Here is a 56,168-nt window from a genome sequence, read left to right as displayed (position 1 = left end):
GGCTTCCTGCTCGGCGGGGAGTCTGCTTCTCCCTCTGACTCTCTTCCCTCTCGTGCTTTCTATCTCTCATTCTCTCTCTCTCTCAAATAAATAAATAAAATCTTTAAAAAAAATTAAATGAGGTAGTGGTTTCTATGTAAAGAGAGTAATAAAATTGACAAACTACTTGCAAAATTTAACAAGAAAAAAAGGAAAACACAGAGAACCAATATCATAAATAAAAGGAGAGACATTATTACCAATAGCACAGATATTTCAAATATAATAAAAGGATACTTTGAAACAAAAATTTCCAATAAATTTGAATATATGGATGAAATGGAAATTTTTAAAGAAAAATATAAAACTGCAAATGACACAGGAAGAAATAGCAAAATAAAATATCTTAAAGAAACTGACTCGGAGAGGGGAAACAATTCTTCCCTCAAAAATAACTAGGCCCTGGGTGAAATAGGTGGAGGGGATGAAGAGTAGTACACTTATGACGAGCAGTGAGTAGTATATAGAATTGTTGAATCACTGTATTGTACACCTGAAACTAATATAACACTGTAGGTTAATTATCCTGGAATTAACATTTAAAAATATGTAAAATAAAAAATAGACCCTTACCTCATACTATTAAAAAAATTAACTCAAAATGGATCAAAAATCTAAATATAAGAGCTAAAACTACAAAATTCCTAGAAAAAAACATAGGGACAAACCATGACCTTGGACTTGGCAATGGTTTCTTAGATATGACACCAACAACAAGAGCAGAAGAAAAAATAAACTGAAAGTACAAAACTTTTATTTTTATTTTATTTTTATTTATTTGATAGAGAGAGAGAGCACGCACAAGTGGGGGGAGGGGCAGAGGGAGAGGGAGAAGCAGACTCCCCGCTGAGCAGGTAGCCCAACTCGCCACTCGATCCCAGGACCCGGGGATCATGACCTGAGCTGAAGGCAGATGCTCAATGGACTGGGCCACCCAGGCACACCCAAAACTTTTATGCATCAAACAACATGATTAAGAAAGTGAAAAGACAACCACAGAATGGGGATAAAAATTGCAGATCATTTATCTGATAAGTCTAGTATCTAGACTTACCTATATAAAGAGATCTAGACTTACTATATAAAGAGTTCTTACAACTCAACAAAAAAAGATGAACAACCCACCTTAAAAATGAAAGGGGCATTTTTCTAAAACTATATATACAAATGGCCACCAAGCACATGAAAAGATGCTTAACATCATTAGTCATTGGAGAAATGAATATCAAAACACTGAGATACAACTTCACACCCACTAGGATGGCTATAATTTTTTTCTTTAAGATTTTATTTATTTATTTGACAGAGAGAGAGCAAGAGAGCACAAGCAGGGGGAGTGGCAGAGGGAAAGGGAAAAGCAGGCTCCCCGCTGAGCAGGGAGCCTGATACAATGCGGGGTTCAGTCCCAGGTCCCTGAGATCATGACCTGAGCTGAAAGCAGATGCTTAAGTGACCGAGCCACCCAGGCGCCCCAGGAGGGCTATAATTTTAAAAGATGGAAAATAACAATTGTCAGAGGGTGGAGAAGTTAGAACCCTTGTACATTGCCGTGAGAATATAAAATAGTGCTGCTGTGGTGGAAAACATTTTAGCAATTCCTCAAAAAGTTAACTCTAGTATTACCATATGACCCAGAAATTCTACTTCTAGGCATAGATCCAAAAGAACTGAAAACAGGTGTTCAAACAAAAAACCTGAACATGAATGCTCATAGCAGCACTATTCAGAATAGCCAAGAAGTGAAAACAATCCAAATGTCCATCCATGGGTAAATAGACTGAATTTGGTTTCCACACACACACACACACACGCAGAATATTATTCAGCCATAAAGAGGAAGGAAGGACCGGTACACGCTATCACATGGATGAACTTGAAAACATTATGGCAAGTGAAAGAAGCCAGTTATGAAAGACTACCTATCGTCTGGTTCCATTTACACGAGATGCCCAGAACAGGCAACTCATAAGACAGGAAGTAGGTCAGTGGTAACTTAGGGCTGGAGGTTTACAGAGGGGGAAAGGTAACAGCTGAAGGGTACATGATCTCTCTTTGTGGTGACGAAAATGTTCTAGAGTTGACCATGGTGATGGTTGCGCATATTTGTGACTATACCAAAAAACCACTGAAGTGAATGCTTGAGAAATGGGTAAACTCTCTGTGAACTATATCTTAGCAAAATTAAGACAAATTATTAATTTTAAAAATAATTCCAAGCTCTGATGTGTTCTCCAGCAAATTCAAAGATGAAATAATGCCAAAATTACACAAACTCTAGGATGACAGGAAAAGAGAGATTCATCAACTCACTTTTGGAGGCTGGCAAACTCTGATGCCAAAACCTGACTGTGCTCTCAGGTATCCTTTAACTGACAAAGACAATGAAAATTATAGGCCAATCTCATTCATGGACAGAAGTATAAAAAATATTAAAGAAAATGTTAGGAACCCAAATTGAGAAATCTATTAAAAAGATAATCAATCATGATCAAGGTGGATTTATCCTAGGAATGTAAGGTCAGTTTAACATTAGGAAATCAAACAGTGAGATCTACCACATTACAAAATTAAAGTAGGGGAAAAAAATCATAGTATTTCTAGATGTAAATTAAAAAAAATTTTATAAAATTCAACATCCATTCATGATTTTATTTAAAACTTTCCCAAAAAAATAGACTGGAATTTTCTTAATCTAGTCAAGAATATCTACAGAAAACCAAAGTAAACTTACCATTTGCTCAATGTTGAATATTAGAATTTTTTCCTCTGAAAAGAGCAATTAAAGGTTTGCTGGTATCACTACTTTTGTTCTATATTGTGCTAGCAATTCCAGCCAAAACATGAAGGCCAGGAAAAATAAATAAAAGGCATAATTATCTACAGATGAAATATTATGTACGTAGAACCCCCCAAGTGATAAGCCATTAAAATTAATAAGGGCATTTAGCAAAATTGCTAGATGAAGAATCAATATACCCAAATCAACTGCATTTCCAAATACTAGTCAAAAACTGTTAGCAAATATATTGTTTAAAGATCTCTTTTTACAATAGCATAAAAAATCAAGTATCTAGAAATAGACCTATCAAAAGATATGCAAGACCTCTATATCTACTGAAAGTCACTAAAAACTAAAATAAATGGTGAACTGGAAGATTTAATAGGGCTAAACATGCCAATTCACTCAAAAACAATTTATCAATTCAATTCAATCCTAATCAAAATTCCCAACAGGTTTAGTTTTTTGCTTTTGGTTTGGGGTTTTGTTTTTGTTTTTGTTTGAATTTGATAAATTAAAAAAAATTTTTTTTAGAGAGAGAGAGAACACACACATGCATGAGTGGGGCGGGTGGTAGGGCCAGAGAGAGAGGGAGAGAGAGAATCCCAAGCAGGCTTCACGCTCAATGCAGAGCCTAACAAAGGGCTGATCCCACGACTTTGAGATCATGACTGAGTGGAAATCAAGAGTCCAACGCCTAACCAACTGAGCCACCCGCGTGCCCCTAGACAAGCTGATTTAAAACTTTATGGAAATTTTAAGAACCAAGAATATCCAGAACACTCTTTAAAAAATGAGGTGACAGTTCTTGCAATATCAAATATTGACTGATGATGGGCGCCTGGGTGGTTCAGTTGGTTAAGCGACTGCCTTCGGTTCAGGTCATGATCCTGGAGTCCCGGGATCGAGTACCGCATCGGGCTCCCTGCTCAGCGGGGAGTCTGCTTCTCCCCCTGACCCTCCCCCCTCTCATGCTCTCTCTCTCTATCTCATTCCCTCTCTATAATAAATAAATAAAATCTTAGAAAAAAACAAATATTGACTGATTATGAAGTAAAAAAATAAATAAAACACTAACACTGTCACAGAAATTGACAAATCGGTGGAACATAACCAAGATGTGCAATGACTCACATATAAATGAACACTTCATATACGACAGTAATGGGAATGCATGGTTATAAAAAAAAAGGTAATCTTTTAGTAAATGGTGCTGGGAAAACAGAATATTCCTATGAAAGAAATTAAATTGCATTCTCTCTCACCATACACAGAAACCAAATCCAGGTGAATTAAAAACCTACAAGTGGCCGCTTCCTTCCTTTTCCTTACTCTCCCAAATAATTTAGTCCCAAATCCTTGAGGTAGGGCAGAGCAAAATAGGCGTTAACAATTTCTTATCACCTTACTCCTCCTTCATTGTCATTCATCTGGCTCACGTTGTAATCTCTCACCTGGATTATTAGTATCTTACTGCTCTCCCTGCTTTTGACCCAATTGTCTTTCAGTCTGTTCTCAACACAGCAGTCAGAGTGAACCTATTAAATGGTACACAAGGGGCGCCTGGGTGGCTCAGCTGGTTAAGCGTCTGCTTTCGGCTCAGGTCATGATCCTGGGGTCCTAAGATCAAGCCCCATGTCGGGCTCTCTGCTCAGCGGGGAGTCTGCTTCTCCCTCTCCCTCTGCTCCTCCTCCCTACTTGGGCTCTCTCTCACTCTCTCTCTCTCTAAGAAAAAATAAATAAATCAATGATACACAACACCATGTCCCTGCTCAAAACTCTGTTAGGATTTCCAACCTCCAAATAAGTGTGATAGTTCTTACTGTGATTCCAAAGGCTCTTATCTCCCAATGCTCTCCCCCTAGTTCAGCCGGTTCATCCTCACTGTTCCTTGAACTCACCAAGCATGTTTCCACCTTGGGGCTTTTGCACAATTTCCTCTGCCTGAAATTCTCCCTCACTATGTCTTTTTTACTCAGAGGCTTTGCTGACCACCTGATTTAAAATTATAGACCCTTCCCCACAAAACCTTAAATTTAATTCTTCCTTCCTTGGTTGATTTTTTTTCTCCTTCACATTTATAACTATATAGTATAGGATACATTTTACTTACGCGTTATCTTTATCCCCACAAGAATGTAAGCTTCCATCAATTCACGTTTTTTTCACAGCTGTAATTTCAATACCTAGGAAAGTGATTTACATATAGAACGTATTCAATCAGTATCTGTTGAATGAGAAAAATAACAAATGAGTGATGACTTCGGAAACTTCTCAGATTCTTAATTCTTAGTCATGGAGCTAGGACAAAAGAAGTATATTAAAGTTAACACTAGGTGGCACAATATTATAAGGAAAGTAATCATAATCAACCCATCCTTTCCTACTGATACTGCTTCCAGAAAAGCCAGTGTTGCCAAGTTTCCTCTGGCCTCCGCACTCCCCAGCCTGTTGATGTCATGTTTGTAGTAATAACTTAAATTTCACTGATGTATGCCCCACCTGCGTGAATATTATTCTGTCTGGCCAAGCACGTCAGTTCTTCTATAAGCGCTAGTACAGAACATGCCAATATATGTTATCAAGTTCCTACTCCCCATCCCTTGCAATACCCCCCAGCCCACCCTCAACTGAAGTCACCACTGCACTAAAGCCCTCAAGTTTCCAGAGCAGTGGGGTGGTCTGTGATGAGAAGGAAGCTGTCTCCCCTGGGTTACCCTCTGCTAGATTTCACAGATTTTACTTCCAACCTCCTCTCTCCCTAGAGCCCACACTGGACCCATAGGGTCCATGGGTTAGGGATTGATCTGAATGGCAGCCGCCACGGAGGACTAAGAATCACTATTTCCCTCCACCACGAAAGGCTCTCTTACTGCAAGTTTAAGGATTCTTGACTGCTCACTCCCTAAGGACCTGTTATCCCAGATGATGACTGGGCTCAGTCCTCCTGCCAAGAAGTTGCTGTCATTAATCTGCCCCACCAGTTCCTACCAGGCCAGGGTGACCAACTTGTCCCGTGTTGCCAGGGACTTCTCCAGTTTTAGCACAGGAAGTCTCAGGTTCCAGGAAATCCCTCCATCCGGGTCAAACTAGGACAGTTGGTAATACTATAGTAAGCCCAGATCTGTCCACGCTCCACTCAAACTCAGACCAGAACTGTCACATGGGTGGTACAAATATTACACCGTTCTCTCATTCCACATGTGGTCATCACCAAGCACATCAATTCTCTCTCCTTTGTGTCACCTATATTCATTTTCTTCCCAACATGCCCACTGTAAAAGTTAGTGGAAAATGACAGTAACCAAGAAAAGACAGGACCACTGAAGATTCAGAGCCTTTGGGAGTGAAGTGTTGGATCACATCACCTGGGGTAGATGCTGGCTCAGAGCAAAGGGAAGATGAAATGAGTAGGGGAAGAAGGAAGTTAGAAACATCAACCACAGGCTTATAACCAGACAGAAAAAAGGACTAATATCTAGACCTTATTTTCTTCTTTGCTTAATGTTTGTGCACATATGTGTGTGTTTATGTATTTTTGCACATATTAAGTAATTTTTTTCCTTCTCCCTTCCTATTGTAATTTTAAGAATTAATGGCAGTGGTTAACTTACAATTTCATCTTTAGATTACAGAATATTTAAGAGGGACTCCAACTGAACTTGAGTAATTGACATCATCCAGACATGAATGTTATGACATTTGGAACCTTCCCTTTTTGGGGGAAAAGGTGAGAGCGCCTATTTCTACAAAGGGTAGTTGTATCTTGTTAAAGAAATGGCTGGAATTTGGAATTGCTGCACAGGAAGTTGAAATATATGGAGAAAGTTGTGTATGGACATGCAGTAGGCAATATGATGAGCTGTCCCTGTCATTAAACCATTGCCTCTCAGTCCAAATCTACTTTCATGCTCTGTTTTATGATGCAAGGGCTGGGACTATGGGAACTCTACGTCTGTGTTGCCAATTGACTTCCTTTGAATTCTGCAAGGCAGAAGACGGGAGAACGGAAGCACTCCTTTCCTGACAAGTGATTAGCAATGATAAGGTTCAACTTTTGGGGGGCACTTCTAGAACCAGGCTCATCATGCCTAATCAAAGACATCAGCAATAGTTAGGCCATGGCTCCCACTCCAAGGTCTGAGGGCCCCTCCTTTGAGCTTCCTCTTGTCTCCCCAGGCCTAGAGTAGAGTTCCTGGAGTTCCTGGAGTTCCTCTCCCTGGGTTAGCTCGGTATCCTCTTCTCTGCCTTTACAGTTCTCCAAAACTGCTTAACCAATTCCCTACATTAAATTCTCTCTGTTGAAATTCCAACGTGTTTTTCAATTGTTCTGAACATATCCTGACCCCCTGCTAAGTAAAGAACCCTAACCACCTGCAATGTTGGCTAAAAACAAAGGAAATATGAAGTAAGTGGTAGAATAGGGAAGCGATCAATATGGACTATGACTTTTTTACAAAGACTGTATCACTAATGTGTATTTTTGTTACGTACACATTAACCAATGATTTATACTTTTTCTCTTTCCCCACTATAGTTATGTACGGAGTGTGAGTGGAACTTAATTTACAATTTTGTTCATAGGTCACCAGGCCACAAGTCACCTCTAGACCTGCTGGAGAGGAATGAGGATCACCAGCAGGTCCTGAACTTGAAAAGGATACAATGACTAACGGGACTTGGAGTCTCTCTTCTTGTATGCAGAGAAGGAGTGTCTTTGTTTGTATGTTGGGCAGAAGTAGGAAAGTATTAAATGTGAGTAGAAGAGTGAGCTTAAAAGCTAGGCTGTAAAAGGGGTGGGCTCTATAGATGTTGAGCCCATTGGTCCTCAAATTCATGTTTGCCCTTCTGCTGCTCTGCAACCTATGAGGGGGCCACCAGCTTCTCCAAACTGTGGTGCCCAGGCTCACTATCAGCTGGTTTCTCAAAGACTGGAGGATGGGGGTAGGAAGGACGAAGGCTGGAGAGTTCGCTCCCTCTCCCTTCTATCTCAGGAACTTCTCTGGCAGTGACTGTAACTCCATAGGGGCCCCAGTGCTCACTAGACAGGTCCTTAGAGGTCCAAGGATGCAACAGATGAGCCCCAGCTCTGGGACTCAGCGACACAGCTTTCTTACTTTTGTCTCTCCAGGTTACATGCAGTGGCTTTTCCACTGTTAACTAATCTCTGGGTTGCTTCACTTTCTCAGTTAGTTCTATCATCTGGCAGTAACTTCCCTGCATTAAGTTTTCTCTGTTGTAAATACTAAAGATGGTTGCTATTTTCCTCATTGTCCCTGACTCTTAAAACAGATGAGAGCTGATCCCACTCCAGGTACACTGTAATGCTAAGTCAATATTCTGCAACTTTCTCACTTTTGGGAATTTATATAAAAATATATCTACACACCTACAAAATGAGATTCGTAAGAGTTTATTCTATTTGCAAAACCAACAGTATATTAAGAAACAAACGGAAGTCATTTTCTGTAAGGGAACTGGTTGAATACATATTGGGACACCGACAGAGCTGTAAAAAAGAACAAGGAAAACCCCTATGAACTAATACAAATTATTCAGTGAAGAGAACACAGAACAGTTATCTGTTTTGGAAAAAGAAGAAGGAGGAGGAGGAAGTGGAGGAGAAGGGGAAGTTGTTTATACTTGCATAAACACCAAGAGACACACAAAAAACTAATAAAAGTGGTTACTTACAGTGGGTAAGGTAAAGGAGAACAAGGTAGACGGAGACAAGAGGGAGTATTCTCAATATATATTCTGTATTGTTTGGGCTTTTGAGCCATATAGTCCCATTACCAATAGAAAAAGTAACAAAAAACTATAAAAATGCATAGGAAAAAAATGCAACCTAGTCACTAAATGATAAACAAAACCAATATCAAAACACTTGATATAAAATTGTAGGAACATAAAAGAGGAAAAAAAACTACATACTGTATGATTCCAACTCTAGGACACTCTGGAAAAGGCAAAGCTACAGAGACAGTAAAAAGGTCAGTGGTTGTCAAGGGATTGGAGACGGACAAACAGGCAGAGTGCAGAGGATTTTTAGGGCAGTGGAAATACTCTGTATGATATTATATAGACATATGTCCTCATACATTTATCCAAACCCATACAAACTACAGCACCTGAGGTAAACTACAGACTTTGGGTGGTTATGATATATGTCAATATAGAGTCATCCTTGGTAATTAATTTATTTATTAAAATAAAAATGTACCATTCTGGTGAATGAAAGAGGCTATGCCTGTGTTGGGGCAGGGAATATGGGGGAATTCTCTGTGTCTTGCCTTCCTTTCCCTTGTACTGTAAACCTAACACTACTCTAGAAACATAAAGATGAGAGACAAGGGAGGGGAAAAGAAAGGCATCAGATATTCAGAGGGCTCCAATCCTCATTTATGCAACTGGTCAAGAAACCAATATGGAAATTTTAACTCCCCTTCTCTACCCATTCAAGTTTTGGTTGTCTTTGGCTAGCATAGCCGATTCTTTGCCTGGTTGACTAACACAAACTTAGATTCCTGAGGTATCCAAGTCTGCCTTGTTTTCTGTTAGACTTAATAACATACCCAGCATAAGCCTGGCTTTATAGCAGTAACCCTAATTTACCTTTGATAATGAGGGCCAATCACACCAACCGACATTAGAAGCCTTACTTCTCTAGCTGTGAACTGAATTTTTTCACTGATCACAATGTTTTATGAAATACAACAATGATACCCAAAAAAGCATTCAGTGATTCCATGGATTATATTAATGGTAGAATTATAACAAACAAAAATGGCAAATCCAAACAGATTAAATGTCAATTTTGATGATTAAAAAATGTTTCCCCCAAGGCTTCCAGATAAAGATGGCAGATTGAACATAATAATTCAATTTCACTTCCTCTGAAATCCCACTAAAACTACCAAAAAAATGGATCTTCTAAAGCCCATAAAACTATAAATACAAAGACAAGGGAGATAATAGAAACAAAATTTTGCTAGCTGGAATGCAGAAAAGTACTTGAGATATAGTGGGTAAAGCCAAGAACCGAATTGATGTGTATCACAGAATCTTCAAGGGCTCAGGAACTGAGTGGACATTGAGAAGTGGGGGGTAAAAAGATATTAAATAAGGATTGATAGAATGCAATTTTAAAATACATTCCCCACCCCTCGAGTGTGGGCTGGATTTAGTGACTCTCTTCTAAAGAATAGTGTACGGAAAGAGAAACAGTAAGTAGAGAAACCTGAGATACCACCCTAGCCAAGTGCTCAAGGTTAGCAGCACCAGTCCTAAGTCATGTTGATACCGTGCACCCCTGATATGATGCAGCTCCTCCCTGTGGTATTCTTCCCCAAAATCCGTATTCCCAATGTAATCACTGCAAATCCAAACATCAGGCAAACCCAATGGGAGGACAGCCTACAAAACACATGACCAGTACCCTTTGAAACTGTCAAGGTCATGAGAGACAAGGAAAGACCAAACAACTGTCTGTCAGAGATTGGAGACTAAGGGAACATGATGACTGAATGCAATTTGATATCCTGCAACAGAAAAAGGACATCCATGGAAAAACTGGTGAAATCCAAATAAAGTCTGTGATTTAGTTAACAGTATCATCCTCATGTTAATTTCTTAGTTTTGGCATGTGCAGCTTGATCATAAGAGATGTTACCAGGAGGAGAAGCTTGGGGGAGAATATACAGCAACTCTATACTATCTTTGCAACATGTTTTTGGTAGATCTGAAATCATTTCAAAATAAAAGGATTTTTAAAATACAAAAATGAGAAAAGGAGATAGAGTTCTCATTCCCTTCCTGCATGGCATTGACTGGTGAACGGGGAATGACAGAACAACGGCGGGAACAAGAATCCTACTGGAAAACGGGAGCATGACCTAAGTCTGGGCATACCGAATGCTAAGACCCAAGGCCAGCCTTAGACCTGGGCATCGGGGCCCCACACGGTAGAAGCCCTACAGATGGAAGAGAGAGGGAGAATACATTCTGATGAAGGAACCCATGGGTACCATTATCGCCCAAGACCCAGCACTCAGTGCTGGCACAGTGCAATCTGGAACATCAGATGTTTTATTCTCTGATGCTAACTTCATTTAGGCTCCAGGAAGATGCTTCTCCACTTCTCCTGCTCTTGTCCTCCTCTCTCCTCAAAGTAAGAGCTGACTGTCCCTGAATGCTCTGTAAGTGTGTGGGTCTGTGCTTCTGCTGTCAGACAGATTTGGCTACCGAGAGAATGTGCACAGTAGAAGCACTTTGGTAAAAGAAAATACAAATTAACTAGTGTGACAAATCCTTCCTCTCTGAGAGCATGAATGAAATAGATACTTGCACTTTAAAGTCTGAGTATTGAAAATCCATTTTTTTTACCTCATTTCGGATTCCACGTGGAGAATTCAGTGACAGTCACGAATTAGCATACTGTTCAACACTGTTACACATGGCAGCTGAGAAACATTTTGTAGTATTAAATAATTCATATTATTCTTAAATCTGTGTGTATGTCTAGAAGTAATATGTGTGAAGCAAGCTATTCATATTTTACACTGACAGATGGATACTAATTCTAGAATTGTAGTTAGTTTCACTTTTACAAAACGTTTGATATGATTTAATTAAATTTTCAAAATATAGCTAAAAATTCCAGTTTTAAACATTTTAAATTTTTGTATTTGTTGGCTATCATCAGTATCTTACCTTTTAGTTTTAATAGATCATCTTGAATTTTTTTTTAAAGATTTATTTATTTATTTGACAGAGAGAGAGAGAGAGAGAGAGGGAACACAAGCAGGGGGAGTGGGAGAGGGAGAAGCAGGCTTCCCGCTGAGCAGGGAGTCCGAGGAGGGATCCTGACCCCAGGACCTGACCCGAGCAAAGGCCGACGCTTAACGACTGAGCCACCCAGGTGCCCCTATCTTGAATGTTTTAAAAGAAAAATACATAAAGTGTACAATGACTCAAGAAAGGTCTAATGTGACATTATTGTCAATAAATCAAATTTTATGTGAAATTTCAGGGTAGTACTTTGCTGAAATTAAGAAAAACAAAACTCATAGCAAAGAACATAATCACTTATTAGCTTGGCAAGCCTTTACTATTCATCCAAACATCACTAACTCAGACATATGCAATAAAAATTAAAATTCAGTTGTCTAATAATTCACAGGCTTTCAGTCATATAAAACCCACAGCTTGAGATAATTTTCAGTTTTGTTGTGAAGGTATATATGTCAAGTCAAGAGAAGAAAAGGGAGTTTATTTAGTAGTTTGATTTATAACTTCTAAATATTTAGACATGTGGTGTGTGGGTCTCCATTAGCATTTATCCTGGGACACATAAAATTATACTGAAAAGCAATTTAAATCAGTAATTGGTATAAAGAAAAATAAGAAAAAAAGTTTTAAATAAGCAATTTTTAACCTCAGAAAAAGCACAAAATAAGAAAAGAAATATGCTCATAGTACATTACGATATTTGACTATGCATAATATTGGCATAGGTATAGTGTAAATACTGAACATTCACGCAACCAAAAATTATGTTGAGAGGATAGAGAAAGGAAGCAGAAAGTATGGCAGGATGAGAGATAAATCCTCGGCTAGCGTAAGGAAAATCATTATATAAGCTCTAAAATTGCTATTCCCCTTTCCCCACAATGGAAGAGCTCCACTGTAACATTATCTATCTGACGACAGAGAGCTGGTGAGGTGCCTACAGGTGTAACGCTAAGCCCAGAACCCAGAACTGGCAGCTGCTGCTAGCAAACTGAGCCCTCAGCAATGGCACGGACCAGGGCAGCCTTGAAGACGAGAAGTCCGTGCTGCTGAAGCCCATGCATAGCCTCTACCACTAACACCATGGCCACTCCATTCAGCAAGCATCAGGCTGGCTGGAGACCAAAGAGAACTGGCATTTACAGAGTGAGCCATCTTTGAACATCCGAGTGTCAAGAAGCTCTTCTGCAGTGGAGAATTTCTGCTGAGCATTTCATAAAAGCAAGAAGGGTTAGAGGAAAGAAGTCTAGGGAGTATTTACTTTTTATCTATTTTTTTAAAGATTTTATTTATTTGTCAGAGAGAGACAGAGAGAGAGAGAGAGCACAAGCAGGGGGAGTGGCAGGCAGAAGGAGAAGCAAGCTCCCCGCTGAGCAAGGAGCCCGATGAGGGACTCAACCGCAGGACCCTTAACCAACTGAGCCACCCAGGAATCCCATTTTTTATCTGCTTTTTAAATTCGTATTTTAAAATTCTTTTTATCTATTTTTTTTTATTTTTTAGCAGTAAGAAATAGTCACATATTACTCCTACAATCAAAAATAAATTTTCATAAATTAACTATGGCAAAACCTCCCTGAGATTTAATCATCACATTCACCCTGTTATGTGATGACTATGCCTACTACTTGTTCATTTCTGTCTTAGGGCTCTGCCGTCCCACCGAGATTAGGTCTCTCATTCCAAATGTGGCCCTATCCATCAGTATTCTCAGCCTAGAAAGGACAGCCAGTTTAGTGCTTTTTAAAGATTCTCATACTTCCTTCACTAATCCATTCCTTGTGGCAAAACTAAACTGACAGTCTTCTGGAATATACCAGGGGACCTAAGAGGGGCCCATGGGCAGACTGCATGACAGATGTAATCCTGCACTCCTATACCCTAAAATTTTTTATCCCTTTTTTTAGACCAAATTCTTTCTGGCTTTTCAATGCTATTTGGAATTAGCCAGCTCGGTACATTGTTAGAACAACAGCTGGCTGCAAATGCTATCTTATCAATTAATTTGGCTTAATCTAAAAATTCCATTTCCATTTTTCCTGGTCAAGATCCCTCAAATCCACTCCTGCAAATATTCCCCATATTTTCATGACATAAATGAGCAAATTCCTATCATTCTTGTGGATGTTAACACTCAACTATGGATGGGCCACAACTGAGAACTCTGTTTCAGATAAACCTAGGACTTTGGGGTTCTCTAAGCCTTGGTTTCTGTCATTTATCTCTATTCAGTTTGTCAAGACCCCTCTCTTCCCTAATCTAGTTTAACCTATCATTCATATAAAATACTTGCTGAAGTGTTTGAATTCAGGTTCTAATATAATTTACCAAACCACAGAATCAATCTTTGAATTTGGTTTTCAGATACCTGAGCCCTATGACTATAAACTATAAGAGATTTTTTTCAAGACTATCCCATAAAGGTGTGAATGTCATTCCACTAGGGCAGTATTTTTGCAATTTGAGCATGTCATCTGCTTGCTTGAAATCATCCATGCCATTAAAGGCATCCATCATGGTTCATTCACTCCTCTTCCCTTTAAATTGGTCTATGGTAGTAGTTATCTGGTTCCCCAGAACTTCCTCTGCAGTGAGCACACAGTCCAATATGACCATCCAAGATAACCGTTATTACCTCTTTTGCCATCTCATAGTACAGAACGTCACCTAACCATCATGGAATATGAAAGGAAGGCTCCACCTTTTGCCTGATCTCTACGTAATTACCATTTCCCTGAAGCCGTGTGACCTGCAATCCACTGTCTGGAACCACTAGACAGTAAGCTCCATTGGAGGGACCATGTCTTTCCTGTTATATCACAGTATCCCCAGCAATTAGGCTGTACTTGACACATAGCAGGCACCTAGTTAATGTTTACTGAACAAATCAATAAAGCCAAATGTCAATTCCTCTTAAGAAACTTTATTATAGTGCTTATTACATGTTTTTGCTTCTGGACTTGAGTCTCTCAAGACAGAAACCTACCTTGATTTTGGGATTGTAGGTTTGAGCCCCATGTTGGGTGTAGAGATTACTTTAAAAAAAGACAGAAACAGAGATGCCTGGGTGGCTCAGTCAGTTAAGTGTCGCACTCTTGATTTCAGCTCAGGTCATCATCTCAGGCTAGTGGGATCAAGCCCCACATAGGGCTCTGTGCTGAGTGTGGAGCCTGTTTGGGATTCTCCCCACCCCACCCCTGCTGCTCTCTCTCTTTCTCTCAAATAAGTAAATCTTAAAAACAAAATCAAAAACAGAAACCTAATAACAAAGACACCTAGTAAACTTGTAACCAAGGTACAGGAAAGACCTCAAACAATGCATATAATAAAACCAACATCCCTACTACCACCATCAAGGGAGATATTGTTGAAATAACTGAGAGCTTAAAAATTTACAGGCTCACCTACATAGGAACGTGGAAAAGCTGGAACAGCTTAGGTTGCTAACACTTGCAGAACTGGTCTCCTAGGAGATAAACAAATTGCTTTCTTCCCTACCAAAAAAAAAGCCCTTTTTGGAAACTGCCTGTATTCCTTCTTATATCATTATAATAAAAGAAATTCCTAAATTCAAACTCATTAGGTGTGAATGGGTATTCTTCATAAAAATAACAATTACATCTGAAAATGTTAAGAGGCTGGCTATTAAATAATCCATGTACTTGTTAGGGCAAATCAATTCAATGAAGTTTCTGTTTTTCTAATATCAGAGACTCTCCAGGAGAGGAGTGTAGGTAATTTTGGTGCAAAGAGAGCTTTGATGGGAAAAAAACATGCTTGGATGGATTGGGGCAATGTGATAATTAGGGTAAGTTAGCATCGCACACTAAGAAGTAGAGGAAAAGCAGGTAAGAACAATGAAAGGATGCTAAGGACAAAATATCCCAATTTACAAACTGCCTCAGGTTGCTTCAAGACTTAGAACAAAATATCTTTTCCTCTTGTTTCTGCACCTCACCCCTTGCTCTCCAGTTAGTGCTGCAGTTTATCTGCTTCTAAATGAAGGATTACAGGAAGGATTCTGAGAGGTTTCTTTTGAACATGAACTCCACTAAATACAACTACTGTGCTGCTCGATTTGCTTGCAGTCGAAAATTGTGCATACCCAATGCTCCGACTGGTACTACTGAGGCAATAATGAATTTTCTGCCACTTTGGAAGGTCTAGGATTCTCAGAAAAGCCTTGTGATGATTTCAACTCCTGAACAAATTACCTGACATAGAGCTAAGAATGATTCAGTGAGTGCATATGGAACATAAAACTGATCAGCCTCGCACGAGGGGAAAAAATAAAATCAGACACCACCAAACACTTTTATTAATTATTGTATTGCCACTCTATAAAAATATGGTAGCTTTTACATTGAAAAAAGGAAAGTTCCACTACACTGAATTAGAATCACTTTGTTGAATTCTAAGAATAATTTAATTTTATCATTTTGAGGAAATTTGTATAAAATTACCCCTTTGTTTTATGACATGCAGACTATAACACAGACTGCTTGCCATGATTTAGTGCACATCCTGTCTTTTTATTTTCTTTTCAGTCTATGGACATTTGGTTAATAAATAATAAAAACAGAACTCAACCCAGAAATCATTCTCAACTTCTTTCCTTCCGGTAGAAAAACAGTTTCCATTTCTCCACCAAGAAATCAATGTTTAGAGGAAATGTGGAGTAGCAAAAAAGTCACTTTGTAAGGGCGCCTGGGTGGCTTAGTTGGTTAGGCAACTGCCTTCGGATCGGGTCCCGCATCGGGCTCCCTGCTCAGCGGGGAGTCTGCTTCTCCCTCTGACCCTCTCCCCTCTCATGCTCTCTCTCTATCTCATTCTCTCAAATAAATAAATAAAATCTTTTTAAAAAAGTCACTTTGTTCTTATGTTTTAAAAAAAGCTAAAAGCGAAAGAAAAGTGGCAATCACTATTTCCTTAATTCCTTTACATGGGGTTTGACTTTTAGTAACCACAACTCCTAGGTTCAGCACCAATTAAAGGAAACCTTATATTTAGACCATTTTAACTTTTCAGGGGATGTAACTTCTATCAGGAATAAAATGGGGATTTGATTTTTACTTGAATCTCCGTGTTTACCATAAAAAAAATCACTAGGCACTACACAGAAGAAGACTTGAAGAGATGGAGAGATATACCGTATTTGTGATGAGGAAACTGGGCCTGCACCCACTGTGGTTTTCCAGGTTCTCTCACTGAGCCAACTAGTATCTTTGAATTTCTCTTTCAACCTGAGCCACCTGCCATCACCTCTATACATCACTTGCAAACTCTGGATGTCACTTTCTCCTTTGAGTTTCCTTTGCCTGAAAAACACCCTTTCTTTGACATTTCCTGTTCTTGGAAGATACAGCACTTTTTCTCAGATCGCACCAGCCCAAGGGGAAGGTCGGATCGCAGTAAGTCTCCCCAAACTATAGGTCTCTGGCACAGACTCTGTCTCCACAGGCACCTGAAGAGCTCTAGTCTTTCTGCTGAATGGGCTCTCGGTGTCCCGACAGCTGCTTCATGGATGCTCTACCAGAAAAATCCAGTTGGTTACCCATTGGCTGACACCATTTCACTCCTCTGCTAATGATTTTCCCTGGTGTTGCTAATGAACCAAACTGGGGCCAGGCTGCCATGCCCTCTGATGGCACTTCAGCTATGGGGACCCACCAACAGGTACCAGTGCTAATGGAACTGCCAACGTCTGTGCCATGCATCCTGTGCTTTGACTATTCCAAAGCCTGGCCACTAATGCTGCTGATGCTTCCATTGTCAGTAATACAGCCACTGTAATTTCAACACCATTCTTCTCTGTAGTTACCATGTTTTATCATTCTGAGTCTGACAGCTGGGCCATACAGCTATATGCATAGGCCTCTGCTATACTCAAGCCATCTGTCTGCTACAAAGCTAGCCGACTGTCCTTAACTCAAATATGGGCTCCTGAAAAATCTTCTTTATTTTAAAGAATTACACATTTACTCTGCCTTTTTAGGAAAAACTTAATTCCTCTCAGTTGATGAAGAAAAGCTCTTCTTTATTGAAGAGTGCTAGACAATGATAATAAACATAGTAGGAATAATAAAATCAGAAAATCCCCACTGTTTGGCAACCCCCGCCCCTCAATAAAATAATTGATTCAGGCAACAATTACCAGTGGATGTCGAAAAAATTAGCAAATAAAACAAATAGAGTAAAATGCTAGCGCTTACTGAATTAAGTAGTGGATCAATTCCTTCAACATTCCATATGATTGAAATTTTTTCAGTAAAAATTTGGGGCAGGGGTAAAAGTCTCCCTTGATTTACAGTGAGGTGGGTCTCTTTCATGAGGATTGGTATTCCCTTATGTACAAAACCCTGGAGTCATCTAGGCATGCCCAGAATATACTGACTTCTGCAAAACACAATTTAAGCCTGAGCTGAGAACGTTGCTCAGCTGACTCATAATTTTTGTCCTGATGCCTTCCTCTTTCCCATCCTTTCAGTTCTGTTTCAGAGCTGTTTTCACTTCCCATCTGTTTTAGGAGCAACTCCTGAAAACAAATAGAGTTTACAACTGCACAGTTATAACAGAGGGCAAGCCAGAACCATCTGGGAAGCTTTATCAAAATACACCCATCCAGAGCCTGACCCTCTGATATTTCAATTCACTAGTTCTTGGGTGGGGCCTGGGCATATGATTTTGAAAAAGTCTCCAGATAACTCTGATATGCCTCTCTGAAACAGAGAGGTGTTTCTTTGAAACTATACTTAAGCTTTTACCTGAAGAATCTATATACAGAAGAAGGGATGGGGGCAGATTTAGAAATGGAAAAGATAAATATCAAGTCAGAAAGCTCAAAAAGTTCAAATTATTGGTATGGTAGTCATTAATGCTGCTCACTGGCATCTAATTCTCCTCTTTCCTGTACCCCCAAAACTGCACTTTCCCCTTCTCGTTTAAAGTTGGACCCGGCCATGTTCCCGGCTTTGGCCAATGAAATGTAAGCAGCAGTGGCATGTGTCACTTCCAAGCAGAAGTCATCAAGACACAGTACCCAAGTCACCACATCCCTTTTTTCCTGCCTTGACGATGGTGGAAGCATGTGTCGAGATGGTGCCTCTATCCGCTGAGATCCTTGGGGGACTATGATGAAAAAGCCCCTGTCATCCCATGTAGGCCATGAAATGGGAGTAAGAAACAAGCGTTTTTGTGATGAATCATTAAATTATGAAAGCTGTTCGGGGCACCTGGCTGGATCAGTTGGTAGAGCGTGAGACTCTTGATCTCAGCGTCGTGAGTTTGAGCCGCAGGTTAGGCATAGAATGTATGTAAAAATGAATGAATGAATGAATGAATGCGTAAATAAATAAAATGTGGGGATATTCTAAAAAACATAGGAAAGTTGTTCATTAATGCAACATAATCTACTCTATCCTGACTGATAAACTGGCAAATCTTTTTTTCACAGAATCTAAGCAACTTATAGAGAATGAGTTCTATCTCCATCAATGACTAAACATTTACAGAGATGGTATTAAATAGAGAGAAATGAGGGAGTTTTAGGGTCAGAGAGCCCTAAGTTTAAACCTGTGGTATTGCTTGTTTGTTCTAATAAAATTAGTATATAATGTCCATATAACTTTCAATTACCTTTAGTAAGTGCTAATATTTTTGAAGTTCTTACTGTATTATCAGGCACTGAGCTGAGTACACTACATGGATTATTTTACTTACTTTTCCATTTTGCAGATAAGAAAACTGAAGTTTATTTTATTTTATTTTTAATTTATTTATTTGACAGAGACAGCAAGTAAGAGAGCACAAGCAGGGGGAGCGGCAGAGGGAGAGGGAGAAGCAGACTCCCCAATGAGCAAGAAGCCCACGTGGGGCTTGATCCCAGGACCGTGGGATCATAACCTGAGCCGAAGGCAGATGCTTAACCAACTGAGCCATCCAGGCGCCCCAAGAAAACTGAAGTTTAAAGAAGCAAATAACTTGCCCAAGATCACAGAGCTAGTAAATGGTTGAACAAGATACCTAATACGGGCAATAGGGCCACAAACCCGGTACTCTTAACCACTACTCCTTCTGCTGCCCTATGTGACTTTGACCAAGTTACTTGACTTCTTTGAAGCTCAGTTTCCTCTATAATGGCGTTGAGAGCTACCAAGCAGGGTTTTTCTTATAAGGATTAAAGGAGATAATTGGGTAAGGCAATTAATATGATTCCTGGCATATAGCCGGTATTTAAGACATGGTAGCTATTAGGTTTTAGTAGCTAATATGTCACTCCTTGGCCTCTCCTATAAAGGGAGACTAATCAATATGGGAAAAGATAACAAGAATAAATACTTGTCATGACCTATGTGAATTCAGTACCGTAAAAAGATAGGTAACACACATACAATGATCAATCCTACATTACTACGCTTACATTACTTAACGGCCAATGTTGACTTCTTAAAACGGGTTTTTGAAAGTAAAGATACAGTGTATCAGCAAATGCCACCTATAAGATTCCCAAGGATGTAATAACTGTATCCAGTAGCTCCAAGGCCATTATGTCTCAAGGTCCAAGAAAAAAAAAAGACTTCAAGGGTAGTGAAAGATATTTTCTGCTCAACTATTCACAAATGATACACTGGGATTCACAGAGTTCAATAACCTTATGTTCATATATTAGTTGATGAACTACATAAGACAATACCATATTTAATGTGAAACTATTTGCTCTGGGTCTTCTATTTCTTTATTTAACTTTCCTTTTTCTTTTGCTTCCTTATGTAATAACAGAAGGGTACAAGTAGAGAGTTTCTACATAGACAATATTCTGCAAAGAGTTTTATTTTTTCCCTTCCCAATCTGCACACTTTGACTTCCTTTTCTTGTCTTATTCCATTAGCTAGGACTTCCAGTATGATGTTGAAAAGGAGGGGTGATCAGAGTCATCCTTGCCTTGTTCCTGATCTTAGTAGGAAAGCTTGTTTTTCACCATTAAGCACGCTGTTCATTGTAGGTTTTTGTACATGTTCTTTATCAAGTTGAGGAAGTTCTCCTTAATTCCTAGCTTACTGAGAGTTTTTATGATGAATGAGTACTGGGTTTTGTCAAATCCTTTTTCTGCATCTATTGATACAATCATGTGATTTTTCTTCTTAAATCTGTTGATGTAAGAGATTACGTTAACTGACTTCCAAATGTTGAACCATTTTATGTATAATTGTATATAATTTTTTTTAAAGAGAGAGCACTAGTGGGGGGGGGCAGACGGAGAGAGAGAGAGAAATCTTAAGCAGGCTCCATGCTCAGCATGGATCCCAATGCAGAGCTCAATCCCACAACCCTGAGATCATGACCTGAGCTGAAATCAGGAGTTGGATGCTCAACCAACTAAGCCACCCAGGTGCCCCCATATATAATTCTTTTTATACCTCGTTGGGTTTGATTTTGCTAATATTTCGTTGAAAGCTTTTACACTTTAAAACTTTATGCTCATGAGAGATGTTGTTCTTAGTTGTCTGATAACATCTTTGTCTGATTTTGGTGTTAGTAATGCTGGCCTCATAGAATAAGTTAGGAAGTATTCCCTCTGTTTCTAACTTCTGGAAGAGATTGTACAGAATTGGTGTGATTTCTTTCTTAAATGTTTGGTAGAATTCACCAGTGAACCCATCTAGGCCTGGTGCCTTCTGTTTTAGGTCATTAATTATCAATTCAATTTCTTTAATAAACATAGGTCTATTCAGATTGTCTATTACGTGACCTTTTGATAGGAAGAGTTCATTCCAACCCTTCATTAAGATCTTTCAGGGGCTTCATATCTACCTTCTAAGTTTGGCATGTACCTTTTAGTCCACTGCCATCTCTTAACGCTCCAACTTCCTGCATTATGTTACTACTTGCATTTTCTCCAAAATATCAAGCTCTGTCATATGCCTATGTATGCATAAGGGCTTTTCTGTGTTCCTAAAGTATCCTTTTTTAACTTGTATTTATCTTACTAAACTCAGCTTTCCACAGAAGCCTTTCCTGATGTCTCCAGGCAATTCACTTGCTCTGTTCATCTTATACAATAGAAAAACAAAATTATTCTTACAAATTATAAGAAAAAAGCCAAACTTTTAAACAGTTATTTTAAATTTTCAATGTAATTCAAGATGTACAATGAAATAAACTATAAAATACTAACTTGGTTGTAGATTGTGTCCTTTATAAATTCAGTATCAAAGACAGGCAGACAGACACATTTTGATACAGCATATCACAATGATATAAAAACTGAACAATAAAATATCATTTCAAGATAAAGGTTAAGTATATATCAAGACTGAAGGCAAACTTGAATACTCATTTAGGTATACTTAGATACTTAGATATATCACTTTCTCAGAAGTGTTTGTATATAAAACATTTGAGTCTTTTTGTTTCTTTTTATTATTCTGAATGGCTAAGGGCTTCAACTCTGGAGTCATACACACTTGGAACAGACACCAGTTATAATCTGTGAGACCTTGGGCAAGTGATTAAACCATCTCAATTTCCTCAATTTCCTCATGGGATAAAAATAAATAGTAACTAGTGGTGATGGTAAATGATGGTAATGATATTACTTGAATTATTAAAAATAATGTCATTATATAGGCCTCTCTTTCCCCTCATGTACAGTGTTGGGAAAAATGTTTTTTTTTTTACCATGAATCCTAGTACCCTGCAAATAATAACCTGTCGAACCCCTTCTCCAACATCATTCTTCTTTATTCTTTTTTATAACTTTACTAAAACCGTAGAATAGGGGCTGGATGGAGCAACATTTCAAGTAGAGTAAACCTTCCAAACCAGAAACTTTCCTTTTAGTAGTTATTAAACATAAATCATGTCTAGAAAAATAATTGCTCATAATTATAGGTCCCCTAGACACACTTTGCAGGGAAACATAAATGGTTTTGAGTATCTCAGAGATAAGGATATGAGAAAACAGGCAAGACAAAGATTTGGATCACCACAGTCGTATGTGATATTATGGGCAAAAATGTGTTTCCCTAAAATTCATATGTTGAAGTCCTAACCCTCAGGACCTCAGAATGTGACTGTATTTGGAGACAGGGTCTTTTTTTTTTTTTTTTTTTGAGACAGGGCCTTTAAGGAGGTAATTAAGGTAAGGTGATGTCATTACAGTGGGCCCTAATCCAATATAACTGGTGTCCTTGTAAGAAGAGGAAATGCGGGGCACCTGGGTGGCTCAGTCGTTAAGCGTCTGCCTTTGGCTCAGGTCATGATCCCAGTGTCCTGGGATTAAGCCCCGCATCAGGCTTCCTGCTCTGCGGGGAGTCTGCTTCTCCCTTTCCCACTCCCCCTGCTTGTGTTCCCTCTCTTGCTGTCTTTCTCTCTCTCTGTCAAATAAATAAAATCTTAAAAAAAAAAAAAGAAGAAGAAGAAATGTGGACACAGATGCATACAGAGAGAAGACAATGTAAAAACATAGGAAGAAAATGACACCTCCAAGTCAAGGAGAGAGGCCTGGAACAGATTCTTCCCTCAGGCTCCTTAGAAGAAACCACCTCTGCTGACTCTTGATCTTGGACTTCTCACCTCCAGAACTGTAAGAAAAATAAACTTCTGTTATTTAAGCCATCCAGCCTGTGGCACCTTGTTGTGTAAGCCCTAGCAAGCTAATATATGTAGAAAGCAATACTAGAATGTAAGCTCCACAAGGGAGGGAATTTTTGTCTTTTTTTTTTTTTTTTTTTTTTGAAGCAGATGAAGGTTGGTTTTATTGAGTAACTGATCTGTGTTCCTGCTGAGGCCTTTATGGAAAGACAAAAGAGAGGGAGTTTTATTTCTTTGTCTCTTCCTCCCTGGACAGAGTCTTGATGATTTCCTCCTTCTTGGCCTGGAGCCGCTCTTCACGGCGCTTGCGAGCCTCCTTGGTCTTAGATCTGCGGGCCTCAGCCTGGTCAGCCAGAAGCTTCTTGCGAGCCTTGTCAGCCTTCAGCTTGTGGATGTGTTCCATGAAAATCCACTTGTTCTTGAACACGTTCCCCTTCACTTTCAGGTACAGGCTGTGGTACATGTGGCGGTCGATCTTCTTAGATTCACGGTATCTTCTGAGCAGCCGGCGCGGAATTCTCATCCTCCTCATCCAGGTGACCTTCTCAGGCATCCGAGCATTGGCAGTACCTTTTCTCTTACCAATGCCCATATGTCTGCCCTTCCGGCGGGCCAAAGTGTTTTTACGGCACCGAGCCCGGGAATGGACAGTCACAGGCTTCCGGATGATCAGCCCATCTTTGATCAGTTTTCGGATCTGCTGACGGGAGTTGGCATTGGCGATTTCATTGGTCTCGTTGGGGTCCAACCAGACCTTCTTTTTGCCGTAGCGGAGGACACTGGAGGCAAGCCTCTTCTGAAGCCTGAGCATGCTCATGGCTGCGGCCGCAGCGCCCGAATTTTTGTCTTTTTTTGTTCATTGATGTATCCCAAGTACCTAGAGCAATACCTGGCACACAACAGGTGCTCAGCAAATACTTGCTAAGTGAACTTTTTTATTTTTTAAAGATATTATTTATTTATTTATTTGACAGAGAGCACAGGTAGGCAGAGGGGCAGGCAGAGGGAAAGGGAGAAGCAGGCTTTCTGCTGAGCAGGGAGCCTGATGCGGGGCTCGATCCCAGGACCCGGGGATCATGACCTGAGCCGAAGGCAGTCGCTTAACCGACTGAGCCACCCAGGCACCCCTGCTAAGTGAACTTCTTAATAAATAAAGTAGATTAATAAAATTTTTCCTATAGACGCTCTATTAAATACCATAAATGTTTCAGTAACGCTTTTTATTCTCATTTAAGACCTGAGAACCTGGACTCTCAGTGCTCTTACCAACTCTGTTTAATTGGTCGACTGCCACAGCCCAAATATATAAAATCCTCTGGTGAAACTCTTGGTATGATACAATTCCAGGAGCAATTTCTTAAAGACAAGAGCTAATAAGATAAAAATGCTGCTGTAATACAATAAACGTGAATTAGTCCACATAAAGAAACAGATCAAACCTGTTAGTTCCATCCTGGGGAAAACACCACAAACAGATGTAACTTGCTGGTATTTGCTATTCCCTGAAAAGTATCTGACTAGCTGATTTCACTAAAGGCATTGAGAACAGCCTGGATTCACAATTTAAAGGAAAAAAAAAAAGGATCCTCCTGTTGTTTTTATTAAAGCATGTCTTATGTGGACACAGGAAGAAGACAGATTAAATTACCTCTGACTTACTCAATTATATGGCTTCGTGGTGCATGTATGTCTTTAAACCAAATCCATGTCTTAATATCATCACTACCACCATCAGTCAATACTTAATTTAGTTCCCTGAATGTGCTAGGGAAATAATAGCAAAATAAAACACAAAAGAAATATGGAATCTATATTCTGATTCTAACTTATATGCAAATATCCCTTAATAACAGCTAGAACAAAAAGTTCACCAAAATTATAATAGTTCTTGATGTGGGGAACAAAGGCAAAAGAAAAAAATTAAATTTCCTTACAACTTACAGCTCATTGAGAAATCCTTTGGACTGGCAGAGTGACCTTCCTCTAGAAACTTAACTGCTTTGATGTTAATACTCCGCTAAGGGCAAAAGACAACCTTCGCTTAACATCCCGACCTCCAGGATCCTGTAAGTCTACTTTAACATATAAAAATTCCTTTGGAAACTTCCTTTATCTTTACTCTCCCACGATACATGTTAGCAATCATCCTCCAAGCATATGGCCCACCGATACACATCTGAAGGGTCTCATGACTAAGGTTTTACTAGACAGTAATAAATGACCTTTCGTAACAATAGCTAGCCCCCTCAAGGTCCTAGAAACCTTGCTTCCAAAATTCCCTAGAGACTTATGTACGCTAGAGAGACTTAACGCTATTCCTAACCCCCTTCCACCTTGAAAGTATATAATCGTTCACCCATTACCACCCCAGTGTAGCTCTTTCTGCCCATGGGTCCTGTCCCTGCCCATGCTTGAATAACACCACCCTTTTGCACCAAAGATGTCTGGAGAATTCTTTCTTGGCCATCAACTCCAAACTCTTAACATCTTTCCTACATCACATTTATACAGAATATGCATGAGAAAGCCAGAATACACTAGTTTCATGGGCAGGCAAAATTCAGCATTTTAAAATCACAAGGTGGAAACATCCATCCTGAAGGTAATTTAAAAATTAAGTCAAAACTTGTTCTTAGCTTTCAGTCATGTTTGGGCCTGGAATTAGCTCCCCAACTGATGCAATCTGAAACCAGAGCCAACAAGTGTTTACCAAAGTCTTTGTCCCAAAGGGAGAGAAGCCTCTTTTCTAAGTCTCCAGGAGTGATGCTGCTGGGATTGCTTTGAGACTTGAGCAAAGGTAGCAAGTAGGAGTACAAACGTCAAAATCATTTTGAAACATTTTCTTTTCCAGCAAAATGAAAGCCAAATAGTTTTTCATGATATGCAATCTGTAATCAAGCCCTCCTCTACTGAAGGATTTAGTCAGCTGCTGGTGCATTTGCTCCTTTTTCCTGGGAACCACAGCATAAACAGGAAGTATATGCCTCTGGGGCTTATTCGTTGCAGAATGGAAAAAATGAAGCTGTGGATCTCAAGGATGATTTAGAGAGGAAGGATCATTAAATTACTGTACTCCCCTCCTTATCTTCTCCAGGAGGCTTGTAAACCGAACGACTGCACAGCTGTACTCCACAGGCAGTAAAATAAACAGTTCTTTGCCCATACGTGACTGGAAGGCAACTTTACATCTCTACGTCAGGCCTTTATCACATACTCGAGTCTGCGTCCCAAAGCAAAAATGATCAACCCCTGTCTTAACACCTGTTAGAACTGTGTGCGCTCCAGTTTCCATCCTGACAGCCACAGGGCTCCGGAGCTAAAATCAGAAAGTCTACCCTTTCATATTAACCAAACACCACAGTGTTGGGTATTAAACACCAAACACTGAGCCTATTAAAAAGAAGAAAAATGTACTCCGCACAAGGGAGATCTTTGTGGTGATGGAATAGCTCTGGAGCTTGATTGCAGTTGTGGTTACATCCATCTACGCATGTGATAAAGCAGCACAGAACTACACACACACCTCGTGCTGCTGTCGATGTCCAGGCTTTGATAACTTAGTAGTTAAGTAAGGGGTAACTATTGGGGGAAAGTGGATAGAAGGTGCACATAACCTCTCTGCACACTCTTTGCAACTTCTTGTGATATCTGCACTTATTTCAAAATAAAATGTTTTTAAAAGTGGACCTTCTCCTGGGTATATCAACATACTTGGAACATTTTGCATTTGGACAAGTGACAGAGCACTGGGTGTCATACGCAAACAATGAATCGTGGGTCACTACACCACAAACTAATGATGTATTGTACCGTGACTAACATAAGAAAATAAAATTTTTAAAAAATGTAAAAAAAAAAGTTATGGAGAATAAAACATAGCCTGGTTTTCAAGTGTAAGGTTTCGGCCGCCACCCAACAGAGAGTTTGAGGTTGGGAATACCCTTGCAGATGCTTTGCCTGGGACTCCCTGTCTGACCTCCCGCACTGCCTGTCCCCCGACTCAAATTTAGGTCACACCTCAACGCCACCTCCTTACGGAAGCCTTCTCTGCGCCCCCTAACTAAAGTAGGTGCCCTCTGCTCTTCTGAGTACCTGGGTCCCTTCACCGCGTTCTTCGTCCGAGTAAAGATCTGGTTAGTTTGTTTGTCGCCTGTCTCGCCCCTCGCCTATAAACTCCATGAGGGCCCGCGCCGTGTCTGCCCCGCGCGCGCCCGTGGGCGGGTGGCAGGTGCACGGAGAGGAGTTTGTTGAATAAACGCACCTCACTGGGATTCACCCCCTCCGGCTCCAGGACGTCGCTCGCTTCCTCCCCCTCGCACCCACTGACCCTCTCGGCCCAGGCGGCCCTCGGCCCCACACAGGTGCCCCTCCGCCTCCTCTCGGACCCCACCCGCCCAGGGAGGGCGCCATTTTCTTCTTACTCGTCTGCCCGGAAGCCTGCTCTCCCTTGCGTGCCCCTTTTCCTCAGGCCACCCCCACAGCCTCCTCCCCAATATCTTCCGCCACCGCCCTGCGCTCCCCGGTGCCCACCCCACCCTTCCGGTGCGGCCCCTGGGCCGGGACCCCAGCCTGGGGCCGCCTCGCCCCTCGGGCCACGCCCCTCAGCCCAGCGACACCGCGCGGGAGGCTGGCACCCCGCGGCCGCTCCGGAGGGGCGGGCGGGCGGGCGGGGCGCGGGGGGCGTGTCCTTCTTCGTCCTGGGCGTCGATTGGCAGGGCCGTGGGGAGGGGGCGGGACTGCAGCCTGGGTCTCGGCCCCGGGTCTCTGCCCCGGGTCTCCGCCGCGCATTCTTCGCGGAAGCCGCTCCAGCACCTTTGACCGGGACGTGAGAGCTGCACCTCCGGCTCGGGCAGCATGGCTGAGAAGCGGCATACAGGGGACGCCGAAGCCCGGCGGCTCCCGGACTCCTTCAGGGGTGAGCCCCGCGCCGTCGCCCACCCCCCCCCAGCCCTTTCCTCAGGAACTAGCCGCAGCCTGCGTGTCCCAGGCTCGTCTCCGTCGCTTTTAAGCCAAGCGGCCGCTGCTTTAAGCTTCGGTGACGCTGAGAATAGTGAACCCTGCTCCGCGGGCTGGGGGTCAGATTTAGGGATGTTAGGGTGCAGAGTGCACAGCGGCTTGCCTGGCACACGGGGGACGCACCCACTGCAGGGCACGTTTCCAGTACCAAAGCCATAGCGGGGGCTCGCGTGCTCCAGCGGTTGCCAGACGCCAGGCCCTGTGCCATCGCTTCGCGTTCATTATCTCGTGGCATGCATGCGGGCAAGGAGATGCTTAAGCGACTCGCGACCAGTGAGCAGTGGAGCGGGGGCGCAAACCTGCACCCCACACCCAGGACCCCCAGTCTTCCTGTCGCGCGACTCCCCTTTCCTTCCCACCCGTCCCCCTCCAGCCAGCCTTTGCCCACCCCCATCCACGGAACTGGAAAGAACCCCTGCTCCCCCGGCCCCACCCATGGCCAATTTCATATTAAGAAGCAAGACAGACCTGTGAGGTTTTGCCCCCGCCCCTCACATACAGTAGGCTATTATTTGTGGAAGAAAAGAAGAAAGTCTCTTTTCGGCATTCTTCTCCTCTCTTCCCAGCTTCACTTTCTGCCCTATCCTGCCTCCTCTTTACTCCCTTTGTTCTAGGGATCTCGCCTTCGGGGCTTTTGTTTCTCGCCAGGAATTCCTTTAAGAACTCCCACCCTACCGAGGCCTTCCCTGTCTTGATGGCAGAAACCTTGAGTGGCTCAATGCTGTTCCTCTGGAAAGGGACTAGTACCCTTGGGAGGGCTATCATCTTGAACCTTTATTGGCTAACCTCTTGGGGTGGGGGTGGGGTTCCAATAGAGAGAGGTGACAGTCCTCCCCGGGGTGCTGATTCCCTCCCAGGGGCTCTTAGTGATCCAAAGGAATTATTTCTAAGGATGGAATTTCAGATGGGCTGACATAGAGAACGACATTTTAAGTGAGCTGGGTGGGCTTTTCCAGCACCCCACAAAAAAACATGATAATGGACTTAATGATTCTGATTAGCTGTAAAGCCAGCTTTGTCCACCCATTTCCTTTGCCCAGCGATTGTTCCCAGGGGCATCAAAAGAATTATCCCTCACTTTTCTCTGCTAAGCACATTGGAGATTTACCTTCCCAAATCAGTAGTGTAATAGGAAGCATGTATTTGAAGAAACTGATACTCAAAAGAGGTTGAATTACTTCAGAGTCACCCAGTTTATAAGTAATGGAGCCATATTTTAAATTGGGGTTTGACTGACTCTAAAACTTGCAGTCCCCCTCTTTCATAGTTGGTTGTCTTATCCTAGGTGGGAAGGTGGGTGGAATACTTTCCTCTGTGCCCTGACCTTCTGGTGGGAGACAGAGGGACTATGAGAACAGTATTAGCAGTTTGGTGAAAGCAGTGGGAAATCTGTAGACATTCTTTGGGAATGCACATGATCTTTATACTTAATATCCCTTTAGTTGTTTTTTCATGGTCACAGACCAGTTTTCACTCCTAAGTTCTTTTTCTTGGTTCTATGATTAACATTTTTTAGACAGAATTTATTTTTCCGAATCCAGTGAAAACTGTGTGCTCCTCAGAAAATTATACATACAAACAAAATTTTGCTTAGTCTAGGTTCCCCCCCCCTTTTTTAAAAATATAAACCTTCAAGATCCAACACGGGTAGGAAAGCCATTACTAGAATTTATTAAATAGAATTTATTGAGTGCTTGCCATGGGTCAAGCACAGCCTAAGTGCTTTACAAACATGATCTAATTGCAGTCTTCTAATAGCTCCACAAGGAAAACATTATCCACCATTTTACAGCAAGGAAACCGGGGCTCAGAGTAGAAAAATCACACGTGTGTGCCTCAGAGCTAGGTTGCAAACCTGGGCTATGTGATTTTCCATTTTCCCTATCCTAGAGCTACCTCCAAAATGTATACCCAAGAGAGGACCTTCTCAGGCATCAGTACTTCACTGAAGGTGAGAGACAACAAAGAAAGCGCAAAGGAACCTAGCTTCAGTCCAGACCTCTTGAATAAGACATCTCCAGAAGGCTGCTTCTGAGGGAAGCGGTGGAATATAAAAGCCCAAACTCTGTCCTTTTATGACTTTGCTGACAATTAGTCTTAGGAGTATATAAACATGACCAAACCTAGGGCAAGACTACTTTTTCTTGAAGCCAGTGCATTCACTTTGTAATGAAATAATGCAGGTGGATTACAAAAAAAAAAAAAAGTATTATTATAATTAAGAGACATGTCAACAGAATATATTCCTTTGGGAGAATGCCTGAAAATAAGCAGAATCAAGGGACTGATTTGTTTATTTCAGTTGTTACAGCTGATCAGATTGGGGAGAAATTTGTAACTTCTTTAATAATTAATCTGAGTTAAACCATCAATGGTCATAAATTAACTCAAACCAATGACGAAGTCTAGTTGCTAGTAAAGCTGGCATATATATATTTATATTATTTATATATATTTATATTATTTATTTAAATGTATATTCATATATTTATATATATTTGATTAAGATGGTTCCTTATTACATGTTCTTATTACAAATAGACTGTTTGGGTTTATATTATCTTGATAAAGGAATTACAGTTGTCATGATAATATAAAGTGTGGAAGGAAAAAGGTTAGAGATTACAGTCAGTGGAGAAAAAGTATGTGTCAATTCTCCTTTCTCCATTCTTTTTGAATCTTTGTCTATACTCTGGGACTGGTAAAGAAACTTAAACCCCAGGCATTTCAGCTGACACTTCAGTAGATTAGCCTCTGAAGATGCAAACAATAAAAGTATCTGTCGTAAAGTATCAGACGATAATTATACCAACTTTGTCCAGCTGTGAACACACTTATGGTAAGATGGTATAGTGTAATGAAACGAGAGTGGAATTTAGAATTCAAGGATCTGAATTGGAATCTCAATACCATCACTTACTACCTGGGCCACCTTGGGTAATTCTCTGTCTCCCGAGTCAATTCCTCCTCTCCATCCTGGGCATAATCTTACCCACGGTAACTGTCTCCCAAGGTTTCAAGAATCAAGTGAAAAAATTTATGTGAATGTACTTTTGAAACATTAAAATGTCAACTATTGAGATAATTTGTTAATGGGGAAAACAAAGAATGAAGTTAACAATGACTATTCAGAAAACCTAGTAATTATGCAGGGAATTTAAATTTATGGGCAAAAAGTTGTATGAAAGATGGTCCAAGATGGTTTAGAACTTTATTGTCCTGCTCAAATGTAGTCTGTTTCTCCTCTAGAGATAGAGTCCCCAGGCAGATTGTTGGTCTTGCTATTTTCTCAGCAGTGTTAGGTCCCGGAAGGCAATTCACTTACTAAAAAGTTTATGTCTATAAACTGTATCAATGTGATCTTTAAGTTGTAATAAAAATAACACTGCTATATATTGAACACTTCCTGAGTGTCAAGTACTTCTCATTGGTTTTTATATGAGATAAGTATTGTTCTTTTCCCTCATTTTACTACTGAGAAAAGTTAGTGGTAGAATTGGAATCTGATCCCAGAACCCTGAGCTCTTAGTCACTGCTTAGCTTCTTGACCTCAGTTGAAGAACTGTGCTTCTGTCTGCACCACCCCCCCACCTTTTTTTTTTTTTAAAGTAAGTTTGATGCCCAATGTGGAGCTTGAATTCATGACCCTGAGATCAGAGTTGCATGTTCCACCGACCGAGCCAGCCAGGCGCCCCCAATTTTTAGATAAAGTGATGTTGCCCTCCAAAGACTTTTATGAGAAAATTAATTGTAGATACTTTTAAGATGTCCAAGTAAAGGAGCTGGGTGGGGAAAAAAAAAAAAAAAAACAATGGAAGAGGTAGGAGGGTTTTCTTCTCTTAATAGGGTCTGGTCTAAATTTAATTAACTTAATAACATTATGAAATTGTTTTTTCTCCAATTTTTCTGGATATAACCGTTTCTATCTTTCCAGCTATGGGCGATATTCAGCCCATACATATTCATTCTGACAGCTGCTTTAGGACAGAGGATGTTTCTCAACTGTATTCAACAACTACTTACTTGGCAGATGGTTTTTCAGTACCTGTTATGCTCTAGATGTCTACCGTATTAGCTCATCTACTCCTCACATTTAACCCTCTCAGGAGGTACTCCTATTAGCCCTATTTTGAAATGAGGAGACTAAAGCAAAGAGAATTCAGAAACTTTGACAAGATCATACAGATAATAAATGACAGAGCCAGCTTTGGAGCCATCATGCTTTGTTGTTTTAAGAAGCTCAAAATCTATGAGGAAGACGGACCTTGAATAGGATAATTACAAGTATGATAAATGTTTTTTAGACAGGGTAAAGTGCTTTAGGTGATTTGGAGAGGGGGGCCTATTTAAGACTCAGGGGGTTCAAACTGAAAATTACTGATGACACCCTCACCTCTTTTTCCTCCTGTTTTATGGCTAGAACAGTTGAATGAAGGAAAGCTACAGAAAATCCCCAAGATACTTGGGAAAGAAAATATTTACACTTATTTAATTTCCTTACTCTTTTCGAGCTAGGCAAAGGACTCCCTTTATTTCAACTTGCATTGGAAATCTTTCTTAAAAGGGTTTGTTTGTTCCCTTTTTCTAATATCTCATGGTAAACACATTTTATGATTCAGATCCCATAATGCTTCACCAGTATTGGTTCTTTTGATCCAGTATTTGTAGGCAGAGATGGTTTATAATAGAGAGGAAAAAGTACCACCTCCAGCCATAGTTCTTAACTTGATACCATCTGGCCTTTAGCCACTCCAGCCCAGACACTAATTTCTTCCCTAGAGGTTTTAAGGATAAGGGCATTCGAAGAACTATAAACCATGCCTAATTAAAATATTCATTTGAAAGATGGGTTATAGTGTGTGCTTGTCTGCTTTGAAAGCCTCTGCCCAAATGAATGCAAGTTGTAATCAACTAAATACCAACATTTTTTTCAACATACATTTATTGAGCCCCTACTGTGTGCTAAGCTCTGCCCCTCTCTCACTCCACCTGGTGTTATTTTTCTCCCTGTAGTGTGCTGCCTCATTTTTGTTTCTTCACTTTTTTTTAAAGATTTTATTTATTTATTTATTTGAGAGAGAGAATGAGAGAGAGAGAGAGAGAGAGCATGAGAGGGGGAGGGTCAGAGGGAGAAGCAGACTCCCTGCTCAGCAGGGAGCCCGGATGTGGGACTCTATCCCGGGACTCCAGGATCATGACCTGAGCCGAAGGCAGTCGCTCAACCAACTGAGCCACCCAGGCGCCCCTCCATTTCACTTCTTTTCCTTTTCTTCTGTTGTTTCCTTCCCTTCCTTCCATCTTTTTTTAAATTTATTTTTCTTTTTTCTTTTTTTTTAAAGATTTTATTTATTTATTTGAGTGAGAGAGAGCACGAGTGGGGCAGGGAGGGGCAGAGGGAGAGGGAGAATATAATCAGAAATATTACATCCTGAATATTTATACCTTTCAAAGAATTAAAAAATTGCCAAGACCTTTCATTTTGACCTACTGTTGCCCCTTAAAAAGTGCTGTTAGGACCTTGCTGTCAGCATGTTTTTGAGACCAGATTCCTTAGCCCTCTTATCTCTCCCCACCCAGACAGCACTGTTCTTGGCAATGCACGAAGACGTGAAGTGCTTCACTCGCGTTCTGGGAAAGGGGAGAGAAAAGATTGCCCTTAAATGTTGCTGTTCAGGCATTGCAACAATCCTTGGGCTCATCTTTTTCTTTTTGTGTGTATTAATGCAAACGAGTCTTGAGTTAGATTTTCAGACACTGTGTGAGACCTTTCTGGCCTTTCCCTGAAGAGGAAATCTAGTCTTTGAACATTAGAACAAAATCTCAACGATAAATGGAATTTATTATTGTACATGATTTCCAGCAGTGCCAAGTTCAGTGCACCTTTTAGTAAATCAGCTGATACTGTATCATTAACAACATGTAGTGCTCTGAAATCATGCCTGTGTTATCCTCTTGAAAAGATTATTTTACTGCTCTCTTGGAAGCTAACCCAACAAAAATTACCACACAAGTTGTTGTTGTTTTCATTTGTTTCGTGGTTTTGTTTGTTTTCTTCTGTCTCAGCTCAGAAAGTCATTTGCTTTATTACTCTGGGACTGCAGGAAGAATATTTCATACCCACTTTACAGATTTTTGTGAATATTGGAAAGATGGTATGTAAGGAATCCAGTTGTGGCTGCCATGTGATAGACATTCAATAAATGGCTATTATTAGTCATAATTAAAGATACCTCCAGAATGAGAAATTTAAGAATTACACAATTTCATCTTTTCAGCAAAATTAGATTACACAATAAAAATGCATGGAAATTTTGCTAAGCATATATGCGATGCAGCAGAGTTTGAGAAAATTGGACATAACCTAAATGTTCATTAGGTCCATGGAATAATGGGATATTATTCAACCTTTAGTAATAAAGAATATGTAGTGACATGAAAAGATGTTCACAATATAGAGGGGAAGCAGATTCAAAGTTATTATGTATACCATTATTTCATTTTTTAAAAAAAGCAGGATAGGAAAGGTTTAGAGGACATGTAGCAAGGCAGAAAAATCGTTGCCATCTAGAGATAATGAAAGTATAGATAATTTTTCTTTTTTAATTTCTTTAGCTATAATTTCTAATTTTTATAGAGACAGTACTTTGCTTTTAAAATAAGAGAAAAGAAGCAATGGTTTTTAAAATTTATGTCAGTTCCCTGGAGATAAGCCCAATTTGAATATTGAGTTAAACAGTGTTGATTGTATAAACTTACATCCATTTTCAAAACCTTGCTTTGGTTAGTTAAAAATTTAATGCAGTTTTCAGAAGAGTTGGTAGTAAAAGAAAAAAATTAACCGTGGCCAAGTAGTATTTACAACCAACTGTCATGGGATCACTAATCTTTAGGAGTTTTCCTACCCAGCAATATCAACCAGTATATCTCAGGAATGCTGATTGCTCATTATTTGTCTTTTACCTCATACAGCTGGTAGGGAGGATCCAATCTTCAAGGTAATGAATTAGAAACTTGAATGGAATGAATTTCATGAAATCGGGGGGAGTAACAGAGAATTTCTCTTCTTTCGCCCATAAATGGTAGAGGACGAAGGGTTCACTAAGAGCCTGGTGAGGTTGAAGCCTCACCTCTCTGAGGAATGTGATTTGTGTACCTTTAGGAGCTATAATAACCAGATGGGGAAGAATTTGAAGGCTTGAGAATGGGATAGTTTAGGCACCAGAATAATATGAAATGGTGCCATCCCCACTGTATGCACTGATTACTTCTAGCTGAGCATTTGAGATGTGAAAGACCAAGCCCAGTTTTTAGGATCTCCGCTTCATTTCTTGTTGCTCCTCATTTGTAATCCCATGGGTTCATGTGGGGCTTTCCAAAACACAACGTCACCACGGAAACTGAGTGCATGCACACATATGCACAGGTACACATGAGAAAAGACTGGACTGGAATAGGAAGAAGAATAGGAAAGGAGAATAGGAAACATCGCTGCCCTCAGAGAGTTTATAGTCTAATACGGTCAGGACCCAGAGCTATGAACTTGCCTGGAAATAGGCGGCTTGGGGCAGTATTTTAGAAGGCACCAAATGCTGTCGGAGAAGTATTTGTGGCCAGTCTGTTCCTTGTTTGGAATCCAGTTCACTTTGGAAGCCTAGACCTGAGCCTGGCCACCAGCCTTGAGACTGTTTTGCTATAAATAGGCACAGCTGGAATTAAGAGGCCTTCCTCTGTAGGACTATCAGATTTCATTCTCGGAACTCCTACCATGCTTTCCCGGTTTGGATACTGTCTTGAGAAAGTGCTCCAAACACGAAAACTTCCTTCATGAGGATTTTTTAATTCAGAGACAAAGGACCGAAGGAGTGAATTGACTTAGGACATGGGCTCTGGGGTAGGATGACCTGTGTTTGAATCCCAGGTCCTCCTCCATCATGTGGTCTTGGGAAAGCTTTGTGGCGTCAGTTACCTCATTTGTAAAATGGAATTAAAAATACTTGGGGCACCTGGGTGGCTGAGTCATTAAGCCTCTGCCTTCAGCTCAGGTCATGATCCCGGGGTCCTGGGATTGAGTCCCCCATCAGGCTCCCTGCTCAGCAGGGAGTCTGCTTCTCCCTCTCCCTCTGCCTCTCACCCTGCTTGTGTTCTCTCTCCCTTTCTCTCTCTCAAATAAATAAAATCTTTAAAAAAAAATACTTCACAGGCTTTGTAAAGAATGAAGGAGATACACATGTCAAGTAATTGAACACAGTGCTTACAACATACTGTCAACAAGTGGGTGCTGTGATCATGATCATCAGTCGTGATGATGACTGACGGAGCCTTCTGCGCAGGCAGCACTGGGTCCCTGCTTGGAATATCCTCTCAGTAAATATGTCGACAACCCCACAAACCGTAACTTACAAACCTCCGGGAGATTAACTTAGAGCCCTTTTAGTCAAGTATGCATAGGACGTTTACCTCATGCTGTGACACAGTGTGAAAATCACAAAGTTATCTGTAACATTTCTGGTCTTGCATCCTGCGTTTCAGAGCACTTGACCTGGATGCCACTTTGTGTCGCTCTCCCATGCTCTCCGCCTCAACTCTGCTTATTTCTTGGCCTTCTGTGGATTCAAAGGCCTGCCTCACTGCCATCTTTGCCCTTCTGAGCCCTAACCACTGCCTGGCCTGCCTCCCCTCCCCCGCCCCTTGCCAATCTCCCTCTCATTACCAAGACAGTTCCTGGAAGTACTGCAGAAGCTTTCTGTGGTCCATAAGAAAAGTGATAGTGTCCCTTGGCCTTCTTGGTCCCTCCACCCTCCTCAGAGAGGAAAAACAAACTAAAAGTGAGGAAGTCACTGGATACCGAAAGTGGAAAACACAAGCCAGGAAGTGAAGGGGGTTTCCCAGGATGGTAGGAAAGGGTGGTCCCCGGACCAGCTGCTCACACCACCTAAGAGAGCAAGTCCAGACGCCCCTCCAAGAGACGCTCTTTTAGAAGAGGAAATTGGTAGAACACCTGACCCTCGTGAGAGGAAATTTAGACCATTGATGAGAGGTTTGAGGTTGAATCAATATGGGAAAAAAGCAAGACATTGGAGGAAAAACAAAGTTGTATGGGATGGAAAAACGAATTTGACATCCCTAACCTGGCTTAGCTTTGAATGGCATTTACATATTCATGAAGTGGAAAATTTGATAATGACCTAACCAAAATGATGATATAATTAGAAGGATGGGTATATTTATGGGGTGGGGGAGAAGCTAAATCCTCTTCCATAGTGGAGAGTCAATAAGTAATGCTCAAAAGCGAGAAAGCAACAAGGAACAAAACCAGTATATTATTTAGAAACAGGGAAGGATAGACCAAAATACTCAGCCAACAGAGCAGTTGCCTTTGAAGAAAGGAAAACTGGAAGAGGTGAACAGGGGACTGCTCTTTTTATACTGATCTTGGAGAACTTTGGGACTTTTTAAACTTTGTGCAAGTATAACTGATAAAAAATTAAAACAGAAAAAGCACAGATGCAGGGCGCCTGGGTGGCTGTTGATTAAGCATCTGTCTTCAGCTCGGGTCATGATCTCAGGGTCCTGGGACTGAGCCCTGCGGCAGGCCCGCTCCCTCCCTCTGGCCCCGCTTGTGCACTCTCTCTCAAATAAATACAAAGGCTAAAAAAGGTGAGAATCATAGAGGGAAGAAAAATAATTAACAGATTTTATTTATAAAAATTGTGTGGTTTGGAAGAATATTCATCATCTCTGGATTGAATAATTTCCCCCTTTTTATACTCTTCTGAAATTCTTGCAGCGGGGCGTGTATCCTTCCTAGTAAGAAAAAGAGCGATTTCATGTTGCAGGAAAGGAAGCAATTAGAAAGTGAGAGGAAAACTATGTACAAAGATGTTTATGATACATTGTTAATAATCCTAAGAAATCAGAAAAACAGCATGTCTAATCATCCAGGAAAGGGTAATAAATTATGGTGCACATGCCCAGTGAAATAGCGTGCAGTTCACCTTTAGTTAAGCTATTCCCTCAGCTTAAATGCTCTTTACCTTCCTTCCCCACCCTTTTGGTATCTTCCTTGACCATTCCAGACGCACCTCTGACAGCCACCCCCGTCACCTACCCACCCTACCCCACTGCCATCTCTGTCCCAGATGTGTAAGTTAACCCTATTCTGCATTTCTAAAATGCTCTATGGTCTATGTCGAGACACTTACCACCTAATGTTATAATTATCTGTCTGTCTTGTCCACTGAACTTGAACCTCCCTGATAGCTAGGATTGCGTCTTACTCACTTTTACCACTTCAGTGCAGAGCACAAGGCATAATAAATATTAGGTGCCTAATACATGTTTGCAGGATAAAAAATAATGTGGGAAATCCTGGTCATGTTAAGTAGATGAGAAAAATAGCACCTGTACTTCAGGGTTGTTACAAGGATTAGATGGGAAAATCCAGGTAAAACGGTGGTAGAATGCCAAGCATTGGTGTGTTCAGTGAACAGAGGATAAACATGGTGGGGGTATACTAACAACAATGACAAGAGTTGTATATTTTTTGTTTTCACAGATAGCCCCAGTACAGGCCTTGGGCCTTGTGGCTGGGTTTTGGTGGCTGTCTCGTTCTTGTTCACGGTTATAACTTTCCCCATATCGATATGGATGTGCATAAAGGTAAAGAATACGTCACTTCCATCTGCAAAGGGGTCAGCCCCTCACCACAAAAGCATGCATTGTGTGTATGTGTGTGGAAAAGGGAGAGAGAGAGAGAGAGACCTACTGGCCTGAATTCTTTTTCCTTCATCTCTCCCTTGGAAAATTCCCTCTAGTCACCTACTGTAATGGAATTTGGGGACTTCCTTTCAGCCATGGTCCAGGCAGTCCTTCTCAGAGGTTAGAGTAAGGACCCCCATCTGAAATCTTCTGAGATCAAGGATGTGGGGTGGTCCTGTCCACACTGAGGTTTGGCTCCTGGCTCCATTGTTCACTGTGTGACCTTTGCCACGTTTCCTTCCTGTAAAATGGGAGGAAGTGACAACACACACTTCATAGGGCCATTGCGAGGTTAAATGATGTATCTAAACATACTTATCCCAATGCCTGGCATATGGCAAGGGCCCCGCAGTTGCTGGTTATTTTTTCCATAAAGTTATTAACACTTCGATAAATAACTATCATTTACATATTCCCAAGAAGGTAAAATATGCTCCAAGAATTTTCAGATAAGTTTATTATTATAATTTAAGGAATTGGGAGACAAACCATGGGGAATTTAGTTGTTTGTTATTGTTGTTTTGATTTTTTTCTGTATTAACAATGCATGAGTAACTGAATGATTCTGTTAACAGCTGAGGAGTAAAGGATTTGCTCCTATATACTACCCTATACTTCCCAAATTGTATGCAGTGAGTATCTATTACTTTTATAATCAGATAAAAAAATAGTAAATACGTATTGTGCTTGGTAATTAAACATTGGACATGTGATTTATAGATACTGTTTGGATTTTATTTTATTCTTTTTAAGTTTTATGTGTTTAAGGAATCTCTACATCCAACATGGGGCTCGAACTCATGACCCCGAGGTCAAGAGTCAACATGCCCTTAAGACTGGGCTGGGCAGGTGCCCTGAGACTGTTCGGACTTTAGAGCAAAAGCAACATGGAGGCATCTAACCTGTTTAGAGCAGAATATATATTTAAGAAGCTGTCTATAAATATCTGGCATATGTAGATATTTGTATTCTTCATGTTCAATTATTATTTGTGTTTTTAATCTAGATCATAAAAGAATATGAAAGAGCCATCATCTTTAGATTGGGTCGCATTTTACAAGGAGGAGCAAAAGGACCTGGTCAGTACTAGAATTCTGGGTGGGTGGCCTGGAGACTGAAATTCTTCCTCTTGTTGATGTGAATTCCCTTATGTGGGTCCCTTCTGTGTTGACTTGGGAAAGAATGCCTGTAACAGAAGCTGTGTAACAATAGCGGTGGTGCTGGCCAGTCTTGCTACGGTCACCCTTTCCTTCCCTGGCTCCCCTCCCCTTCCCATCCCTGCTGATAAGATTATTTTAGGCCAAGAATAGCCACAGCCGTGGAAGTTGGAGTATGAGAATTTCTACTCGCTGAAGGCTTTCTAGATCTTGTTCTCTGTGCCTTATTTTTGGCCAACTTCCCTTAAGCCCCTACTGTGTTCCAGGCTCTGGGAACTCAAGGGAGACTAGACTATAGCTCCTGCCCTCAAGGAGCTTGCCGTCTAGTAGACGCCAAAAAGGAAGCGGTTACAATCCCACGTGCTAAGTACTATGACTGAGTCATTGCAGCTAGCTGTGGAAACCTGGAGATAGGTGATGGACCCTGAGTGGGAGGGTGAGACCAGGCTTTGGAGGTGACATCTTGGCCGAGTCTTGAGGCATGGAGAGGTATTGGCCAGAGGGGCGGTGTTCCCAGCAGAAACACAACATGTGCAGAGCCATGTCGAGGGGAGTATGGCGGCCCAGGGGCCTGCAGGTCGCTCAGCCCAGCGAGAGCACGGAGCTCGAGGAGAGGGGAGTGGCCGAAGAGGGGCGTTGGGGCAGGTCATGCAGGACCTTGTGTGGCACATTAAGGGGTCCGTAGGTCAGGAAAGATTGTTGGGCTTGCGGCTGAGAAAGTGGGTCAAAGGAGAGACCCTGGAAGGCCTAGAAAGACGTGGGAAGGATTGTGTTGGCCTAAGTGAAAACCAGACAGCCAGTGGCAGTGGACTCAGGAGATGACATCCTGGGCCTCGGAGGCAGCAGTTAGGTGGGGGGCGCCAGCAAGAGGACGGCGTTCCTGGCGGCGGGCTCGTGCACCGAGGTGAACTGGCTTCTTTCTGTGGGCTACGTTGAGAATTAGAGTGAACGGACGAGGTGCCGGTGTCTCTCCCTAGTGTTCTGTGTTTCTTTGTTGCAGGTTTGTTTTTTATTCTGCCCTGCACTGACAGCTTCATCAAGGTGGACATGAGAACCATTTCATTTGACATTCCTCCTCAGGAGGTAAGGTGACGGTCTTTTGCCCTCAGTAACAGATGTCACGTGTGAAAGTAGCTGGCCATGAGAGCAGCACAGAATATGGTGGTGGTGTGGGCACGGGTGTAGAGCCTGTCTGCTGTCACCATTTTCTAGCTGTGTGACTTTGAGTAGGTTCCTTAACCTCTCTGTGCCTTAGTTTCCTCATCTGTAAAATTAGAGGTTATAATAGTAGGACCTACTTTTTTTTTTTTTTTGAGAGAGAGAGAGAGAGAGCACAAGCCAGAGGTGGGGGAAGGCCAAGGGAGAAGCAGACTCCCCACAGAGCAGGGAACCCGATGCGGGACTCAATCCCAGGACCCTAAGATCATGACCTGAGCTGGAGGCAGACGCTTAACCGACTGAGCCACCCAGGTGCCCCAGTAGGACTTAACTTTAGAAGGTTCTTGTGAGGACTGAGACGTTATGTGTAAAGTGCTTAGAATAGTGGCTGATAAACAGTAAGTGCTACATCCATGCTTATTATTACCAAGCATAGTGTAACGTTAGCATTATCATATTTGTCATCCTTTTGACTGCCACATTTTTCTGCTGTGGGTTTCTGATAGAAAATCCAGCTTAGTACAATATTCTTAAGGTTCCTGTTTGTATTCTAGATAAAGAATTAGGAGCTGCTCATTTGACATTTTAGATAAAGCATACAATGTTTTTAATAGTAATTTTTTTTTTAAGATTTTATTTATTTATTTGACAGAGAGAGAGAGACAGTGAGAGAGGGAACACAAGCAGGGGGAGTGGGAGAGGGAGAAGCAGGCTTCCCGCTGAGCAGAGAGCCCGATGTGGGACTCGATCCCAGGACCCTGGGATCATGACCTGAGCCGAAGGCAGACGCTTAACGACTGAGCCACCCAGGCGCCCCTATAGTAGTAATTTCTCCATGCTCTTTCAAACAACTTTGCAAGGAATGTCACAGTTGAAACTCGCCGCAGGATCCGTAACTGCCAAAGGGCAGAGGGATCCCAGCAGACCAGAGTGGCAGAGCCAAGAGCGACGGTCTGCTCTGTGGGTTCCTCACCGAGGGCTTTTCCCACAGCTCCATGCTAAATGCACCCGACGTTCACTCCGTCACAGCCCGGGACAGTGAGGGCCATCCTGGGCCGCATGTCCGGGGAGGGATCATCACTATCGCCGAGGCAGATAGAAAGCCTGGAAACAGGATGAAGGGAGGGACAGAAGAATCGTGTCAAGTGTTTCCTGGCCAGAGACCAGGTGCACAGCAGGGTGGTGGAGCCTGGCCGCACTGGTTGCCTTCTCTTGTCCCCGAATCCAGGAACCAGCATAGGAACCTCCTTGCTGGTGCAAATCCAAGCAGTGGGCGATGAGGTCAGACTTTATCATCCACATGCACGTAGGGACACCAGGAATTGCTTTTACCCACGAGAACAGGGCTAAGAGGCGTGCTGTATTCTCTGCATGTTTTCCCATCTTTCAGAGAAGATTGAGCCTCGGAAGGAGCCCCTCGCAGGGTAGCTGGGAGTCCTGATATCCTCGATAAAGGTGGCGGACATCTGGCAGGCTTGCCGTAAGCCGCTCCTTCCGGCTGCTCTCTCCTCTGCCCTGGGCCTCTGACTCGCAGCGGAATGGCACTTGGCGAGCAGTCCTTTCTGCGACCCCCTGTGAACATAATATGAAGGAAGAGAAATACTACGCCAACGATGAACAGTAGCAGCTGTCGAAACCTCTGGCTGTGGCAGTCACAGGGGCAAGAGACTGTTTAGAAAGGATACACATTTTCCTATCACATCATGGGAAATAATTCATTTTCACACAAAGATGGTGATACGTTACTAGAAGTATTTTTAGATTATCAGAAAAAAAGATAACTGCTTTCCTGCCTGACAGGGACTAAACTGCTATGGAACACCATTGTCATTACTACCTGCCATTTACATAGCCCTTTACACTTTGAAAAGAGCCTCCTCGTTCTACCGAATCTTCAACTTCAAAGCAATTGGCAAACCATTTGCATAGAATTGGGCAGCATTATTAGCCCCATCTCACAGGTGAAGACTCTGTAGGTCAAGCAGGTTAAGAGCCTCACTAGAGATCACCGAGGGAGGTACAGGTGTCCTGACCCTCCCTCCCACGCTCTGCCTCAATCACTGTATTCCTAGGATCATGTTTCAGTTCATCTCTCGGTTATTCACTACCTGCTATGTATCTAACACTCCACCACTGCTAGAGATAACAAAGACAAACTGCCCTCAAGAAATGCATGGCCCAGTAGAGAAGCAATGAGGCCAACCAGCAACAGAGTCACTGCAGTTAGGTGCCGAGGGAAAAGTGGTTAACCCTGCCTGGTTAGGAAAGTTTCACAGAGGAAAAGACACTTGAGCTGTGTCTTGGATGAGTAATCGTGTGCCAGTCTGCTGGTGTGAGGAAGAGGAGGGGCGGGGACACCTGCACGAATGCCTGGGACACGGAACATGGTGCTCGGGGGAACTACACCTTGTCCTGTGCAGTGTGTGTGCGGGAGGGAGAGCAGGAAGGAGTGAGGCCAAAGGGCCAGCGGTCAGAGGACCTGTCAGCCAAACTAAGGAGCCGCCCTGAAGCGGGGAGGGAGGAAGAAGCATTGACTCATCGTGTCCTGGAAAGCAGGACATGACCTGACCTCACCCTGTAACAACAGTCCCCATTCCCTTTTTGTTCGACTTCACTGTACTGCCTTAGAGAGTTCACCAAGCCCAGGCTCTGCCACAGTGCCGTGCCATTTCGTGCATTTTGTTCCCTGCCTCGCATACTCTCCCACCACCCTCGGGAAATTATTTCTTCCTTCAAGACGTAGTTCAAGTATCACCCCTGCCCCCGACAACTGCCCCTCCTTTGTCCCATCAAGGCTCCCTTGATTCCCCACCCTCTTTGAAAGTGCCTACTATGGAGTGGTGTCTCAAAATTTGTTGAATGATTGAAGGAATTAATGAATAAGTGAATGTATTTTATTAAAATTCTAAAGGCATCATTAGCTTTCGGATGCTTTGTTGTCTTAGTCCATTCGGGCGGATATAACCAAATCCCATACACTGGGTGGCTCATAAATGACTGAAATATATTGCTCACCGTCCTAGAAGCTAGAATCCAAGGTCAGGGGACCAGCAGACTCAGAGCCTGTATGAGGGGCTGCTTTCTTGTCCATAGACGACCATGAGGGTTCAACCCTCATGACCTAATCACATCCCAAAGGCCCCACCTCCTAATGCCATCACATGGGGGGTTAGGGTTCAGTGTCTGAATTTGGAGGGCACACATTTAGTCAATAGCACTTACTAAAGAAAATCAGCCGATGTCTTAAGATGTTCCATAGAATAACATTGCTTACACTTATATTAAAGAAGGAGTTGGTTGGCAGGTGTAAAATGGCTTTCTTTCTATTACAGATCCTCACCAAGGATTCGGTGACCATCAGTGTGGATGGCGTGGTCTATTACCGCGTTCAGAATGCTACCCTGGCCGTGGCGAATATCACCAACGCCGACTCGGCAACCCGTCTTTTGGCACAAACGACTCTGAGGAACGTCCTGGGCACCAAGAACCTTTCCCAGATCCTCTCCGACAGAGAAGAGATTGCACACAACATGCAGGTGAGGCTGTGAGTCCCCAGAAATTCAAAGATGAAGTCAAGCGTTAGTGGTTGGTTGACAACTTGACTAATTCCAACTGGTGGGGGATCACTGGCCGGCCTTTTTCTCTTCACAGAAAGGTTTTCTCAAACTCTATGGAAGGGAATATTTTTCACACAAATAGCTCATGGGTTAACAGCTCAGATGCATGAATTGTATTTTTATTCCCTTCAGTGTAAGTTTTTTTTTTTTTTCCCCAGAATTAGCATTAACCTTTTTTCTTTAGCGTAATAATTCCGAGGCCATTCTGCAAGACCGTGTGGGTGTCGTTAAAGCTCTGTTCTCTGCACGAGTCCCATGACTTTCCTTGTAACTCATATGCGTCCCAAGCTTTCTAGAGTAATAGATTATGAATTAAACCTGACTTGTTCAAAGAAGATAAAGGACTAAAATCCAAGATCTTGTTATTTGTATAAACATCATCGTGTGTCAAATCTATGACCTTAGCTGATGCGCACAACCACCGTAGGAAACAAAGGAAGATTTCGTTCCTCCCATTGTAAAGGGACGAAGTTGAAGCAGGAAGAAGCGCTGTGGCTTACATGGAGTCACATTAGATCGGGAGCCAGCTGACCACCTGCTTTTATTAGTGACGTGGGACTGGGATACAGCCATCCCTGTGGCTTTTGACCCACATCGGCCCGGTTAAATAGTTGCAAGAGAGACTGAAAACAATCACTGTCTGGCCCTTTGAGGAAAAGTTTGCCAACCCCTGCATGAGCTTCTTAATAATGGAACCAGGATCAGCTCCCCGGGGCCTCGGCCCCTGCAGAAGATAACTAGCCTCTCTCCCGGCTCTCCCCCAGCGCCCTGTCCGCTCCCAGCCCAGGGGTCTGCCCTCGGCCTCTGGGCTGGGCTGAGCATTCTTCGCTGGCCTTCTCTCTTCCGAACAGTGTACCCTGGATGATGCCACCGATGACTGGGGAATAAAGGTGGAGCGCGTGGAAATTAAGGACGTGAAGCTGCCTGTGCAGCTGCAGAGAGCTATGGCTGCAGAGGCAGAAGCATCCCGGGAGGCCCGTGCCAAGGTAGCCTTGCTGTCTTGTCTTGTCTTTTTTTTCTTTTTTCTTTTCTCTTCTCTTTCTTTTTCTTTTTCTTTCTTTCCATAGTTTGTTTTTCCTATTGAGTTTTTTTCTTAATTACAAAACAGTAAAACATTGTCGTTATAAAAATGGACGTAATCCTAAAGCGTTGAGTCAAGTTGAAAGCCTCCCTGTAGCTTCCAGCCACATCCCAAGCTTAGTGATATACTGGGGCTCTACCTGATGAGGGTGTTAGACAGCTGGCTTGTTTGTTTTACGAAAGTAGGGTCGAGTACCATACCTATTGTTCTCTACCTTGCTCGTTTCACTGAACAACATCCTGTGAGCACAGCGGTGTGTGCAGAGCCACCTCATTCTTCTGTCACTGCGTGTCCCACACTCATGTTACTGGTCCACCACTGAGCACAAATTAACAGTTCTGACTTCAGAGCAGCTGGGCAGTCCCGTCAGTGTGCTTACCATTCATTCCTTCCCTATTTTATTTCTTTCAAAGATTTTATTATTTTTTTTTTCCTAAGTCATCTCTACACCCAGTGTGGGGCTCGAACTCACAACCCCAAGATCAAGAGTCGCACACTTTACCGACCGAGCCAGCCAGGCCCCCCTCCTTCACTATCTTTGTCTTCTCTTTCATTCTCTCTTTTCTCAGGATCTTCTTCCTCTCTGTCCTCTTAACTTTTTCTCACTCCTCTTTCTCTGATGTCTGCTTTTTCCCCTCTTTCTGCCTACCTCTGGAGCCCACATGGATGCATGCCCCCTAGGTGGGGTATCGAGGAAATATCTATTAATCTAACCCAGGAAAGAGGATTTCTGGAGCTAATACCTAAGAACACAGGGATATCTCGCCAAAACCAAGGTTGGGAAGCAGACTCAAGTCTCCAGAGTTGGAACCAGGGACCGCAGTGCAGTCAAGACTGAAGGGAGCTAATCATTCCATCTCCTGGGCCCCACCTCATTGCTGACAGCTTGAGGGCAGAGTGTCTGACTCTCAAGTTTACACGCCTCCCCAGTTGAACACTAAAGGGGACAGACCAGCCTTGATTCCAAATTCACAGCAGAGAGATTTTCTTTGGTCAAAATTTAGTCAAAAGGACAAAGTCAGATATTAATAAGGTCCCATAGCCCCTTGTGCGTATATGAATGGGTGGAGGAAGAGAGTCAGTTCGCATCAGAGGGGTTGCTATGGACTTGACAGATCTCCTAAGACTCAAGGAGCAAACCAGTTTGTTGTTTTGTTGGAAAATAGTAGTAGCTGGAGATAATTGGCTAAGTGCCGAACCCTAACCTTCTAGTAGGAAGCCCTTTAAGCTGCAAATCAGGCACTATAATTTCTTAGCCAGCACCAAATGGAATAGTAGCTCCTTTGACACACTATGCTCAGAATTTTCTACTAACCAGAATTGTTAGGTTTTTCTAGCGTGATAATTAATGCTTATGAGGACAACCTGGTAATACTACAGAACCCTCACGTGCTCTCTCTCTCTCAAAGTCATCACAGTTAGAAAACTAAGTGGTATTTCTGGTAACATTAAATATGACCTGCTATAATCTAATGAGTATTTTGAAAATTAGGAATTGCTTTTACCTAGAATATGTCATTAACCAACAGCCCCATTTCCAAGCCATATCGAATGGAACTTATCATACATGGATGACTTAGAATGTCAGAGCCTGAAAAGTCCTTAGAGATTACCTTCAGAAGGTGACAAATAACCTGGCCCAGATGCTGCCCCTCCCCCCTCCTATTCCCCTGCTGGTAATTAACCACAGCACTGTTTTCCACTGAGTCTAAGCTTTGACCTCAGAATCCTCCTATTGCCCTCCAGGTAACAAGCCCCAACTGCTTGGAATTGGCTCTAAAAATGAAACTTATTTGCCATCCCACTATTCTGATGAAAACTGAAGCCCAGAAAATTTATGTGATTTCCTCAAGGCCACAGAGTTGATGAGTGGCCGTAGAAATTAAAAATTAGAATTCCCCTCTGCTCCTCACTGCCTCCTCTGGACTTCCCGTGATGGATAGAGCCTCTTTGCAGGTGTTCTCACCAGCTAGGAAAGAGAATCCCTGATAACAATGGGAAGAGATAGAGGAAGCCGGTTAGAATGCTGAATTACTGTGATCCCACTTGGATGAGACCGTAGGGACCATCTAGAATATTCTCGTGGACCTGGGCAGTGACTGTTTTTAAAATTAGGGTGAACACATAGAATCCCAAGGAGTCTCTCCCTTCCGTAAAATATAGCAGCCCTGCAACCACCATAAGGCCAAAAATTCAAAATCATATATTCAGGTTCTCATGGAAAATAGGGAGTCTGTTTCCTCAATACATAAATTGTGAACGAAAAGGGTAGGAGAGCCTCTAGACTAAGAGACTTCAGAGAGAAATTCCTCAAGTTAATTAGCCATCAGGGAAATGCAAATTCAGATCACAAGCAGATGCCACACTAGATATCCACCAGAATGGGTCTAAAAAAAGAAAGAAAGAAAAGGGAAGAAAGAAAGAAAAGGGAAAGAACCGGGTGTGGGTGAGGGAGGACCTGGTGCTCTTATTTTGTTAGTGAGACTGTAAATTTGGTGCCTCTGCTTTGGAACACCATCTGGTGGCAGCCCATGTCCAACAGAAAGGCCTGTACCAGAGTGTTCACAACAGGTTATATTACCCCAAACTGGAAACTGCCCGCATGTCCCTTGCGGTCGAACGGATAAAGTATGCTTTATTCACACGAAGGAGCACCATGCAATGAAGAGAATGAACGTCCAAGCGCTCCCAAACATGGTTTGAGAGAAAGGAGCCGGGCACAAAAGAGGACAGATTCTCCTGCAAGCTTGACAGCATGTTAGCCGAACCTCTTTCTCAAGTGCTTAGACCAGCTCTTAATGGCTTGAGATGTAATACCTTTTCTGCTTGCATCCTTCCTGATTTCCTTTCTCATAACTCTCAAAAGAAGGCCTGGCATGTGCTTTCAGGCTCATATTCCCGGGCCTAGTTATCTATTAATTGGGAGAGTGGAGTGCAGAAACGCAGATGCCCTTTCTCTGCCCTTCTCAGACCAGCCCGTCTGGGCTCTGGAAGAGACAACAGTACCAACCTCACATACCTGAAAATGCCCGACTCGCAAGTGATGGTCTGTTGAGACGAAGTGTTGATCAACATGGGGCTGCTGGGCGTTTGGCAGAGGCCCCACGCCCCACAGGTAGTTGGCTCTGCTTTCTGAGATCCCATTCACAGCATCTATGGGGCCTGTGTTTAGGCAGAGCCAGAGGTACTGCACCCACGTCTTTGCCAGCCTGCCCAGAGCAGCTTTTCCATTAACAACATGGCGTGCGTAGCCTGGTGGGTCCGGCTGCCCAGCCAAGAGACTGTGCATTGACTGGCAATGGGAGATGAGATAGCCTTGCCGTTGGTCCTTGTCCAGACCAGGAAAAAGAAAAAAAGTGCCTTATCGGCCGAGATGACACGGAAAAAGCTAGAGCCTGCTGTTCTCGGGGCGGGAGCCTGTTTTTGCATTCTGTATGTACAGTGCCTGCTTTAGGGCACAGGTACGTGAGTCACTTTGAGTGTACCTGGTTCTTGCCCCTTCTCACAGACCTACATAGGACATCCTGATAAATTAAGGTTTTTATCCTCTAAACTGAGTGCCTTCTCTTGGTAATACCATATCCGATAACCCCCATCTCACCTAATGGGACGACCCAGGCAACTGAAACCTAGAAACCTGGGCCCCTGCCTCTGTTCCTGTCCCTCCCTGTACCCAGTCAGCCTCCATACTGCTGACTTTCCTCCCGAATAGCCCCCCAGCCCGTTCCTCCCTCCATCCCCACTACCGGCGAATCACCCCGGTCACTCTGAGGCTGTCCCACTGGCCCTTGTCCATCTCTCCTCATCCGTCCTCAGGCATCTGTCAGTGTGTCTTCTCCAGCTAGGTCTGGTGAGGTTCCTGCTGGAAACCTCAGCAGCTTCCCACTGCCGACAGGCTGCAGACCAAGCATCCCTGCCTCCGCTTGGCCTTATGCCATATTCCTTCCCACTTACATTTTTTGGGAATACACCAGCTTTTTTTTATACCTCGGTGCCTTTCCATGTGTGCTGCCTGAAGTATTCTTCTTCATCTTTGTCCAAACAGCAAAGCTTTCGTTCTGTCCTGTTCAACTTCTCTATCTCACCAGCCCACCTTCTGCAAAAACTGCTTTCTTCTGAGGGCTGGCACTGTGCCTTGTATCCATCTCTGTCCACATTTGTCACGCTGGAATGAAGTGGTCTGTTTCCATGTCTGTGTCCCCTGCTTGACCAGTTGCTGAAGGAGGCGAGGAGGTCCACTCTTACCCCTAGCTCCTGCACAGGGCTTGACCCCTAGGCCCCAACATTAACGATGTGGAGTTGTAACTCCACTGGTCCTAAGACCACTGCTTCTGATTTTGACTCTCACGGGAGTATTATGAACCATGAATATTTTGAGATCCATGTGAAAATCACCTAGTGGAACTGCACGATTAAGCTGGAGGATCCTGGTATCTTCACCCCTCTTCTCCGATGATGATTAAGTAAAAGGAACTGCCTTGATTCGGCTTCCGAATCTTGTACACATTAAGGCATAGGTGGATCCAAAAAATCGGGTCTTGACTTCCCACTTGCCTTCCTATACAACGGCCTCCATTTATACTTTCCACACCTACTATGGCTTTTCTGTCTTCCTAACAATGGCCCAAGGAGGCAGGTACTGTCCCATTTTAAGAATAAGAAACCGGAGCTCAGAATGTTAAATAACCCCCTTGAGAACACTCAGCTGGTAAGGGTTTAGGTTCGAGATTTGAGCTCAAGCCTGTCTCGCTCCAGAGCCTCCCCACCACCCCAGGGCTGTTCAAACTTTTATGCTCATGTAACCTCTCAAAGAATTTAGAAAAACTGTATGTTCCCATCACACATTTTAAATAGACCTGTAAAAATTTTCATTTGAATTGATACACTTGGTTGGGCATATAATCCCCGGCATGTTTTAAATACTGACATTTTACACTAAACCTGTGAACATCATTCTTTTAAATGTGTCCAGTGAAATTCAACTAACATAATGACTCCATCATCTATTTAAAATGTGTCAATAAGTTTTTCATAGTCGAGCATGTTTCACTGTCCCTTTTTTTCCTTGAACTTATATTTCCACTCCATCTCCTCCATGGATTTCTTTTCCTAATACAATATATTTTGTCATGAATTATTTTATTACTCTACTGCAACACATTTAGTATCGAAGTTAAAATTAATTTTTTAAAAATTTCCCTTGACTATAAGCAAGGCATTTAAATGTTTCAGAATTTCTCCTCAATAATTTTTTTTTTACTAGAAATGCTTCTCTTAACAAGATGAAGAATTCATATCTTCGTAGTTGGCTATTACTTATTGCCAAAAGATTAAACATCAATTCTAGTCTTAACTTTTTCATTTTAATAGATATAAGGAGTCAGAACTTTTGTTTACATAAATAAGTGGGTAGAAATGCAAGTTTTGTTTAAAGTCACGCCATGCAATTCTTTGCACTGCCTCTGAATTTATGTGCTAAAAAAAGCATACAGCGATCTTCATCAAAAAATATATATTTTTTAGGGGCGCCTGAGTGGCTCAGTTGTTTAAGCGACTGCCTTCGGCTCAGGTCATGATCCTGGAGTCCCGGGATCGAGTCCCGCATCGGGCTCCCCGCTCAGCGGGGAGTCTGCTTCTCCCTCGGACCCTCCCCCCTCTCATGCTCTCTCTCTCTATCTCATTCTCTCTCTCAAATAAATAAATAAAATCTTAAAAATATATATATTTTTTAAAGACTTTATTTGAGAGAGAGAGAGAGCACAAGCAGAGGGAGCTGTAGAGTGAGAGGGAGAAGCAGACTCCCCGCTGGGTGGGGAGCCTGACGTGGGGCTCGATCCCAGGACCCCACAATCACAACCCAAGCCGAAGGCAGACGCTCAACTGACTGAGCCACCCAGGCGCCGCTCAAAAAATATTTTTAATGACCATCAGCTTTTATTTATTTATTTACTTACTTACTTTTTATTTATTTTTTTGTGACCATCAGCTTTTAGTTCTGGAAAGGTCTCTTTCCTTTCTTAACAGTCAAAGAACCGGAAATCCATTTGACTTGCAAAAGGATTCGTATCCAGTCGTTAGGCACTCTCTCAACCCCTACACAGTATTTTGAACTGTCCCTTTGCCCAGTCCCCTGAAGCGTGTGAGAAAGATCAGAGTAAAAGAGGATATCTTGACCTAAGGCACGAACTCAGGCAAATCAGATGGAGGAAAAAGGAGAAATGGAAACTGGGTAACTGGAAATCGACTTCTTTTTTTAAAATTTTTTTTTAAAGATTTTACTTATTTATTTGAGAGAGAGAGAATGAGACAGAGAGCACAAGAGGGGGGAGGATGAAAGGGAGAAGCAGACTCCCCGCTGAGCAGGGAGCACGATGCAGGGCTCGATCCCAGGGACTCCAGGATCATGACCTGAGCCCAAGGCAGACGCTCAACTGACTGAGCCACCCAGGCGCCCCTGGAAACCGATTTCTTAAAACCATTTTGGCTCGGCCCTGGAAGGTTTAATGTACATACCCGGCTTTGAAGACAGCTGCCTTTTTCTCCGTTTTGACCACTCGCTGGTCCTGTCCTGTAGGTCATTGCAGCCGAGGGAGAAATGAACGCATCCAGGGCTCTGAAAGAAGCCTCTATGGTCATCACCGAGTCCCCGGCAGCCCTTCAGCTGCGGTACCTCCAGACGCTGACCACCATCGCAGCTGAGAAAAACTCCACGATCGTCTTCCCCCTGCCCATAGACATGTTGCAAGGCATCGTGGGGGCAAAACAGTGAGCCGCAGAGGCCAACGCAGAGATGCGCCCATCCCTTCCAGGGTAGAGCGGGGACCAAATCAGCCCTCAACCTGTAAGGAGGGAGGAGGGTGGGACCTCAACTAAATATTCCTTCCTCTCCTTTTCCATATGTTGACTGCAAGGTTCTTAGAATGTGTAGTGATCCTAGCAACAGATAAAGATTGTTAGCTTGTAAATACTGAGAAAGAGAAGGGGTGTGGGGAGGGGACTACTGATTTATAGAAGATAATTTCTTACTCTTTAAAATATTTAAAAGTTCATATATTTAGATCATTATGTAATAGGTTAAATCCCCCTTCTTTTGACTTTTCACTGGGTCGTTCTGCACCCTCTATCTGCAGCCAGGCCAAAGGCAAGAAAATAGGTTTTAACCACCACTTGACACCCTGGCTGGACAAATGCTTTGCAGAAAGCAGAGACCTTAGGCTACGACCAGCCTCTCTGGGCCATACGTGCCTTACTCCTGGGGAATCTTAAGGAAACATTCTTGCCATCTGTTTACTTTCTAATCCCAGGCCATATTTCAAAATAATCCTCTCTGGGAGGAGGCATTTTCTTGCCTGTACCGGCCAACACTGGAGGAAATGGTCAAGATCAATGAGAAAGATGATCTTAACCCTTGAATGACTTGTAAATCCACCGTCACAAAAATCCTTTAAGAATAATATGTTTCTTTTTTTCCTCGAAACTTCTTTGAGCCTCTCTACGACCAAATGATTCCCCTGTGGTATTTCAAACCAGCTAAATACTTGTCACAAAAGTGCTTTTTCGGGCGCCTGGGTGGCTCAGTTGGTTAAGCGACTGCCTTCGGCTCAGGTCATGATCCTGGAGTCCCGGGATCGAGTCCCGCATCGGGCTCCCTGCTCGGCAGGGAGTCTGCTTCTTCCTCTGACCCTCTTCCCTCTCGTGCTCTCTATCTCTCATTCTCTCTCTCTCAAATAAATAAATAAAATCTTTAAAAAAAAACAAAAGTGCTTTTTTCTCACTTTTGCCTATTTTCATATATCAGGTTCTCAATAGTTTGATTTTTTAAGTGACACTTTCTCTAAGTTCTATAAACAACTGTTTATATACCCATTCGAATAGCTTAAGGACTAATACTTCTTTAAAAAATGTCTTCAGAAAGCCATTCTCTTTTACTGTCTGCACGCTATTAACTCTTGTACACTGTGAAATATTTTGGTTATCAGTCCCGTTCATTAAATACTGTAAGGAATTCACAGTATATTGGGCACATAATAACCAATGAGCTTGGCAAGACACTGTCAAACTTAGGATATACATACGGATCTAGGTCTTTCTTCTGTTTGCAGAATCATCTTTTTCTGTCACTAATTTCAATGCCTAAAGAGGAAGTGGTCAGCCCCTCTGAACCACAGTTGCTTATTTTGCAGTAATAGGAAGCGCTTTGAGTTTTGCAAATGCTCTTGAATCTGGGCAACCTGGCATTCTTCCTGTTGGTCCGAAAACCTGGCTGGAGACATCCCTCCTTGAGGAACTCAAGTTACTCATTTTAAATAATGCTTGTATCTCTTTGGTGAGGTGGCGACCCATAAGGACCAGGAAACCACCCCTTATCCTGGCTGAAAAATCTCTTCTCAGGCTTAGAGTAACCATGCATTCTGCTCCTGGAGTTTCCCTGTTTACAGATAACCAGTCTTCACCTCTCTGCCTTGTGGATTCATAGCCCAGTAGGGTGGGATTAAATTGCTTGAGAGGGAGGAAGCATAAAAGGGGTCTAGGGTGTGTTGGTGCAAGAGGTTTTTCCCCATGGCCTCCCTTTCTAATGCTGTACATAATAAAGTGTGCACTTGTACTCATTTTCTTTGGGTGAGAGTCTGTTTCTGCCAGCATTTAGTGTCTGTGGACTTCATTTTTCAGAAGTGGCCCGGGAGAGCCTCCCATCCTGGGCTGGCTGCGTTGGCTTCTTCATGTGCTCTTTATGGGCCAAAAGAGGAGAGCTTACAATCGTCCATCTGTCGTCTTTCTTATCTAGGCTCCCTCTGCTGCACCTGCCCACATATTTTCCCTGGGGCGTTTGAGATCCATGGATGCCCTGAATGCGTCGCTAGTTTAATTTCCCTTTGCTTTAATACAAACAGGACAGGAACTCCCTTCTGTCACCCAGTGGTCTGTCACATCCCCTATGCCTTGCACACTGCCTGGCCCCAAGTACACAACCAATACCTAAGGTCGGACACAGGCCCAAGGTCAGACACAGGATCCAAGCCCGGGCCGGCCTCTTCGGCTCCTGTCATGGCCACCACAGTGATGTACACGTTGTAGATGACCGAACACAAGGTCACTTTTCTGAGGGCAAAAATTGTTAGGAAGAGAAACTATGTGATTGATGTGATAGTGTTCTCAATTCACCATTTTGCCTTTGAGAGAGAGATAATAGGAAGTCCGAGTGAGTGACTCCGTAGCCTCAGGCAGCGTCCTCTCTCTCAGCACTGTGGAGCTCTGTCAAAGACCACAGCCACCAATAAACTGAAACTGGCCAATAAACCAACTTGAATGGCAGTAGAGGAAATGAATTCCAGGGCAGGTCTACTTGCAATTCGTCCTCCCACAAGTTTTTAGGATGTGAGCTGGCTCGTCTAGACAGGCCTCCGCCTGCCTCTTATGGAACGTTCTAGAAGCCCCCGGTGAAAATGCTGCTTTTGTTCCAGAATTCTGCATTTGTCAAGTTGATCACTTTGTGAAAGTAACCCTTTGGGGTGAGGCAGGAGTTACGAGAGCAGGTCCAAATCCCTTCGCATACTAGTTGGGGTTCCCCTGGGCCCTGCCCACCTCTCAGATGGGAGGCCCTGCCCTCCCCGGCTGCTCCGGCCTTACGGGCTGTCCCTGAGCGTACTGTTCTCCCTCATCACTCCCTCTGTACTTGCTGCACAGTCTGCCTGAAAAGCAAGGGCCCCACCCCGTGACTCACCTGGAAAATTCCTTCTCCGCTCCCCTTGTCACCTCTGCGACGAATCAGAATCTCTGGAGGTAGGGCCCCTGGGGCATCTCTGCTTTTAAAAAGTTCCCTGGGCGAGCTGAGTGAGCAGCAGCTCTGGAAATGGCAGTGTAAACACACTCACACCCTTCCTACCACATAAACCTTCACACTGGCCTGTGTTCTCCGTCCCAGCCCCAGGAATGGGAGACTCCCTCTGTAACAGGTGGGGTTCAGGAGGAGAGGTGGCACGGAACAAAATGGGAGGAGAATGTGCGGAGAAAAGACCAGAAGGATAGAGGGGCGGGAAAGCGATCCGTTCCACAGCAGTTCCTTGCTCTGGTTTGGAACATCCGTGGAGGAAAGCTCTAGAAGCAGCTCATGGAAAAGTCTAAAAGGGACTTTGTGACACTCTGAGCGTGAGCAGAGATTCAGGGCCTGGGCGGGGGGACAA

The 56,168-nt window shown here is 42.6% G+C and overlaps 1 protein-coding gene, 1 long non-coding RNA gene and 1 pseudogene across 3 annotated transcripts; 1 reads left to right on the top strand and 2 right to left on the bottom strand.

Annotated features, from left to right (window-relative positions):
* Positions 1-3,922: 3,922 nt before the first annotated feature.
* Positions 3,923-27,609, bottom strand: LOC114212741 (uncharacterized). Of its 2 annotated transcripts, none has more exons than XR_003610042.2 (3): positions 27,462-27,609; positions 23,090-23,190; positions 3,923-5,045 (listed from the first exon to the last, which is right to left on the bottom strand). It is a non-coding gene; the product is annotated as an uncharacterized LOC114212741 (long non-coding RNA). The 2 variants fall into 2 exon arrangements; XR_003610043.2 differs by having other exon boundaries at positions 3,923-5,004.
* LOC114212740 (large ribosomal subunit protein eL19 pseudogene) lies at positions 23,356-24,051 on the bottom strand (annotated as a pseudogene).
* Positions 27,610-27,962: 353 nt separating the features above from the next.
* STOM (stomatin) lies at positions 27,963-54,597 on the top strand. Its single transcript, XM_028107715.2, has 7 exons — positions 27,963-28,115; positions 38,772-38,875; positions 39,981-40,053; positions 41,132-41,214; positions 44,622-44,825; positions 45,758-45,892; positions 52,562-54,597. Exons 1-7 carry the CDS (start codon positions 28,055-28,057, stop codon positions 52,754-52,756), a joined length of 855 nt encoding a protein of 284 aa, XP_027963516.1. The 5' UTR covers positions 27,963-28,054; the 3' UTR covers positions 52,757-54,597.
* Positions 54,598-56,168: the final 1,571 nt, after the last annotated feature.

This window comes from Eumetopias jubatus, unplaced genomic scaffold, assembly GCF_037043125.1.
Source record: "Eumetopias jubatus isolate StellerSeaLion01/CBP00866 unplaced genomic scaffold, mEumJub1_p1.0 scaffold_15, whole genome shotgun sequence".
NCBI classification, from domain to species: Eukaryota; Metazoa; Chordata; class Mammalia; order Carnivora; family Otariidae; genus Eumetopias; species Eumetopias jubatus.
Note: the sequence above shows the minus strand (reverse complement) of the source record. Positions and strands in the feature narration are given on the sequence as shown.

Bases quoted from the DNA above. Each gene is read 5' to 3' on its own strand.
- STOM (XM_028107715.2), top strand. From the start codon at position 28,055: ATGGCTGAGAAGCGGCATACAGGGGACGCCGAAGCCCGGCGGCTCCCG. The intron at 28,116-38,771 runs GTGAGCCCCGCG...TTGTTTTCACAG, and splicing joins GCTCCCGGACTCCTTCAGGG to ATAGCCCCAGTACAGGCCTT. The intron at 40,054-41,131 runs GTCAGTACTAGA...TCTTTGTTGCAG, and splicing joins AGGAGGAGCAAAAGGACCTG to GTTTGTTTTTTATTCTGCCC.